Source organism: Brachyistius frenatus, unplaced genomic scaffold (assembly GCF_029030835.1).
Source record: "Brachyistius frenatus isolate BFR_SWC_R1_liver_20210118 unplaced genomic scaffold, ASM2903083v1 Contig_204, whole genome shotgun sequence".
Lineage (NCBI taxonomy): Eukaryota > Metazoa > Chordata > Actinopteri > Embiotocidae > Brachyistius > Brachyistius frenatus.
The window spans coordinates 206,100-278,188 of NW_027210803.1; the positions used below are offsets into that span (position 1 = coordinate 206,100).

At 43.2% G+C, this 72,089-nt stretch overlaps 1 protein-coding gene and 1 long non-coding RNA gene across 2 annotated transcripts; one reads left to right on the forward strand and one right to left on the reverse strand.

The window, feature by feature from the left end:
- Positions 1-25,104: 25,104 nt before the first annotated feature.
- On the reverse strand, positions 25,105-28,313 carry sox11a (SRY-box transcription factor 11a). The gene has a single exon (XM_069719024.1). It carries the CDS (start codon positions 28,070-28,072, stop codon positions 26,978-26,980), a length of 1,095 nt encoding a protein of 364 aa, XP_069575125.1. The 5' UTR covers positions 28,073-28,313; the 3' UTR covers positions 25,105-26,977.
- A 296-nt stretch (positions 28,314-28,609) lies between these two features.
- On the forward strand, positions 28,610-34,204 carry LOC138633048 (uncharacterized). The gene is made up of 3 exons (XR_011311847.1): positions 28,610-28,728; positions 32,545-32,632; positions 33,815-34,204. It is a non-coding gene; the product is annotated as an uncharacterized lncRNA (long non-coding RNA).
- The last annotated feature ends 37,885 nt before the right edge of the window (positions 34,205-72,089 follow it).

Genomic DNA, 72,089 nt, shown 5'->3' on the forward strand with positions numbered 1-72,089 from the left:
TGTGGCATGTATACACGCACACACACACGTACACATGCACACACACTGAGCAGCTGCTCCTTCTGCAGCTGCTGCTGTCGCCCAACCCAGGACTCCCTGTTCCAAAGGAGGGTGAGAGGGGAGTGGGAGTTTGGTGGAAGAAAAGAAAAAGAAAAAAAAAAAAGAGGGGTGGGGGGGGTTGACAGAGGCAGGAGTGAAGGAAAAGGGGGGAGAGTAGTAGAAATGGGAAGGGAGAGAGAGCTGACAAAATAAATTGGAAAGATATGAGGAAGAGGTGAGGAATGGGAAGGAGGAAAGTAATGGAAGTGAGAGGGGAAGAAAAGAGCGAAGAACGGGAGAAAGAATGGAATAAAATGAGAGAAGATATCTGAGACACACATACACTCAAACACACACACTATAACTCTCACCCACTAACAGGTGAAAAAATAGCCACTATCACCTCCATTGCAAAGCCACAGTAGCTACACGTGTAACTAAAAAATTGCCAGCAGAAGTAGTTTATTCAACAGTGGAAACAATCGTGTAGTAAACAATATCTCACCAAACACACTCACTCTCATTGATAAACCTGTGGTGCTGGAGTTGTACAACTGGGAAGCATACTGACCATATAATTTCTACAGGTTAAGCGCAGATTAAACTCAATCCAGGCCTACATTCCCAGTAATGGACAGCCTCTGTTGAAGATAACATATTACTCTTCAACTAAGCTTAATCTGTATATGGAAAATCAAGCACCCCTGACATACTGGGTGTTACAACTACCTATCCGATTCTCTTGTGAGACTCAGACAGTGTTTGTGCTGCTCCACTTATGGTTCAAATCACATAGATCAATATTGCAAATCAATAACTGAAATTTGGACTTTAATTAACTATTGCACATCAATAAACTGAAAAAAAACCCAACTAAAATTGCTTTTTGTTTTGAATTTTAAAAGTATTCCACCCACTCACACAAAGGAGAATAGCTTAAGGGGAAGCGCACAGTGTTCATGAGTCAAACGCTGCCACCATGCAGGTTAAAGGAAAGATAGCATAGAAGAGGTTGGCCATGGAGGAGGGGGCCACATCGAACGCGTCCAATTAGTAAAGTAATTCGTTAATTAACATAGAGGACCCTAAAGGCTTTCCCGAGCAGCCGTATATAGACCCTCTCCAAACCAAGCAGACCATGAAGGCTTCACTGCACCGCGCAGTATAGATGGACCAGCTAACCAGCCCATAGCATCATCTCACACACACACACACACACACACACACACACACACACACACACACACACACACACACACACACACACACACACACACACACACACACACACACACACACACACACACACACACACACACACACACACACACACACACACACAGACGGAGGAACTGTTGGACCATTTACCTCTGACCCTGTAACTGTAGCTGGTGATAATGTCCCATGTATCCTCTACCAGAGCAAATGACATCTAAGTGATTATACACATTTTAGTACATCCAGCAGTGTAAATACACCCCTAAGTGAGCTGCGTCTTATGGATATATCAGCTTTTACGGAGGCAACACCTGATGTAGCTTTTATATCTCTTAACCTTATAAAGATTGAAGTGATCTGTGTTTGCAGCAAGAGGGAAAAAGAAGACGTGAGGGAAAGAGAGAGAGAGTTAAAAGACCGTCTGCCCTGCATCGCTTCATAGCCACAGGCAGTTGCACAGCACAGAAGAAATGTGCTTACATCATCACATGCAGTCCAGGCATCCTGCAGAGGGCACTGCAAATAGAAGAAACACAGAACGGAGGAGGCAACCAACCAACCCAGCAGGAACTCGGCAAGGCACTCCCACGCAAGTAGGATATCTGACATTCTTGGCAGCCTTTCAGAGAGGTCAGTAGTAAAATATTCGAGCAGAGCTAACCTTCAAGAGGGGCCGTGTTCGAGCAAGCTAAGAATAGAGGCTTAATTCGTCACTAATTAAAGTCAGCATGGGGTACAGGGATGAGTCTTTCCAAGTGAATCTCTAACCCCACTATCTAAAGTAATAGTCTTCTGATTTGGACTAAATGTTTTTGCCCTTGTGGGCGCTGGGTGATATCATGACAAATAAGTTGTCAAGGTTTGTTGAGAATTTGATTTCCTCCAAATGCAAACAGAGACAGAAGGAGAGACAGAGCAACTCTGCGCCAGTCTCCACACTGTGACCCAGATACGGTCCCCGCCATGGATCTTACATGTAACATGCGAGTCGTGGATGTTCAGTGTACGCACCAGAATTAGAAAGTGCCAAACTGCTCACATTCAAGCTCTGACACATAACCGTCAAAACTACTTCCTCAAATGACACGTTCGCTTGTGCTTCAGTGTGAATCACAAGTTATCGGCGTAACCGCAAGCTACAAACTTCACTTCGTCCTCGTCTCTTTCTTAGTCTGCAGGCATGGCTGCGATGGCACACAGCTACCTTGTTCAATGTATCAGACCCAGCTCACCCTCAGCAGCATTTTTCTGGGTGTAAGAACAGCTGGGATCACATTGCAAATGTCCAACCAGATGATGAGTCCTGTGATCACAGTAAAAATGAACAGCATTCTTCTCGTGATTCCTACAAACCGCAGTTGCAACTGAATCTCTGTGTTTAAGTGAGTGTGTGTGTGTGTGTGTGTGTGTGTGTGTGTGTGTGTGTGTGTGTGTGTGTGTGTGTGTGTGTGTGTGTGTGTGTGTGTGTGTGTGTGTGTGTGTGTGTGTGTGTGTGTGTGTGTGTGTGTGTGGTTCCAGAGGCGTGGGTAGCCAGCTGCAGAGCTGTTCTGGATGCTGATTGGAAGTGAGTGTTGAGCGCTCAGGACAATTATGGAATCATTACCGCCGCATCGCCGCAGGCAAAATATGAACACTGTGCCATTTGTCAACCAACCACAGCCTTCTAATCAAGCTCACATGTGTTTGTATGTTAGTATTAGGGTGTGTGTGTGTGTGTGTGTGTGTGTGTGTGTGTGTGTGTGTGTGTGTGTGTGTGTGTGTGTGTGTGTGTGTGTGTGTGCGCGTGCGCATGTAGGTGCACATGTGTTTGAGTGTGTGTATGTGTACTGTATGTAAAATGTCTAAGAGCCATGGCATGTTGGCAGAAGAAATGGAATGTCACTCAGTATGTGTGTGTGCACATGTTTGTGACGGGTAATAGATGAGTCAAGGACCCGTCTGATATTTTGCGGCTGTATATTTGTTTAAATTTGTGCTGGTATCCAATTTAAGTACGGCACGTGGACAAATGTGTGTGTATGTGTGTGTACGTGCGCTGGTAGAGGACGAGGAATGCCCTGTTCGAGTCCAACTGTCTAAACATGTCCCTTTCAGCTGTCTCTCCGCTCCCTTCATGGATAAATAACTTAGCATGAGTTATTTGTTATTTTCACCGCACCCCACACTATCATCTCACGTTGGCCACTGAGGGGTCGTACATGGGAATGTCCCTCCGTGGCCTCTTGCAGACTGGCAAAGTGTCTGTCAAGTGTACGAACAAACTGGAGTGGGAGGCAGACAGGGGGGGATGAGAGGCGGAGAACTGGAGGTAAACACCTCACACTCCTCTTTAATAAGTCTATTTTTTTTCCCGCCCACAGGAAGCCCCTGTAATCCATCTTCTCTTTCTGGGATCAGTGAGGTAACGAGTGGCATAAATGTTTTAGGAAGATTTAATTAATTGATTCAATGAGTGATAATGGCAGGCAGTATTTATCACAGGTGCATTCGCTTTCATGGGTTAGAAGGGCCGGCGGCAAAGTCAGTGTAGTGTGCAACTTTAGTACTCCAAATGCCGTAAACTGTATCGTTATTGACTCGCAAAAAAAAAAGCAAAATAATGCAATTAGCATTTAAAGTTTTTGAAATGTTTTGCTCCAGTAGAGCCTACAGGGTTAACTCCACCACGTCTACCCATTCTCTCTCTCTCTCTCTTTTTAACTACAGTGATGCAGCAGCGTTCTCAGGCTTGTAGGTATGCATCAAGTCAGGCTGAGAGTTATAAGTGCTGTAAGCACACAAGGGATTAACAACTCAAACATTGATCACTGATAAGCTACAAAAAGTGGTCATGCATCTTGTCCCTGTTTCTACAATATTCTTCCTCTCAGCACTCAGCTAAGCCAGACTGTATGTAAAACAATACAAAAGAAAGACACATTGCCTGCCCTGATGAAATCCTTGTTTGACATAGCTACCCAAGATCCCCCTGGACAAAAATAAGCCATTACTATTACTCAAAAGACATCAAAGACATACCCCAGCTGAACACAGTGTTTGGGATTGCAGTATCTGACAGCCATCTGCACTGGTAAGACAAGAACACGCATTAGACATTCGCAGCAAAGGAAAAAAAAAAAACAAATAATATTCCGATTGTCAGCTCTGTTAAATGTGTGCAAGCTGGACTTTTCTTGAGGTGTAGAACAACTTTGAGAGTGTAGAAAGGGGGGAAGAAAAAAAAGTGAAGTTTATAAGTAGGTGTGGAAAAAGTAAAAGAGGAAAAGAATATGAGAGCAGTCGAGGATTGGTGAGGGGAAGGGAAAACAGTAAGGCTGCCTGTCCCTCAGTGAGACAAATTGGCAAGGAGTTCACAGTGGGTAAACATCTTCATCTCAAAGCCTGTGGAGCAATTGATGCCCAGGACAAATCAACCCGCCTCACAGTTTGCCTGCATAAAACGCAAATACCATCAGCTTCAAAAAAACTATGATCTTCCCTGGAGCATATGAGCAGGGGTTTGCTCCAGTGGGTTTACTGAATTGGTCTGTGAATCGATCACAAAAAAAACACACAAAAAAAACAGTATTTCAAAGGGTTTGAAAAACGATGAGGTCTTTCTCTTTCTCAGACTTTAAAAAAACAGACTCCAGCATAGACAGCCCTGCAGACACTTGTGGCTGTTGGGTCCCAAAAGGCTTCGAGATGTCTCTAGTCTTTTCACCACTACTCATAAGAACTTGGTGAAAACAGCAGCGCATCAGTCTCGTTCTGTGCACCCAACACAAAGCAGAGTCTGAGGATTTTAGAAGTAAACAGAGGAACAAAACAAAACAAAAAAAGGACTTGAGCAAAGGAATGATGAGAGTATAGATACAAAAAAAAAAAAAGTTTTCTTGGACTCCAGCCCAAAACTGCAGAGTATGGCTCCAGATGATGTGGAGGACAGGTACCATATGTGCGTCGGTCACACTCTCCAAGCTTAAACCTACATACTGCAGCTTAGTTTGGACATGTGTTTTGGCTATCAGAGCCATTAAAATCCCATTACATAGTGCAACAACAGAGATCATAAGTCTTTCTGAGACTTTAACAATCGTTTATCATGTAAATTTACCATGAATGATGCATTTACACGTATATAAAGATGCACATTGTTTGACATTTAATGGATCTGCTACAATTCATCACTTTCAGAATTTGATACATAATTTGTATAACAGGACTTTGAAGATTAATAAGATAGTATTTAACTAGCGGTGAATGAAGCACATGACATTTTCTCAGCCCACTGAAGCTTTGCCAGTTCGAAAAACACAGAAAGAGGTCATTGGTTGCTTGTTTCTCATGAGATTGTTATTGTCAGTTGTTCCGTCATTACAATGTGTATTGCATTCTTTACAGTGAAGGTTAATGGTGTCCTGACCTACAGGGGAGGAATGCCAACTCTCGCCACAGCTGCACACTGAGGCCAAGAGCTAGAGATGACTCTGGGATCAAAGGTCACCCATGATGTGACTTGATCCTACACAATCACTGGACACCGGGTCCTGGCCTTTGGCAAGCACGCTCTTAATGGGGTGTAGCAACTGGAAAAAATGGTAAAGAGAAAAGATCAGAACACTAAACAACATAAGAACGGCAAACTTTCTTTCAAAGAAAGTAATGAAAGATCAAGACAAGATCCAAATGAGAGAATCCAAAACGACAACAAAAAAACTGTCCGTTTAAAATACTGTATGTACAGGTTTTGTGTGCACATACATGACAACGGTTTAGGTGCAAAACCACACACTAACAAAGACTCATACTCACACTGAAAGGGTATTTGACACAATTTTATGACGTTTCTCATTCAGGAAACAACAGCGCTCATTAACTATAAAATGGAAAATGTTCTGCTTCTCATTAATTAGTATTTACTGTACTCTTCCGCAGGAGGCATTACTCAGAGCAAGTCACTCTACTGATGACAAACACAAGCAGGCATCTAAACAGATAATGAGACATTTTTGGTAAGAGTCTGGGATTGTTAGGTCATTAGGATTGTGGGTTGTATGTGCAAACCAGTTTAATTGCAACCCCTGGACGCAGACAGAAGCTCTGTAAATAACTCAGCCACTTCATTAATGTGCTCATCATTATCCCATTCCATCATCTAAATGGAAATCGCATTTTAGTTTTGCTTTAACCCCGAGGAGGAAGCTAAATTATTGGAATGAACCAACTACTGAAATCTTTTTTACAAGTAAAAATTTAAGTGCCAGTGGACCCATAAATTTGGCCTTCCAAACTGTCGAGATTCGGGGGTGTAAATGCCCATAAATGTGGAGTCACCTCCACAATGAGCAACAGACATGGGGAGAGCCTTTGCATTGGTCCATTTCACACTTCATAAAGCAGCGACATATTTATTCCATGCATTCATACTCTTATGTCCCCTCAACCAGGTAACGGCTGCACAACTTGAAATGATTCATTTGCTCAGTCATTTTTCCCCACTTAGTTCTGGGTTTTAAGTGCAAGTTTTAGAATGCTGCATTGTGCAGCAATGTTTTTACCTGGTGTTATTATCTCACGGCAGGGAATGGGCAGGGAATTACCTCTTGCCTATAACTACATTCTTTAAAAAAACACACACACACAAAAAAACAAAAAGAAAACAAATGCTTAAGAGGCTGTAAAAATGTCTGGTGAAACGGCATGGTAAATATCTCACCTCTGCTGGGGCAATTTACTAAACCTTGTAATTCACTTAAAAAGGGAGCTTATAAACAATTTTTTTTTTTTTTTTTCCAAATTAGTCAACGTTTTATGAAAAATACATTCAAACTTAATCAGGAATATAATTTGTTCCTTTGAGAGACATGCAGAGTTGAGGTCAAAAGGGTAAGCCTCAGGTAAATGCGAGACGGTGGGGGAACACAGTTCTGCCTCTTATTCCTGTCTGATTTAATAGAATCCATAGGGGGCTGTGGTAAACACAGCAGGGATGTGAACCTTCAGGAGTGGGAGAATGAGGGGCTGGTGTTCTACTTAGGCTTCATATAATGATCAACAAGTCCCCCTCACCCCTCCTTCTTCTTCAATCCCCACGTACCACCTCCCACTCCACCATTCCTGCCTCAATTCTATAGGTTTGACCATAAGACCCTCATTCAACCCGTGTATACGAGAAACCTTTCTTTTCCCTCCACTCTTTCCCTTCTCCAGTTCAGTACTCCCTCACTCCAGCGAGAGGCAGGTCCTTTTCAGACGGCTGGCCGAGCTCCCGCTGTTTTATGGGAAGTATTGTGATCCCACAAGCTCTCTCAGGGGGGATCAGCACTTACGAGGGCCGATAGAGCTTGCTGATTTGATCTTCTCTTCTTTCACAGCCTTTCTCGAGTTTTCATCAAAACTTCTTGGCCCGATCGCCATGGGAGGCCTCGGTACAAATGTGATTCTCTGTGTCCATGAAACAGACATTATCTATGACAGTGGAGGCACTGATGAGGACAGGGGTACTGGAGAGAACAGGGGCTGAACTTCACATCAACCCAACTACATGAAAGCGGTGGAACTCTAAATATTCATCAATCCCTCCATCAAACAGTTCCTCCAATATTTAAAAGCCATTTCTTCCTAACAGCCATCCTGAGTTTAGTGAGTGGCATGAATCATGAGTGTGCCCTTGCAAGAGTTCAGTCATTTTAAGGGGAATTAAATAATCTATGACTTTAATTGATCTCTTTTACCGCCCATAAAATCACTGATCTCTGGCAGAGTTTACAGCGGCTTTTTAGAGAAGAAGAAAAATCACCATTTTATCTGCCAGTGTGTTACGTACACACATGTTTTTACACAAAGGCACACACACACAAATCTGACCTCTGCATTTAACCAATACACACACACACACACACACACACACACACACACACACACACACACACACACACACACACACACACACACACACACACACACACACACACACACACACACACACACACACACACACACACACACACACACACACACACACACACACACTCACAATCACACACCCAGGCTGGTGGGGAGCAGTAGTGCAAAGGGAGCAGTTGGAGTTTAGGTGGTTTGCTCAAGGCCGCTGCTGGCCACAGCTGCCTCGACATCCCTACTTTACTATCACAAATAATCAGTGTTGGAGAGGAGTAAAGTTAGAGCCAATCCTTCTTGTAACTATTTTACTTTTATTCTAAAAACTTTCACTTTCAAGGAGTTTTTCCACTACGTTTTGATCAGTCTAGATTTACATCAAATATTATGTGGCATGTCAAGCAGTGCTTGTCGTGTATATTATTTATTGCTGTTAACTACTTTTCAGTTTTACACTGTGATTTCTTGAGGGCAGCCGGAGCTGCTTGGCTGACTGTAAGTAAACCTTCTATAATCCATCTTTTTATTGGGATATTTTTCAAAATAATATGTGTGCTTCAACGTAAACACATTTTAGAGCAACGATCCTTCAATGATGGGGTCCAATAAGCTAAAATATTTCCGTCATTGAACAAGTTAATATATGATGTTGAATTTTTGACATTGTCGCATTACTGTTGACCGTTTAAATAAAATTATGCCATGCTATGTTTTACTGGTGACCACTTATGTGATAACAATCCCCTTCTGCAGCACAGGATGCCTAATTGGATAGCTGATTCACTACCACGTGCGTGTGAGTGGCCTAAGGGAGTATCTGAGCACCAATTATTACTAACTAGATGTTACTTGTGTCGTAGAAACCTGAGTCACTGTGGATACAGTTCTCACAACTCTGCAGTCAGTGGAGCCGCTCTGCAGGTATCCAAACTTAACCCAGTATCACTGCAAAGCGTGTAATAAACCCGTCAATCCATTAGACGATAACGTGTCAGTGTCCCGTTTGGCCTCGACTCGCCAGTTCGGTTTGGGAAAAGTTTCTTGTTTGGGTTAAGTGTGACATGTTCCCCATTTGGTTCAGGTTAAGCACCAAAAGTAGTTGGTTAAGAGTTAGGAAAAGTTCAGGCTTTCAGGTAAAATAAGTAATTGTACATAAGCAGCATACCCACGTTAAGTATGTGGTGTTAGTTCCATCTAATCAAACCGACCTCCTCCCACACTCCCCTCCTATTTTGTCACATGACCGCCTGGTCATACTTGCATGTACTTTTCACACATACAGGGTGTGGCAAAACCAGACAAGGCATCCTCTCGTGGACTGCTGGGTGTATTACACACTTTAGCATGATACCGTGCTGTCCGACTAAAGCGGCAACCAACAGTGACTTCACCCGTGGTTTGTGAACTGCTGCCGTGAAGCTTTGAGTTTGACATTTTGGCCGTTGTCAGCCAGAAGTGACAATATTTGGAGCAGCGGGGGGAGAGCGACGGGAGAATCTGACTTGATCTGATTGGGAACACGAGGACACTACGCTCCGCCCACCGATGGCGGAAACCTAACTGCACCACATGCATTTCAATCTAACTGTAACGCCCCCAAAAATAAAAAAATGTTGATGCCTAATAATTAATGAATTAAGTAATTCATGTCGGGATTATTTTCAGATGTACCGCCAGAAAATAATTAAAAGGAGTGACGTTCGGGAATAACACCACCATGGCTCATGGAAAATAAATGTATTGAAAATGTATTTCCTGGTGGAAAACCCAGGTAAGTCTGCTCATCCTCCTCATCATGCAAGAAAGAGATTTGAAAAAGTTCAAAAATTGACATTTTCACTGGTCAAAGCATTAAATCAGAGACTAAGTAACAACCGTAAAACAATAACTCAGTGACTCAGGTTATTGAAACCGTTTTAAATTTAACACAACATATATGAAACGCAATAAATGCTATATCACTTTTAATTATGGTAGCACTAGGTGGCCTCTTCAGTGAATGTGCCAGCCTTGGCAACCTTTGGGAAATGGCGGCTGTTGCACTTTTAAAGAAGTTGTAACGTGCTCGTAGTACAGACATCGCCAGTGTGGAAGGGGTTCATGTCTACCACAGCTCACGTTAGTTAACTAACACACAGTTTCAAACTGTTACCTTGGAAGTTTTTCTTCAGTCATTGAGTGTTTTATTTTTTGTGAAATTCATTTTATAAGTAGACAAATAAAAAGAAAGATAACTTGATTTCGATGTATCTGCAATTCCTCCACTGGAAGGATTTGCCAATGTTAACAATGTTGCTATCAACCCGTCTGCTTGTAGCACTCTTGAAAATATCTGGTATGGTGGCGATGTAGAAAAAGTTTTACAAGTAGAAAGTAATTGTTAAGTCATTAGTCAATGATGAACAAAACAAAACGTTTCCACATTGTCCTGGGGCAGGAACGGGACAAATGCTCAACGATGTCACTGAGTGAAGCCCCACAGACTTGTTGCATTGTGTTTTGATATCCTTGTGGATAACAGCAGAATGCAGAAGTTATTGTAAACTGATAGTGAAGGATTATGCGGGGAAATCCCATTGGCACAGCCAGCATTTACTGGTATACCAAAACACAAAGCCAATAATCTCTATGTCATTAAGAGTGATTTTCCTCCACTCAACCTGACGTGATGACAGAGATAAAACCATGTTGGTCTAACTGTACATGGGAATGTGAGAGGGGCTATTAGGCAGACAGACGACGACAACATGAACTGACTTAAAATAGTATTTTCTGACAGCAACACTGATAGAAATGTGATGTTTTAATGGAGAGAATATGGCTTAAAAATTCCACCATCAAATGTTTAACTGAGAATTTGTAATGCTTTTAAAAAGTTGAATTTTAAACAGTTAACTACAAAACCAAACATGAAGAACACTTGACAACACAAAGGTTTTGCCCTTGCTATATTTTCTTTTTAGGGAAATTTTACGAGGTCATTTAAATCATCATGCAAGTCCATAACGACGCGTTCCAAAGCGCCTACAACCAGAGCAAAAAAGAGCTCTTCGACAGCACTTTTCACAAAGATAGCTTTTAACACAGCAATCAGTGGTTTGCTACACGGAGGAGTGCCGTGCAGGTCATGCATTCATTTTAGAAACAAGCGTAAAGTTGTCACACTTACCAGAGAGAGAAGCCGTATAGCGTAATTACCACACTGGCAGATAACCCCTGCAATCTGCGCAGATACTGAGACTTCCGCTGCACCTCACACAGGCTCGCACAATTGTCTCCGGGCCTTTGAGGGCCTTGTTAAACATGTTTATTTTGGTTTTGACAGCTTTCTGTCAAAAGCAGACAGACACACGGTACTCCAAAGGCCACCTATCTTCCCAGTTGTTCTGTGCTTTGTTTGGTTAGTCACTGTTTCTAAATAGCTCCCTCTACTTTTACCAAAATTTGAAGCTCAGAGCCAACGTGTCTGTACAAACATGCTTCCGAGGATATAACACATCTGCGTTTAAGAAAAATGAGATCTTTTTTTCGTCTCTCTCTGCACGTCTTTTTTCTACTGTTAAAGTGCATCTTTGTCACGCTGGAATGAGCCGCAGCTACCCCACAGTGCAACAGTAGCTTAAGGTTTCATAAACGTCATTTGGAAGTAATTCAGTAAGCACCCTCATGAAAAAGAAATGAAATACAGATTGCCATGGGTTATACTAACACCTGCCACATCAGACCAATATCATATTGCATTGTTGTAGTTGTGCGGCTTTCTATTATTTTCTCGACTCCCAAAACATCACCTTGCCCCCTCAATCTACCAATGTAATTACCCCATCAAATAAAGTATCAACAAAGCCTCTAAAATAGGCTTTGTGGAAGTGGGGGAAGCAAAGCAAAAAAAAAAAAAATAAAAAAAAAAGAGAAACATATCCTCACACTCAACATATGTGAGATGTGTGACGCTTAGAAGTCAGGGGAGCAAAGCCTTGAGGGCATACAATCAATATTACATTTTCCATTGCCACCTTCATAGCTATTGTAAATGGCTTGTGTCAAAAATAATAACAGGTTGTATCAGGAACCTTGGGTTTGCAATTTCGCTCCCAGTGCTTGGAGGCCCTGTCTGCTCTCCCTCCCTCACTCCAGCACCACTGGGTGTTAATGACGCCGTGGTGGCAGACACTTCTCACACCACGACTGACTTATATTTTCTTTTCCTCTCGCTCTGCCCATTGTTTATCTCTTTACTCCTGACAGTCACGAGAACTGGAGGGAAAACGTGTATGTGTAAGAAAACATTTACCACTAAAGATGATTAGCCCTTTGTGCATGTTTCGGCACGCAGCCAGTAGCATAGTATTATTAGCAGGGCTGGAGAGATTAAATCTATTCTCACTTCTGTTGTCATAGCACTCTAGGCAGCAATAAGCAAGATGAGATGCAGTAATATGCACACGAGAGGGACGGACTCCTCTTCACTGGAATCAGAGCTACTTTAAGTTCTTTTCAGAGAGGGGTACTTAACCGAATTCTTTTTGTTTTGTTTTAAGAGTAGTTGATTGCTTTATATCTCATCCAGCCATTATCTCATGTGTGGTCCTCTATTCGCATGGACACACACACACACAACATTACTAAAATTGTAACCCTCATTTAGAAACTGTCATTCTTTTAGATGCATAATTTTTTGTTCAGCTGCAACTACATCTCATAACGCAGTCCCGGACTGATCATTGTCTCCAAAATATGCACGACTAAAGTGAGATGAAACTTTTTAGATGGGGGCAAACAGCGTAAAGACATTTTGTGAAGAGATTTTTGAGAATTCAATGTATGCGAAACCCTGCAATAGGCCTCTTCATTCTCTGGCGATCATTTCTATTGCAGAGACTCAAATAAGCACTGCCTGCTTCTTTCCATAACAGTGGGTTGTCACACTTTGAGAAACGTCCCCTGTGATATGATGGTGTCCACCCCCTACTATGTGATAAATGAGTTTTAGTAAAGAGTGCGATTACGGTGTGCGAAAACCACAAGTAATATTGCATGACAGGATGAAACTGTCACCAATCATCATGTCGACCGACAAGAGCCTGGTGGCTTTGACTTTTCTGTGTTTGTTTTTTTGTTTTTTTCCTTAGCCTTCCAGAGAGACTCTTTTATACTCATGTATCTGTCTGTGCAGGGCTTTTAAATTGTTCTCCCTTATCTGAAGAGGAATCTGCAGGAAGTCACAGAATCCCAGCTTATCTCAGTTAATTGTGGATGTGCTTATGTATATATGTGTGTGTGTGTGTGTGTGTGTGTGTGTGTGTGTGTGTGTGTGTGTGTGTGTGTGTGTGTGTCCACCCCCTACTATGTGATAAATGAGTTTTAGTAAAGAGTGCGATTACGGTGTGCGAAAACCACAAGTAATATTGCATGACAGGATGAAACTGTCACCAATCATCATGTCGACCGACAAGAGCCTGGTGGCTTTGACTTTTCTGTGTCGTTTTTTTTTTTTTTTTTTTTTTTTTTTTTTCCTTAGCCTTCCAGAGAGACTCTTTTATACTCATGTATCTGTCTGTGCAGGGCTTTTAAATTGTTCTCCCTTATCTGAAGAGGAATCTGCAGGAAGTCACAGAATCCCAGTTTATCTCAACTAATTGTGGATGTGCTTATGTATATATGTGTGTGTGTGTGTGTGTGTGTGTGTGTGTGTGTGTGTGTGTGTGTGTGTGTGTGTGTGTGTGTGTGTGTGTGTGTGTGTGTGTGTGTGTGTGTGTGTGTGTGTGTGTGTGGCAAAGGAAGAGGCGACTTGAGAGGGTGCCAAATGCCGCAGGATGCAGCCGAGCGCGTCAGGGCACGAGAGGCCGAGACACCGGCAAGACTGACAGACACAACACTAACATCTCATGGACACTGACAAAGCAAGCGATAAAACAAAAATGTCCACGCATAAACAGACTGAAACACCCGGGGCATAGGTGACATTAATCTTTCCAACATATTGAAACCAAAAGGCAGATGTCAAGATGTCAGGACGTTGTGTGTACACTGCCTGCAAGGTAAATGCAAACAATGAGTCGATTAGTGACATGGAAGGATGTTCGTATAGGTACAGGACACTTCTTAATGGAACATTCTACATGCATGTGCTTTGCCAACAAACCATAAGACACGCACTGAAAGTATGTGCAACATCCAGATGCGCAATATGAGCGACGTCTCCAAAGGGTGTTTTGAGGAGGTGATAAAAAGGTCTGCGACCTCCCTCAAATGAAAGCCGCGCCCCCCCCAACCTGATTTGCTGAGCCACAGCCATGGAGAGTGTTGTTTGAGGAAGAGAGAGTGGGTGGTCTGTCACTGGGTTCATACACCTCTCTCTGCAAACAGCCTAAATTTACATCTTTTTAATAGCTGCTCTGTCCACTGGCTGTTGTAAATCAACAGAGGAGTTTTAACCTCTCGGAGCCAGAAACGGCTACTGCTGCTTTGGCCCAGGAACAAGCAAATGGTCATCCTTGTTAGAGGGCATGAAGAGCTGTTGAGTTATTTCTGGCTTACAGGAGTTGGTCTATATACAGTATATCAATGAAAAAATATAGACACACTATGGACAAATAGGATACTAGCCGCGATTTGTGGAGTAAAGAATATTGGTGTCAATTGATGATGAAAGTCATGAATAAAATCCAGGAACCGAATGCGTTTGTTTCACCCTCTCTGCTCCATATTTATGCTCTGTACTTTTACCCACTGGCATTTTCCTCTGCCGCCATAAAGGGCATCCAAACATAGTGAGATCTCCCGGGCACAAATGAGCAATCAGTGTAAGAGCGAAACACCTGGTAAGACGGCGAAAGGCTACCGGCGCATCGGGAGAATTGGCTTCTTCTAATTGAGATCCAGGCAGATTATTCTCATTTGATTCTCTAATGACCATCTGAATGATATCCCTACCATAATACGAATCCTATTTGACCAGGCACTGCAGGTGTACAAGTGTCAGTCAGATGTATTGTCTTTCCATCATTAGAATTTTAAATGCGGTATTAATTCAGGAGACACTGGATTTGTACCCCCATAAACACATGTAGAATAACCTATATCTTTTTTAAACTGGAGCACTGGAGTGTAATCAGATTAAAAATTAATACATTAAATGAAAAATTAGAGTTGACTTTACACTGTAAAATGAGGGGAAGTGTGATTGATTAGAATTTTCCAAGTGGCAATTTTTGACCTGTCAAATCATAAGTCCCATTCGTCATTGCTTCATCAATGTTGATGGGGCTATTTCCGAACCAATTCACCGAGAGGGGGAAACACGGGCTTGACCTTATGCAACAATATAAAACATTGCTCGCTCTACAAGTAGTGGAGCTCAGATGAAGTTATTGATTATGCTCTTGCAAATATGGCGAGGTAAGGGAATGACACTCCACTTAGAAACCATCGCACAAATGTACCCTAAATCAGAAAAATGGAGGAGGGGCTGTTACTGGCATGGACGTCGGCCTTGGCGAGGGCAAGTACTCGTGCATTCGCTCAGTGTTTAATCAATGGATAAAACTGTCTATCCATTCCAGTATTGATGTTTCCTATGACAACTGCTTATCCACGTAGAGCAGGGAGACACCGGAGGCCCTTCAATCATCTGCCAGCTGAAGGGAGCACAGAGTGGAAGAGGTGGGGTGAGACACATGAATCTCTAATACTGCATTCATGCTGCATGCTCAATTATTCCACCACCACAATGCAAGTTAAAGCAGAAGAGGAGTCAATCACTGTACACAGAGCACAGGTTCTGCCACTGTGGGAGAGCGCGGCTCGGTCATTCCCTCACAATGGCAGTTAATCAATATGGATCCACTCCTTTTGATCTGCTGCCTCTGACCAACAACAATCACTAACAACAGTATAATTGCAATGACCATAATGGCGCCCATTCTTACCATCTCGCACCAGGTAAGGAGGAGGAAGAAGGATGAGAGATAGCTGCAGACTAAGTCTGTCACTCTCTTGCAAACGGACCCATGCACTACAGTTTACACACACTTCTGCATCATCATGCTCTGCGGTATTGCAGTATGGACAGTCCGTCAGTCGCCTTATTAATGTAATGTTTAGACACATATCGATCAGACTGCAGCGCTGATCAATCTGTGGTAAGGAAAGACAATAATGCCGAGTTCATCTCCACATTGTCCAATGTCTCTAAGGCACACAACGTGTCCTATACTCGTAGGAAACAATCATCATTACCCACTGTTGTGTCTGGAAACACAAAATGATTGAATTAATATCAATGAATTGTTCTTGTTATTGACTATTAATTAACTATTTTGGAATTCGTGTCCAGGCTCGTACATCACAAGCACAATATGAATGCGGGCGTAGATTTATTGAGTGCTAAAAGGAGCCTTATACGATGATGACAGTCTGCACCCATTCTAATAGGACCTGGATCACTTAACGTTTGATGACTAATATGGCTTCTTAATCTCTTTGACGCTGTGAACCTATGACAGATCTATGAGATGATGGAACAGACTGGTAACATAATAAAGGCGCCCTTCTTCTCACTCAGCATCTCTCATATTAATATTTTCATCCTGTAATAACTAAAAGCCATTTCATTACTCATTAATCAGTATCTGAAGCCGCCGCTTTCCAGTACACATAGAAATATGATCCTATGATTTTCACAGGAAGAGCGATGTATAATGACCCTGCAGCTGGCAGGGTAATAAAACACAGTGTGCATGTTGTCTGTCAAGAGACCCCTACCTAGGCATGCCAAAACAACAGACAGGCCAAAGTGATGTACTAGACTAATTCCGAACAGTAAGATACAGACATTGCATCGTCAGTGCGTTTCTTCCAGGCCTATGTGACAATCAATACTTAAAACAACGGCGAGAAAAAATATGTGGAATCAGCATCTATGAAGTAAAAGAGCGACAAAATTGATTTGCAGAAGGTTCGTTCAAGCATTCAAGGGGATTTAAACAGTGCACAATGTTGCCAGTCAGATCACTCATCAAATCCATATCAACCTGTGGGCTTATGAGTTTGGGTGTTTATTAAAGTGAATGATGGGTAAATAAGATAGGTCAGCACAAAACAGCACATCCTGAAAATGTGGAGACATTGAGTCTGATTTATGCGTATGGTCATCTGTGTCAGAAGTTGTGTGTGTGTGTGTGTGTGTGTGTGTGTGTGTGTGTGTGTGTGTGTGTGTGTGTGTGTGTGTGTGTGTGTGTGTGTGTGTGTGTGTGTGTGTGTGTGTGTGTGTGTGTGTGTGTGTGTGTGTGTCTTGTTTGTGTGTTTAAATCAATGGTCATCCCCTGATACAAGATGGCCTCATAAATCACTGTTTGTTGATCACTTGTCAGGAGGCAGGGGCCTTATGGCGTTCTCCTAATTATTCCAGCTCACAGCCCCACTGGATGAATAAGGACAGGAATGCCAAAGCAAATCAAGGCCTTTCCAGAAATATGACCATAAAGGTGGTTTAGCTTGGATGGATGCGTGTGTGCGTGTGTGGGTGGGTGGTGGGTTTAGGCAGGTTGGATTCTAGGGTGCACTGAAGTGAGAAATCTAGTGTATGAGATATCAGTCACGCAATTCCAGTGTGCTGGAGGACTCTGTCATGACAGGAACAAGCCGGCTGCCTGATTGAAATTGGACAAATACAACTAAATCTGTTATTGTGACCATTCAATCACTTTGATGCCTTGTATCTCTCTTAAAAGACAATTTGACCACATCTTTGTTGCCAGTCATTGTCAACTCCTGAGTGGTATTGCCTTCGTGGACAATGACTCTCTTGAATACACGTTTGGGTGTTGCAGGCACGTAATTTTAGACCTCACATCAATGGCTGAATTATTTTTTTTTTGTTTGTCTTTGTGCGTTTTTGTGCGAGCAGACTTAAGAGCCAACATGGGAAATGTAAAATCCCTCCGTTTCTGAGTAAAGAACTGCGTAATGACAAACTCTGTCAAACGGTAGGGCTAAGTGGTCAGGGTATAGTATTGCCTTTCAGTGTCATTAACTTTTCAGCAGTAAGCATGTTCCTGTTGCAACTGACCAAATTGCTTTAAATGCACAGCAATTACACGGTTGAAGCCGGCGCTTAAAAGATGAGTAGAGTATTTCTATAGTAAGGCCTAATGGGATTATTAGTGAGTTTTTATATGAAGGGAACTCGCAGCTCAAAGTAATACTGGAAGTGGGATTATACAGTATGTTTCAGTGATACACTGTAGCAGGCAGCTGGTCCTCGGGTTAATTACTGGATTACCCTTTTCTAATTAACAAATCTGTAAAGGGGAGTTTAATAATTCATCAAATAACAGTATCGCATATTTTGTATTACTCCCTCTTTTCCCTCTATACCAGTTTTGATGTTCCTTTCCTTTTTTTTTTTTCTTTTTCACCTCAGTGACTAGTATGTGCGAGCATGCCGGCAGTAACACCTCGTTATTCAGAGGTAAAATGTGTTAGCTTGAGGCTTAAACATGGTCTTAGCATGTTTAAATCATGCTGCGCACATCACAGAGGCCATGCAGGCTGCAGCCTTTGATATATATTTGCAGCCTAATGTGTGGTTTTGAAAATCAATGAGCAGTCCTCTTTTGATCACAGTTGTGTCCCTCATCTTACCACTCCGTGGAAATAGTGCATGACTGTCCTGCCGCAGAGGTGAGTGAACATACAGAGAAAACATGTGCAGGAGTTGACTTGACCAGCAAAAACACAATATTTAGAAAAAAGAGTCTGAAGTGAATTACTAAATGCGGACTGACACTGTATTCAAAATATGTCAGGCAAGAATTGCGTTATGTTAAATGGACTTGGCTACAGTACAGTGTGCCTGTGTGTCTAATGCGCGACACAAAGTAACTGTTCTGTAGTGTCATGGTTTCATAAGATACAATATGAAATGTCTGAAAGAGGGAAATGTAGGTCATTGAGAGCACCATCAAACAGCAGCGCTCAGGCTGCGGTATGCAGGCCCGCGTCTGTCTCCTGTATCCGTGAGGACATTCTCAACCGCTTGTGGGTATTTATAATGACCCAGTGACAGCATCCTTCTGCTGGCGGCTGAGGTGCTCAACAAAATGAATGACTCGGACCCGAAACAGAAGCGGTGGGGGTGTGTGTGTGTGTGTGTGTGTGCGTGCGTGCGTGTGTGTGTGTGTGTGTGTGTTTGTGTGTATCAGTGGAGAAGAGTGGGGCTACATGTCACATCTCTCCAGACACCATAGCTCGAGTCCCCACCGGCCGCAGCCACAATCTCAAACCATGCAGAACCGCCCATACAGGCTGCGTGCGCTGCATCTGTGCCAGTAACGCAGAAAAAAATGTGCCTCTGCACTGTCTTGCTTGTCGTCCTGACCAGGCCACATGCACCGCCGGCCTAAACCCCAAAGTCTGTGATACGATGGGGACGCTGCAGAGCCAATAAAATCAACTGCTGAATCCTTAAGGAGGAGATGGGAGCTGCCGACTGTGTGCTTAACTCCCAGAGATACACATTTACTGGCATGTTCCCTGGCAATTTTCAAGCTGTAGGTTTTGGTGTGCTGGATATAGATTCAGCACGATGCAAATGAATTGATAATATGCATACATATGAATTATTCAAAAATGTGATTCATTTTGACCTTTTGGGGGGTTTAACATGCGCTGCAGGGCATAAGGGGGAGGGAAGGTTTTTTTTTTGACGTCCCACTCAGGTTCTGGCATATTGTCATTTTTAGTCTCTCCATCTCTTACAGCAACATCTGAAGTTGTCTGTGCAGCTACAGTTGGACAGACCCATTAAAAACTACATGCAGTTAATGGACTTTTTGGCAGGAGTTGTCATTTTATAGAGGCGATCCTGAGAGGGCATTACTTTGTCTGAGTGTCTCCTTAATCACTGAGGTCAAGCATCCATCTGGCAATTGTTTGATTTTTCTCATTTGGTAAAACATGCATTGCTTTACCATAAATTCAAGATTAGTCAGAAGAGGGGAGCTGAAAGTGCTGCTGCGATTTGATAAATGTGTGCTGAAACTACTGAACGCACAATACATGAAGAAAAATGTTGGTTTAATTTGTTGCAACATGTTTCATTGTCTCAATGAAGAGAAATGTGCATCGACATATCGATTTGACTGACTGGAGAACATAATTGCAATTCATTCTACAAAACACCTGGAAACGTGTGTTGGAGACTATTCCTCTCATCTGCTTTCTCATTGTGAAGTAACGCAGAACATTTTCTAACAGACATAAAAAAAAAAAATACTATATCAGAAAAATCCAGTCTTTTGAGCTCCATCCACGTTCATGTTCAAAATTAATTTGAGAAGAGTATGCATTTTTCTTCCCACATCGGCTGTATTAAGAAGGAAGCAGGGTGCCTGCCATCAAAAACCTTTCAGGATAGCAATCATTAAAACCTTAGCCCCCCTGGTAAGCAAGCCGTGCTTCCTGTATAGGGCCCCAGAGGATTCAGTGTGCTAATTATTTACTGAAGCAGCAAAGACTATCAAATGAGACCCAGTGTTGAGTCTGACTGTGAGGGGGTACCCTAACAGTGTAACCTGGGTAACATGCAAATAGGTGGAAGGGAGGTGTGTGTGTGTGTGGGGGGGGGGGGGGGGTAAGAAAGAAAGAGAGGGAGGAAGCGTGGGGTGTATAATGGTCAGAGTGCTCGGAGGAGTCGAGGTTCACTGGTGATTCAGGAAAGGTGGGGCTGCCGAGTGTTAGATTTCAGATGCATATGAATGACCAACTGCTGGCTCTGCTTTAGCTTTAGGCAGACGTTGCAAGGGCTGCCTTTGAGCTGCAGTTTCAAATGTAGATTACTGCCTGACTTAATCCTGCGGTGTGGAGGTTGGGGGGTCATTAATGTCTGTTGTTGGTGTCATTAAAGTGAAGAGATCCAGAAGAGTTGGGGACCTTTCCTTAACTGACTTTTATTACAGCTACAGTAACTCGGGCCATGATTAGAAACAGAAAAACCCATTCAGATTCCTTAACGTTTCTCAGTGGTTATTATGCTCAGTGCAAGCAATGTTTCTTTCAAGTTTATGTGTATAGCTAGACCAACAACAACTGATCAATTTGCATTCTGTAGGTTCACACCATAACAGCCGACACAATCGCACACAATCCCCGACTCCAAAAACAATGCTACAGTCTTCAATTCCTATATTTAGGAAGAAAGCCAAGCAGATTTAGAGAAGGAACTGAGCTCCAATAACACACCAATATCCACTTGATTTGGTTAAAGGGTAACAACATTATCTGGTGAAAAATAACTTCACAAACGCATGCAGTGTAGACTACTGAATGATCCAAAGAAATGAAAACTATACCAAATGCATACGTAAACACACAAATGCGCCACAATCTGGATTAAAAGATGATTCCATTTCTCACTAAAAACCTAAAACATTATGACTGTTGGACTAATATAGTGGGCTATGACCTTTTGTCTTATTGGAAAGTGCAATGGGCTCCTGCAGCTGCTGTGAAACTCTAAGATAAATATCTAGCACAGAGTCACAATAAATTCCAAACAAGGTCGAGTAAATCCTAAACTGACCGCAATCAGGCCAGCCAAGTTGTGTGATTGCACTCTAAACAGAGCTAGATGTCATCACGACTTGGCCGTAATTGAAGCGAGTATTTTTTGACATGGAAAAGGCTCCATTTATTTTCTCTCACACTGGTGCAAACAAATTGTTGGACCAAAATCTGCAAAATGTCACCCAGAAAACTCTATTTACTGAATACTCAAGAGTCGGCTGTGAAAGGAGAAGCAGGTGTGCAACCGAGTTCCTGTCCTCTCGCCAGATAATTCACATGAGTGATGTGCGACCTCCAGCAGCTCCCCGCAAAAAAAGAGTGACCCTCTCCCAATGAGATCTTACCACGTGTCAGGACAGATTCTGGGAGGAGTGACTGAACTGTTTGTTTTTGTGTCACCGAGACAATAGCACTGCCAGCTTAAACTGCTCACGACAACCTGCTGGGTCTGCTCTCGGTGCGGCGGCTCCCCCCAAACTCCTTTTCAATGTCTCATTGCCTTTGCTAAATAATAAAACTGCAGTGAAGTCGTGAATGGAAAATTAGGCAGCAGCGGACCATTGCAGGTTACTTGTTTCCACTTATTATCCATCACATTGCCTATTTTGTTTCCAAGCTGCATCAGTTTAAATCGGAGTTTAACTCTGTTTTACTTGAACAGCACTTTTTTTCCCCCCTTTCTCTCCATTTCCCTCTTATCTCTCTCTTCCTCATTCACTCCCATCCAGTATGTGTGTGAGCCAGAGTGCTGAAACACCATGAGGGAATTGGGTCTCTGCCACCCCCACTTCTCACAAATGTGAAGGGATAGTAAATATCAGTGCAGCAGATGGGGCCGATGCTCCCTCTCTGCCTCCCTCCCATACACAGAGGGGGCACGGCAAATGGATAGCCATCAACAGCAGCAGGAGTCGCCCCAGGCCAAGACTGGAGCAGAGGACACGGGGACTGGACTGTTGCTCAGGCAGGCAATTTTACAGACAAATTCTCCGACTATCAGCAAGGGAACTGCAAACATTAGGAATGAGTGCTCATAAGGTCATTGTATCGAAGATTTTATGGTATGCAAGCATACCAGGTAATAGACATGTTTGGGGTTTTTTTTTTCATCTCGATCCAAAAGATAATAAATTGCATTCATGGTCCAAACAGCATTTTTTTTTTTTTTTTTTTACCTGTTTGGATCATATTGCAAGACTGCGTTACACTCGGGACCAACTGCTGGTGTGTCATTTCAATAATCTGTCACACACCTTTCGGGATGTGTAGAGCGCTGGCAGTGTGTAACAGCATGACACGCCTGTGTAGCAGAGCAGCAGAGGGGCTCTCTCGGCCAGAGCTGGTGTCAACACCACGAACAGATCACGAAGCAGAAAAATCTGGAGCCGATCGCACAAATCTCGTCCGGTCGTCAATTAACAGACAGTAAACAGGTTTAAATTTAGGCAGGCGGCGTTGTTATGAAACCTCCAGCATTGAGAGTATACATCAGTATTCCCACAGCAATACCAGACAGCCTCCCACCGGGAGAAGAGGAGCACATGTGGCTCAACGATGACACAACATGGAATCTTACTGCGCAGCGGCATAAGCTAAGCAGTGATGTAATGCATCTGAGCTCACTGGGTGAGAGTCAGCAAGGAGGAGGGGGGGAAAGAAAAAAAAGAAAAAGAAAAGATGTGAAGAAATCATATAACGGGCCTTATTATTACTGGATTTAACATCAGTAGGCTGAGACAGAGAGCGGTCACAGAGGAGGTTCAACTTTGGCACTGAGGCGGTATCGACACGCTTCAGATGTCCACTTGCAAACTGGGAGATCAACCTCCTTTGTATAGGTGTCACGTACAGCATTTGACTGTGACACCCTCGGTTATATGAATGATTTAAATGCTCAAGGGATTGGAAATTACTTTTTGTCGCCACAATAGCCCCCATCTGGAGGTGGGGTAAAGCTGGATTCCTTGGCAGACAGCATGTCACTCAGTGTCTTCTGAGTATTCTAGATTTCCATTTATTTATTTAAGGAGGAAATAGAGGGAAATTTCAACGGGTCACTAATTTCATTTCAGCGTGTACCACTGGCATTAGCCCCGAGCAGATATTTCAGAGGAACACAAAATCAATGTTGAGATTCTATTGGGAATAGCCCTGGAACCCATTAGCAACTTTGACCAATAGGTCAGGTAAAGTAATAGCTAGATAAATGTTTTATTACAGATTTGCAAACTGACTTAATGGGGAGGGCTAGAACCTGGGCAGCCATGCATGGCAAATATTCATCATTAGATTCTATTGCTGTAATGAACACAAATATCTCTGTGGCCGAGGCCTTTGGTTCTTTATATCTAATGTGTTAAAGGTGGGTCTCTTTAACCAGACCTCAGAGGGAACAAAAGGGCTGCATCTGTTGTCCTCCAGAGGCGCGCAGGCACACAACACTGCGAGGTTGTAAATTATTGTGATACTAATTGCATTTTATGTGACATCATATGCCTGAGATGTGTTACGCTATCGTTATCTGTCATTTTTAACAAACTGCTGCTGTACCAGGGACCACTAAAAACCCTGGGATCACATCCCTGCATCTCATTCTGAGCTATAAAATAATCAGCTCTGGTGATACACAATCATGTAATGTTACTGCATGCTGCACCACACGTCTGTGTCTATTTTCAAGAGCTAATTTCATTCTTATTTCCACAGTTTAACTGCTTTTATTTATGTTTTTGTTTATTGTCCTAACAGCTATTTTCTTTTAAATAACCTTAAATCCAAGGTGGAAATTAAGTTATAACTGGAGATAAATAAGAGCTATGCTACTCAAGGACTAACTGGGAACCACTGTTTATTTTGAGCCATCTTCACTATTCACACTGACCTAGTACCCGCTTGCCCCATATGCACATTGACCTAGTGATGAAATGAAGAATTAGGGGACTTTAGTGCTCCTTTCAGTTTACTTTTACATAATGAATTATATTTGTGGAAAACAGCCTCCATACTTTCGAGCATTTAAACACTGTCTGCCTGGAGTAAGTGCCATTAAGTGCCGTTGTTTATCCCTGGGTTGTGTATGTCACATTTAGATGTGTTTTTTTTTCAGCCCCCTGTTCAAGCTGTTCTGTGCTGGGCAGAGTGCTCGTTTTCTGAATGAAAACCAGACAGACTGAGAGCTCCCACACGCTGAGAGGAGCGGCTCCTGTTTCCAGCTCTGTTTCCAAGGGGACCACAAAGCCCACCAATCACATCGCTCAGCGCAGGCAGGCGGGCAATTCAATTTGTTAAAGCCGCAGTGTCCATTTTTTTTTTTTCCAGGGAGGCGTTGTGGAAGGAAAGTTAAACAAAAACAGCACATTTGTAAAGCAGGAACAGTAAAGCACCTCAACACTGCAGTTTAAAAGGTTTTCCTTTTTTTTTTTCCTTTTTATTAAATGCGAATTCACATGGTAATTTGAGCCCATCCAGTTAAGAGTATCCGCCTACATACAAAATAGGCATCATTCTGTCATCACATCCTTTTCAAACGCAACAAATAACACATTTGTGTACATATATTCACAAACTGAAAGGACAGTCGATGGTGGTAGGTACTTATTTATTAAAAGATGAGTCAAAGACAGATTCACACTTGGAATGTGAAGTAACTACTGCCTAGAACTTCCAACAAAATGTCTTGGCATATAATTAGGTCATATTCCAAAACCTTTTATCAAACAGACTTCATATGCAAGACCCACATAAAAATAAACAATATCTGCTTTTTTTAAGTGCAAGAAATAAAAAATACAGGTTTGTGGTTAATGTTTTTAAAAAAAGAAGGCAGTCTTCAGTTTCAAAATAAAGTTTCATTTCATGAAACAGGACTATGGAATGTTCTTTTTTGCTTGCTTGTTAAAACTAATGCCAGACCACCACTGTATCAGACTATGCCCTTTTGCGGAACTCTTTTTTGTCCTATTTTTCCCTAATTTGCAGTCAGGTTTGAGATGTTTGGTGTTAAGATATGCCCATCATCCAATCTTATCTGTCAACGAACATTCAAATTGTGATATCAATGGGTTTGAATAGTATGCATCACACCATGAGGCCATATTAAATCGTTTTGTATCAGTTCCAGCTGATTTGTTTATTTTCCTGCCTGGACAGGCTTCAGCATCATAACATGAAATGATGTTGACAGTGCACGAGTCTGTTTTTCCATCACTTGCTACAATTGTTGATGGTCTGTATCTTAAGAGTATATATTGCACAAAAAAATGAGAAGGGGGAAAAACAGTATGTGCCATAAAAAATACCAAAATCCAGTTTCACACCTGCGATTGGGACCCATCCACATATCACGAGTATGATATACATAAACTCCTAACTTTACTATATTACAGTACATATACAATCTTGAAACTAGTTCCAGCTCTGAGGTATGTGTTCCCCATGATGCCATTGTATCGTCTACAAATACTCAACAAATCTGCTCTACAACTGTACAAAACCTAGTTTAAAATCACAAGGCATTTTTGATGCAAGTTTTAATTTAACTTAATCCTTAAAACCAGGACTCCCTTGCATGCTAAAAACAAATGATAAAGGGAAGAAGTGCCTGAAACTCACTGAAAGCACAGTAAGAACATTCCCTTTTAACTGTACAAAAATATGCCTGAAAATATCTTACTTTTCTTTTAAAAAGATGAGGTCTGTTATGTATCAAAATGTTTCCTCCACACCTGTATTCTGCAGAGGTTTAGGCTGCTTAATTTTCCAAACCAGGAGGTAAACGGAATCAGTTACAAAAAAACAAACAAACATTTGCGGCATTTAGAAATTACATAAACCGTTGTAAAGTAACATCCTGAACAATTGTCAGTTCACAGATTTGCTTTGAGACAGTCCACAGTTCGTGTTCAGCTCCCTGCAGTTTTTTTGTTTGTTTTTAAGAGGATAAGATGCATAGAAGTTCACGTATTTTTCCCTTTGTGGTCCGTTTAAGCTGAACAGTAAATGCAGACCTACGAGGGAAAAAATCCATAAAACCCTGTCATGCTGCCAGATAGAAAAAAAAGTCTGCAGACTTTGCTTTTTTTTTTTCATTTTCTTTTTCTTTTTTTTTTTTGCTACCAGCTTCATAAGCATCTCATTCCTCAAACCTCACCTCGCCTCCTCTTCCTCCAGGACCCTTCAGGAAAACCCACAGGAGGCAGGGCTAGGGACAATTTGACCAGGACACATATAATATCATATCTCCCTTCTCTGTTATTACTAGAGGAACTGTTCAGTATGTGAAGACCAGGTCGGAAAAGTTCGCCTCCAGCCAGTCCCCGGCAATCATCTCACTGAGTTCAGGCGTGCAGTAGTCTGGGAATTCAAAGTGAGAGCCCAGGCTGCCCTCACTGAACGAGTCCAGGTCCTTATCCACAAGAGACAGGGAGAGGTTTCCTGAATTGGGGTTGCCCAGCTCCGAGCCTGGGGCGCTGGGAGCGAAATTTAAACTAAAGTCAAACAGCAAATCGTCCGCGTCCTCGCCAGAAGAGGAGCTGCTGCTGGACGAGGAGGAGGAGGATGTGGAGACCGACCTGGAGGATGCTGGTGAGACGGAAGCAGCGTGCAATGTGCTCTGCTTGGAAATGTTTTTGATATTGTAAAAGAGTCTGTTGTGGTTCCGCACTTCTTCGTACATGCTGGTCCCCTCGGACTCGGCCGAGGAGCTCAAAGTTGGGCTCGCGGGAACTTTGGCTACATTGTACGGCCTCAGGCGCTCCTCCTCCCCCGGCTTAATCCCCATCCGGTAGTCCTCTTCGTACTCGTCGTCGTCGTCCTCATCGGTGAGCTCACTTTTCACAGTCTTTGTAACTTTTAAACTGGGAAACACACAGTCCTCTCCGTAGCCGTGAGAGGATTTGGAGCCGCTCTTAGTCTTTATCTTTGAACACTTCTTGCTGGGAGTCTTTGTAATTTTACCGCACTTCTCCGGAGACGGTGCTGATGATTTAGAACTGTCGAGCTTTGGTTTTTTCTTCGGTCTGTACTTGTAGTCGGGGTAGTCAGCCATGTGTTTTAGCCGCAGCCTCTCGGCTTCTCTGATAAACGGGATCTTTTCGCTGTCCTTGAGCATCTTCCACCTCTTCCCCAGGCGCTTGGAAATCTCTGCATTGTGCATGTCCGGTGACTGCTCCATAATCTTTCTCCTCTCGATTTTGGACCAGACCATAAATGCATTCATGGGTCTCTTGATGTGACCGGTGGCCGTCTTGCACCAGTCCGGGTTTATCGCTACGGGGCTGCATGCCATAAATTCACTCTCCTCCGAGTCCGTAGCCTCCCTGGACATGCTCCCATCCGTCTCGCTGTTGTCCGTGTGCTGCACCATTGTCCCTCTGTTTCAAGTCACTTTGTCTCCGGACGCTGCAGTGTCTAACAGCCCCACACGGCCAAGACGGCTCAGCTCTCTTGTGTTTGCGCCGGTTCGTCCACGTCCTCTGCGTAATGTGTCTCAAGCTCTGCACTCTTTTTCCAGAGTTACAAACTGCCTTCTTAACTAGTTATCAGCTTTTTCATGTCCCCTGCGTCACAGACAGCCATCCAATCACGTCCCTTCCACTCCGCCCAGCAGACTCCATCCAAGACTCCCCTTAACCCTTTTATTCCTCCCTCCCGAGCTCTCATTGGAGTGGAGGTGGGGATTTGTGGTACACAGTGTCTGGGGCAACACGCCAGGCGAGACAGGCATATTAAACACACAGTTAGCACTATACGCTCCTGAGATGAACATCGCGCACCAAAGCGCGCATAAGACTAAAGTCTTATTTCCTTAGAAAACATGTGAAGTTACTCCTCAGACAGGCAATTTTACAGATGTATCCGGGGGAAGAGATGTAGCTGTGTGATTGTTTGCTTTTCTTTTTCTTTTTTCTCTCTCCCTCCCTTAGGTTGAATACTGAAGGTGGCGCTTGGACACTGTTGCAGGCGCCTGGATGTGTCGGTGCGTCTGCTTGTCTGCTGTAAATGGATACATTTTAGCAGCTGGTAATGGCTTCATACAAGACTTATGTTATCATTAACTTTGGTATAACCTCGTGCATTTCCCACTTATCTCTGAGTGGCCGAGTGTTATCACATTTTTATATATATTTTTTTTTTTTGGGGGGGGGGGGGGGCTTGCTTTCTTTCCTGTTTGTTTCCATGCCTGAATTTGAATGAAGGAAATAGGTCAGTAGTACATTCTGCTTTATGGATCTTGTTTACAGTGAGTGCGAGCTCCCAAAACACCTGCAGCATCTCACAGGCTCGTACTAATAAAACCAAAGAAAAAGCCATCTCTAAGGAAATATGCAGACAAATGTATTATTTATGTTTTGTGATGACATAAATCCCTGTATCATAAGATAAGTACAAAGACATGCTGTAGTTTTATTTAAACATATATTGCCAACATATATGATGCAATTAAAGCCATACCACTCATTCAGTGGTAACATTGGGTGGGCAGCCCTGAGTTGAGCCCATACAGCCAGGGATAGATGGAAGGCGCCCTGCTGAGTTTGCTGTGTCAAGAGGCAGTGTAGCATCGAGCTATAGTGTCTCCTGCACCTCCCCTCCCTCCACTTTTCTTCCCCCGGTCCTGGGTGGTAGCCAGCAGTGCTATTGGAGGCTGGGGCGATAAGGCATCCTGCTTCTTCTTCTTTTTTTTCTCTCTCTCTCTCTCTCTCTCTCTCTCTCTCTGCTTCGTCCCCTAGAGGGCAATCACTTACCCTTTTGAAACCCTCCCCCTACCCAGCCACCGTATTTTCCCCAGCTGGGGCTTAAGAAGTGTCTGCACTGATACAGAGAGAGGCAGCTAGAAAGGCAGGGAAGAGGAGTGGAGAGCGGGCAGAAAGAAAGAGAAAAAAGAGGCACACAGGGGGAGAAGAGACGAGGCTAAGGGGAGCGAGGCAGTCTGACGGAGAGAAACGCAGAGATAGAGGGGTTCTAGCCTTTTCCATCCTTGGAACAGAGAGGCAACCCCGTCTCTGGGTCTCTCTCCCAGACAGAGATAGGACTGAAATGCTTTATCATGACCACCCTGTGCTGATTAAGCCTTATCAGATATACGTGTCAGAGCCGAGTCTCAGGAGGTTGGCGCAGGCACATGCATGTATTACTCTCTGTGTTTTTGTTCTTCTTTTTTTTTTCTAATGGATTCATTTGAGTTCTATTTTATCTTCTGATCAGTTCAGATGTGGGTAAAAGAGGTTATTTCAAATTAACTGATAGCATGGTATCATATATATATGTATAATTTGTTTTCACATATTGGCTGCATATCTTGTAGGAAATTGTCCTACAGTTTCACCACATCGATGTCTGATACTCCGCTTGTGTATAAAAGAGCACAATTTATTCCTTTCTGCTTGGCAAAAGCTACTTTATAACACACAAAAAAAACATCATGCAAAATAATAGTTTTACCTGCAGTATAGTACTTGGAATGGTTTTTGCAATTTATCTGATATCCCACCCATAGCCCGCTCCAGCCAGCCTTATCTCTTTATGCGCTGGTTTCATGCTGGACATGAATCACAAGACTGCTTAATGATGAGCACGCAGGTTGGCTGTCCTGCTCATTAGCATGGCTCATTATTGGCTGTGAATGAGGTGTTGGTGTCAGCCCATACAGCCCATGACTCATCTTAGGGAGGGTCTCATCGCCCATGCCTGCCTCACACAGATGCACCAATGCTACCCCCCCCCCACACACACTCCCACCCACACCTCCTCCCATCCCACTCCAACTGCCTCCATTCAGTGACTGGGAGAGAGTGAAAGAGAGAGAGACTTGTGATATACTGAAACATGTAGCGTTTTCATTTAATTTTCACTCACTAGAGATTACATATGATTAAACAGTGAAAATCCAGAGAGCCGCATTATCACTGTGTGATTTCCAATACACTTTCCAATACCCCAAAGGCGGATGTTTTAATGCTTATTTGCTGCTTTTTGTGTCAAGGGAGAGGACATTTTATTCCAGAGCGATGGAGTGTTGAATTAAGTGATGGTTTTCATGTACGAACACTGAAAGAGGGTTTCAGGAGAAACAATTCCCTTTTGCATTGCTTATCTAAAAGCCCCCCAAAGCAGCTGCTGCTCTCACAAAGGGCCAGTGAAGCGTTAGATCAATACTAACCTTTGCTAGAGGCTATCTGATGCTCAAAATGCATGGATCCATCTCCTCTGCATAGCCCCGAGACAGGTGTGGACTTCTGGAAGCCCCTATCTGATGGCTTCACAATGGGTGAAGAAGAGGGGGGGAGAGGGCTAAAAGCGGGTGTTGAGGAAACGGGGGTTGTTTTGGTCGCACATGAAAATGCAAATTAACGTTTCACTTGACAGACACATTCCGTGAGTATCCTGTGTGCTCAGGTTTCAGTGTCTATTGCCATGCAGTGAACTGATATTTTCTAGCCCATTTAGTGGAGTCTCTTAATGGTAATCTGGTGCTATGCGTAGAATTTATGTAACAAGTTCCAGCAGTTTGCAAGCAGTTTCAGCCAAATCCACTCATGTCTCTTGAAGTCTAAATGGTAAGTCCTCTCTATCCAGCAGGCTCTTCAGGGCTGGCGGTGAAACCTAATATCAGCTTATGAATCTGAAGATTTATAGTTTGTACATGTATGCCGGTTACCGCAACCCGTTTTGTTATCTTTAACTTGCGAAATGATACTAAAACAAGCTATATCAACCGGCACCGCATTCGTTTCGCTGGCCGCCTGTTGCTATACAGTCTCATTCCTCAAACATCACACCGTCTTCCCCCCTCTTTCTCCAGATAAGAAAGGCTTTGACAATGAGGAGGATCTCGCAGCAGTTTGGAGGTTGTTGTTTTACCACTTAAGTGTTTGGTGCCTCCAAGACCATTTTATGCCACGTTGTTGCTTTACATTCTCGACTCAATGCAAATGTATCTCCAGGGTGTCAGATTCTTTGTTGACCTCCTTGATGTGGCCTCTGTCTCTCAAGGTCTGATGCTTGGCGGATACTTGAGATTGGAGTATCTTGTCGTGAATGTAAACAGCTGACGTTTGAGTACTGTGCTGGAAATGTTTGTCACGGAGATACTCAAATACAATCAGAGGCCAAAGCGGCTAGTTCCCCGTGTGCACTCGAATTGCAACAATCCTCAACTCATTTAAAAGTGAGGAAATAGTATTTTGAATTCAGTGTATGTGGCACACTGAATTTTCTAGCAAATAAAAAAAATTGCAAAGAAGTTTTATCATTTTGCAAAAAAAGAGACACGATAAGGACTGATTTCGAAATAAGTAACATCGCCCTTTTGCTTATAAATGCACAGCGGTGGAACCTATCTAAGGAGTAAGCTTACTCAAGTCCTGTACTGTAGGTGCATTAGGGACTTATTAACTTATGCTACATCACACTTCTCCACATTTCAATAAGGCTCCAATTGTGCTGATATTACTGCTGTTTCTCAAGGAAAGGATCTGCACACTACATCCACAACTGATGATATAACCAAATTCAACAAGCTCACCATTAACAACTCGACCACTCCAGCCTGCATTAAACCCAGAGGGAGACTATAAACTTCCAGTCTAGCCAGTGAGAGACACGAGGACCAGTGTGGGTGTAGGACACAAGTAAATTTGTAACTGAGTACTATATGACTAAGGCAATTATTGTGCTCAGGAATGTGGGATATGTGATGTAGACATTTAGTAGCTGTCTACTAAGAAACAGCCTTTATACAGGTGACAACTGTTTGAATTCTATAAGGAAGCATGAAAAGCCCTCCTGTCTCAATTCCTGTCTTTTCCCCCTCTCTCTCTCTCTCTCTCTCTACAGTACTGACATGTCCAACAAAGCAACAGGAATCCACAATGGCCTGAAGGAGATGACATCATCCCGGAGCAACTCTGCCTTACACAGTACAGTATGTTCTACGGTAATCATATTGCCATGTCATTCCCCGTAAGCTCCGGCCATTTAAATCCTTTAATTATATACCAGAAGCAGTGAAGTGGTGTTTACTGTAAGAGTCCAGCGTATACCTAGTTTTGTACTGTAGATTGTGTCTTGTGTTAATAAACTTGTGTGGAGGAAGTGCCCTGCGGGCACCCACAGCCACTGTAATGAGAGTGTGTTTAGTCTGGAGACTGTGTAGGACTAATGCTGATGGATTGTGTGGCTTCAGGTCAAGTCTTACTCTCTCACACACTGGTAGGGACTATATAAAAAGCTAGGGAAAGTTTCATTTGTACCACTGTGAAACGTAATGCACGACAATCCAAGATAAAAATGATTATTACTAGGCTAAAACAAGCTGGAGGAAAACTACATATCAAAATAACAAATGAGGATTTTGTTTACAGTTGCTGGCTGTTTGCTGGTGGAGTGGTAAAATAATTAATCAATACTATTTAGTCACTGCAGTCACATAAGCATCAGCCTGAGAGAAATAGATCTATTGATCATGTTTCACTCAAGCAGTTGATTTCTAAGAAGCAGGGAACTTTTCCCACTGAAGCCATGCGGCTCTGCCTCCCCGCCGACCAGCCCAGACTTGCCCCCTCACGAGATAAGATAGTGTTGACTACAGGCCAGTCTGTGTAGAGACTGTGGGGCCTCCGCCGTGCTTAGTCACCCTCATTCGCATCCTGTACTCTGAAGTTTTACTGGTTTATGATCTTTGCACCGCCAGTCGAATAGTGACAGTTCAAAGCAGCATGACAAATTGAGAATCCATGCCCCGTGGACAAATCTCAGACAGGATTGTGTTAGATCCTTAAGGTTTTCAAATTACTCGGCAGGATAACCCAAACTTCAAGTTAAAGATTGTTTTTTGGTTTTTTTTTTAGCTCCCTTACATTTGTTCTTATTGACATTTAAGGTTAATTCATTACCATAAAGAGTAATGCTTATGCGATGACAGCTCTAACTCAAAATCTAGTGAATCTGTCACACATTGTGCTCCGCACGTGATCAAATTTTTTTTTTTTTATAGCCCTTAACTGGTATTTTTTTATGTTCCAGACCATAGAGTTTATATTATTACGAACACAAGACTATTTTAGCTTGCTTGTCAATAATGCAATGTCTATTACTTTTTCAACAGATGAATGAAAGTGATTTAGTCACAAGCTCTATAGCACTGCGGGAAATCAGCCACATCAATCAGGCTTTAACCTTGAAAACAAAAACAAGAAGAAATGGACCCACGAAGAGACAAACACCTGAAGCAAATCTGAGCATTCACTCTTGTTTGAACAGTGACCAGATAAGATAGCTCAAAGTTATCGGCACAAGATGAATTCCCAGAGGAAACCCCAGGAGGGGTTTCATCAGTGTAGTCGGAGGGAGAAAATCAATCCTTCAAACCACATCTAGTGACAAATAACCACATAAAACTGAAGCAAAATTAGTTGGACCTTCAACAGCATTAATCGGCCGCAAACCAGAACGTCGAAGGAGATAAAGATGTAAAGAAATCCTGCGTGACATTAAAACAGCCCAAGGTAAACACTGTGCAAATTTGTAAACATAATCATAATCATGTGGACCAGAATGAAAACATATTTTTTTTCCCCAGTCATAAGGCCAACTCCGATCTGACATACAATTCTGAAATCAGACGGACTCCTCTTTGGCCTCTTTTCCAAAATCATTCAACACATTCACTCATTCATTTTGACATAAAAATGAGAACTGCCAAGTATTAGAAAATGTATCATCTCATAACTGGACTCGAACTTCTTTAAAAACCAACGGCATTCTATAGAGAAGGTCAGCTCAATATCAACTTTTATATGCTGGCTGAATCACAAATAAAGTTTTCCTCAAATATATTTATGCTCTATAAGTGTATGTCTGGAGAGACCAATAGCGCCACAGAAAGGGGAGGAAACTTCAATAGAGTCCTGTGACTTCCTTTTTACTTTGCATTACGTATGCACATATAGACTGGTATTTTCCTGAGCTTTCCATCCATATCAGAGTCTCAGTATGTCCTCTCCATATACTGACTCACTGCCCTTTCCTTCATGTCTCTTAAGGATTTCTAAGACGGGCTTCAAGAAAGATTTTCATAAATGTCCTCTTTTGCAAATCCTCCACATCCCTCCGAATACGCCAAGAACCATCTTTATCTTAACAGTAAAGGTCACTGGAGGAGACTTAGGGATATGGAAAGGCTAAGCTGTGTGCATGGGAGACACTCTCCCAGAAGTCTATCTATCTATTTATCTATCTATCTATCTGGAAATCAATAATAGAAGGTTTGGTAATGAGTGTGTCAAATCACAGTCGCAGACCTTCTCAGGTGTGGCAAAGCTCGGTACCTTCATCACACTTTGGTCTCATGGTGTCCTCATGGCATGAACAAGTTCAGGATCTGGCTTTTGGAAGTTCCAGACAATAATATTCTCACTTGAAGTTAAGTGTTACTATAGATATTGTTATATGTGTCAGTAGTCACAACCTCTCACCCTTGATTGCATACGCCGTCGTGATTAGACACTGATTATGTTAATATGTGTATGATATTCTTTACTGATTATGTTAATGTATGGAAGTAATCCACACCTCTTTAATACAAAATGAAGCAGGCTTTGTCCCTGCCTTTAGAATATTAATCAAAATCTGATACCATCAACACAAAATCTCCAATTTATTATTGTCGTCTCGTGGGGTCTTTTTTAAACTGAGTTCCAGTGTAAATATAGGAGCTCAGGATTACAAGGCGAGAGCCGTAAGATAATTCCGATAATGAACAGGAAAGCAAAGTTACAAGAAACCGCGCAGAGAACAAATTTTGTCATAAAAGTGTGAGCAGATTAGCGCCTCTCTTATTTCCAACATTTCCTCTTTGATACGTTCCGACGCTGATCTCATTATAGGTGTCTGTCAAGCATACATGACAATTCATTTTAACAAGGTAGAGTTTCCTGCTCCTTTTAAACTCACAGGCTCCTTCACAAATGAAAACACATGAGAGGTTCCTCTGGAACCGGTGCAGGCTAACAAGGAAAAGGGAATAAGGCTCAGCACTTTTGATCATTTCAAACCTCAACTAACAGAAGTACTTTAGATCAGAGTGTGTTTTCATTGGAAATGAGTTAATTGTGACCGTTGCGGTGTTAATAGTACGATGACCAAAGAGGCTGACAGATTTCCTGGTGAGACGACTTAATAAATATTCAAACTTCCTTTGCATGGTTCACTGTGTGACTCTTCATAGGGAATAAGTGCTGTGAATTCTGGTTGCTGACTTTTAAGGAGGAAATCTTTATTTTTCACTCGAGGAGTTTTTGTTCCCCTTAAGATCAGAATATCTACTGATCGCTTCTATTAAAATCAATGCTTGATATTCTACCAGACGTGCTGCTCGGTGCTCTGCTGCGCTAAAATAGGCGCCAAGTCTATCCAGACATCTGTCTTGCGGAAGCCAGATTGCTTCAATCTGCAGAGTGCACATCAGCCGTTGACTTCCATGGTCTGTCATAGGACACTGAATCTGTTCTCCTCCAGCTACAAACACTATATGTGAAATAGTCATGAATGCAAATTATTTGTTATTGTATTAACTGAAACACAGGAAACTGAATTAACTGTACTACAGCACAAAGTAGCAAATAACCATAAACACAAGATGGATCAAAACAAAGACCGTTTAACATTTACCCGGGCTATTGCCACACAGATCGTAGAAATTTACCAAATCAAAAATGAGCAGGCAAAACACCTCGCCTTGTGAAAAGCTTCCAAAATAACATACTTCATGACAATGAAGTATGCAACAAATGAATTGTTGATCAGTGGATGGACCGTCTGGTCGGTGCTCTGCTCTCAAATGACTGTGCGTATGCTACCTTTCCTTGGCTGAGTTTGCACTGCATTGATTTTCATTTATTTTATATGAAAGAGTTACACACAGAACGGTAGCATCTAATCTCACAGCATCACCCACGTTTTACTGAAGTCTGCAGTAACAAGATCCTTCTCTCCTTCTCTTGTTATTTTACGGCCATTGCTTAACAGCTTTTAGGTGTATTACCGCCACCTTCGGGTGGTAGTGACACATTACAACCAGGCGCTGGTAAAAAAAAAAAAAAAAAAAACATTCAAATAGGACAAGAACATAAACAATTTTTGTTTTATTATTATTTGAAAATTATGACCCATCCCTGATCAGCATCAAATTATATTGCAGTCTTACTATTAAATTATTGGAAGAATAAAAAGGCAGCTCATAAAACATTGTGTTTTGGATAAACTTGTAGAAGAAGCAACACATAATTAGTGTCTTGTTAATTGGAGAGAACCATTAGAGTGTACTTAATGTGATGCTAAACGAAATTGTTTGCCAATGGAACATAATGATTTTACACTCGGTAATTGTGTTTTGTATAAGAACGGCTTCACAAAAAGAAATGTGCAAAATATCCTCAGGCATTATTTTTGAACTACTTTTATGTAACGAGCTGATAACATAAATATTACATCGGCTCTCTGTCTACAGCATGTACTGCACTATATCACATCACGTCTGGTGATATATGGAACTTTCAAAGCCACACTTGTGAAGGAAGCTATAATAGGCCTCAAACTAACCGTGTAGATATATCCCGACCCCTGCGATCTCTATCTGTCCATCACCGCGGTAATCTGACCATTGCGGATAAATACTGTGAGAGGTCTTCGAGCACTAGGAAGACCAGTACCTTAATCATGGCTAATCCCTGCTAGCTAGACATGTCTTAGGGGGACACAGGACGGACACATCACCCCAATTAGCAGTAGCTATAGCTTTAAAACCCTATCATTAGGAGCCCATAACCTTCCTGCCACTCAACATCGCTGCTGTCTCTACTTAGTGCACTGTTACAATTTGTCACATTCATGCAGAACAGTCATGTGGTTTTAAGTCCATGGTAGCATGCACACATTCATACTCACGCCCGTAGCACAGCCACATACGTGAATATGTGAAAATATACCGCAAACATTTCAAAGTACAGGAAGTCAATGCAAATATACAATTCTCTATGAGGTAAATTGGGCCCACGGCATGTTGCTGGGTGTATAAACCTAATAGGGGGAGGGTGTATAAACCTAATAGGCTGATTTGTGTATGACATTCCTCCAAGCATTGATATGAATAGACAGAGTGTTGCCCGAGCCACGGAGTGCTTACAATGTTATGCCATGTTCATTTGAGTTGCGGTTGACGTATTACAATCGTACCTTGGAAGGAAACATGCATTTCAGATACCTCTCCTTTGGTTAATGAATGATAGGGGAACATGCATTTTGAATGTCCATATAAATATCAGCTCAGTATGCAGATAGGGTCCCTGGTGTTTTAGTGCGAGATAGTCTTTGCAGGCCTTTGCTGCTAGACAGTGGAGCATTAACTGTTATCTCGGCAAAAAGCACTACCATTAAGCCTGCAACAATAAGACCAGGGTCAAGGATGAAGTTGAATGACAGCTCAGGATGAATATAATTTCCACGGGAGCGATAAAGAGGGGTCTTGTACTCGCACTAAAAAGCAGAATAATAATTTTCTTCACCAGGTTGTCTGCTCCTACATATTTTCATTCTTTGCTCTATTTTGGAGCAAAGAGGTCAGATATAAAGGGGGACAATGGCCAAGCTCATGAGATTGATGGTGAGGATGAACAGAACAGGAGAATCTCAACTAAATCAAAGCCATTCATCGTTAATGAAAATAAGAGAGAGACCGCACTGTAAATCATCTTATGGTCTAACGTATTAGTGATAATGAATTCACGCTGCCACGTTTAACCTTAGTTTTGCAATTCATTATATTTGAGATTAACAAGGGAGGGAACTTAAGTGAACTGTCTGCAGGGAATTACAGCTGGGGCCTCATTGTCAATCAAGGATTGTGTTTCGATGTCTTTCATTAGGGTTGGAGGAATTAAATAAGACTTTCTTTTAATGGCGAATGGCTCTCCCATTTAACGCTCCTCTTGCTCTCCCATGATGGTTAACTCTTCATTACCCAAATTAAAGGCATCCATCTCTGTTGGCTGCTGCCACATTGCCATGACCTCTACCTGTCAAAACTTTCATGTAAGCTCTTGAGTGATGGATGATACCGCCGAACCCCATTGTCAAAATTATCCAGCGACTGTCCAACCCTTTCTGAGCCATTCAATCCATCTCCCCAGGCTATGTGCCACCAGCCACGATTTGACAATGAAGCTAAGGTGCTAATTTACTCTCATAGAAATTAGAAACTACCTTTTAATTATATGCCTGGGAGTGTTCTAAGAGTTCACAAGGATCACCCCCAAAAGCTTTTAACTCCACTTTGTGGGGGCTGAACATTTATATTCTTCAAACGTGTTATTTCAGGGGTCGTCCAACATACCTAGGACCAGAGGGAATTTGACAAACCATCAAGAATCGGAAAGAAGGAAAGTGTTGAAATCAATGTTCACATTTGAAGGTCATCGCTGTTGTTAAAGGATGTGATAAGATGGAAAATATACTTTAATGACCCCTTGTAAAAGGAATTTTCTAAAAGTCTGTTTATCACCTCTATAAGAATAAGAAGTCAGGTTTTAGAACATAATCAGTGATTTTGAAAACCTTAACATATGCAGGCTGGGCTCAGATCAATAGATAGAAAAACTGTGGGTGTTACCGGTTCAGCTCTGGAATTGCATCATGCTCAACTGTTTACAGAGAGCCTTTGTTGACAAAGGAAGCAGAGTTCTCTGAACTTCTTCCCTCCTTTTTCCTCTTTATTTGCATCACCTTCAGACACATGTAAATATTCAAACACATGCCACACGTCATACATAAAACATGATATAAGTGGTCCCATTCTTGTCTGACCTCTTGTCCTCCTGCCTCTCTCTCAGACAGATGTAGATAACGCTCCAGACACACCTCACTTCCTGAGAGGAGAGTTATGGCTTCCTGGGAGAGGCACTGCTGTCCCCTAGAGCCCTGAGGAGTTCGACAGCTACCTATGGAGAGGGCACGTCTCTGACTTGTAGACCTGCTCTGAGGCTTCTCCTCTCACTTTGAGGTCCTCCATGTACCTGTCAAAGGGTCAAGAGGGTACGCTCGCTGCAGACAACGGGACTGTGTTTGTGTTTCCAGGATGCGTTTGTGTCTGTTTTGTGCGCGCGCGTGTGTGTGTGTGTGTGTGTGTGTGTGTGTGTGTGTGTGTGTGTGTGTGCGTGACCCCCCTCCTGTGACAGATGCCAGGCTGTTTATGTGTGAGGTGTGGGAGTGGTGTGTGGGCAGGTGGGTAGACATGCATGTGTGAAGAGAAGTGTGTGTGTGTGTGTGTGTGTGTGTGTGTGTGTGTGTGTGTGTGTGTGTGTGTGTGTGTGTGTGTGTGTGTGTGTGTGTGTGTGTGTGTGTGTGTGTGTGTGTGTGTTTTGTGGGTGGATTCGAGCAGGAGTATAATGTGAGAAACTGCACTTGTCAGAATGTGCGGACATGCATGTGAATGTATTTGCATACACAGGCATATGTGTGTGTGTGTGTGTGTGTGTGTGTGTGTGTGTGTGTGTGTGTGTGTGTGTGTGTGTGTGTGTGTGTGTGTGTGTGTGTGTGTGTGTGTGTACTCTGTCTAAGTGCTCCAGGAGTCAACGGAGAAACCTGTAACCAGGCTCAATAAACACCGAACCCCAAAACTGCTGTCCAAAAAACAGAGCACAACAGATGGGGGGAGGGGGGAGGGGGGGCCTGCTGCTGCTGCTGCTGCTGCTGCTGCTGCTGCTGCTCTGGCAGCCGAGCAAATGATGAGCTAATCGTAGCGAAGGAGGTGACCATAGTTGGTTACAGCTTATTCAGGATTATGACTCAATCACGGAAGCTTATGGCACTTAGGTAATTATTTAATCAAAGAGTGGACGTGTCAATAGAAGTCGACAAGAGATTAATTATAAGTCAGGGATGGCTTCAACTCATTGTTTTTACTGGTCCACTGTCTCGACAGTGGCAGGAGAGAGCTGATGGGATCATTGGGAGGGTTGAGTGACAGCTCTAGTGAAGCGGGAATAATCACAGCGGTATAGCTAACACTAACCCCCCCCTCCAACCCCACAGCACGGACTGAGATCAATAGTGTGCTATCCTTGATTAAAATGTTTAATTAGTTGTATTAAAGGGCGATACGTCGTTAAAGAAAGGAGGGAAAAAAAACACATCCATTCGCCTGTGTGAATGGATCAGCGGGGATCTTTAATATCAGCCGGTTTCATGAGCTAACTGTTGCTCTGCATCTACCACACACCTCTCACTTGGTGGCTCAGGCAGCATACAACGATTCAAAGCCATACAGGCATTTTTGCATGTGGAAAAGCGTGTGTGTGCTAAGCCCTCCATGACAGCTAAAGGAGAAGAAGCAGACCAGGGGAAGGTGTATGAGTCACTCAGCCTATCCTTAGTAACCTGCCATTATTTATAGCAGGCTGTAGGAGGATGAAAGGCACCGGGAGAGTTTTCTCTTTGTTATCTGCCAACAGTTTCCTATTAATAACTGTCAATTCAAAATGTATAGGGGCTTTCATGTTGGAGGGAGTGACCTGACGTGCAGTATCTTCACATCTTACAGACTGCGGTGATGACATACACAAAAGACTGCTCTCAAACAACTGCACAACTTCAGACGCATGACCTGAGGAGATGCTACAGATCCAAGAATGTGTTTCTGTTTGATGTTCCTTGCTAATATGTGTATGTTCAAGTAAGTAAATGACTACTAACAAAATAAAGACTCTTTAATCTTTGTCATGTTTCTTATGTAAGTCATCACCACATTTCTGTCCTCTGAGCGGCCTTCGTTCCAAAGAGAATCGAGGCATTGTGCAGCGTCACGTCTGCTGATTTTCTGGGATTCCCCTCCATGAGTTTGATCCAGTCCTTGGTGTTTTATTTGGCTGCTGGGGAACAGGATGTGAGATTTACACCAGCAAAGACGAACGGGAGCAAGTTGAGACACAGAGATGGCCTCGGCGGTTAAGTCCCTGATCGTGTCACCAGAGAAGAGAGATAAATGGTGAAAGGAAAACAAGCAAGGGGAAGCGGACTATTTTTCCAAAAGCCGCCCGGAAGTTTCTAATTATATCCTCTTGGAGGCCTGTAACCTCCACTGAGCCACACACTGACGCACATTCACCAACGTATACGCGCACATATACCTTGCTGCAGGACTTAACCTTTGCGGGCCTTGCGGTCCCCTTCTGAATAAGAACCAAATTAGAGAGAGGAAAATGGTGTCCTCCCTCTTTGCTGGCTGTTAAAAGCCAGTAATCTCTCATTTACACTGACATTCAGGAGAGGCACGCTTTACACTAACATGCTACAAAAAAGAGTGAGAGGAGAGGAGAGGAGAGGAGAGGAGAGGAGAGGAGAGGAGAGGAGATGTGTGTGTAGTGTGTGTGAGAGTGTGTGAGTGTCTATGAGGTTGATTGAGGGCAAGGCTGTCATGCCTGGTAATATGGAAGCTAAGCCACAGAGCCCCCGGCCCCAGGCGGGCAGATGGTAGGGTGGGCAGCGAAGGGCGCAGGGTGCGCAATCTCTAATTCTCAGCTGCACTTGTAAGATATGTGCTATGTATGAAATGTGTTGGCAAAGATCCATGTCCTTCACCTCCCTATGTACCCCTGGCAGCTCCACCCAAGCCAGCTGTGTCTGTGTGAGCTCACTGGGCTCTGACAGCAGGGATCAAAACAACATGTGAACCAGCCGTGACACAGACCACCATCAAAACAGGCGAGCATCTACGACGAGGCTCCCAAAGCTACATCACAAGGGGCGAGGTGTGTTATGAGCGGCGGCGGGAATTCGCTGCGCGTTTGTGTCTCTATCAAACACAACGATGGCTAATGCATTAGTCAGTTACCATGTCACACTGTGATGTTGCTGAGCACAATTAGCTCTTTGAGCTGCAGTGGGAGCCGAACGTGAACCAACATGAACCAACATGAGCTTTGTATTTAGATCAAGGGAGAGCTCAAAGCTCAAACAAACTTTGTAACTTTTTTTTGGTGAAAGCGAGCACACACACAGACAGCAGCATACCTCAGACAGCGATAATGGCAGAGATAGAAAAATCGAGTAAGTGGAAGAATGCGAGAAGTTTCAACAGTGTGCATGTACGTTGATGGTTACCTCCAGTGGGCCAAACACAGGAAATATGTGCATTCCTGTTTGATTATATTGGAACAGAAGAAGCTCAAAAATAGACGTGATGGTGGAAGTATCAGACGGGCCTGCTTATTTTAACAACACAGGTGTTCTCAACGCCAACCGTTGAATCATTTAATTCTGTGTGTATGAAAAAAAAAAAAAAAGGAGGGGAGAAAAGTGTAATATAGAAAAAAAAAAAAAAAAAAATGAGGAAAACATCAAAGCTCCGACAGATGAAGTCTCAATCAATTCATACAGTAAATGCCTTTGGACTCACAATGTTCTCAATTTAAAAAAAAAAAAAAAAAAAAAAAAAAAAAGCTCCATCCTTTGAAATTCTAAATTAGTCCAATGGAAATGTTAAGGGGGGTTAAATTCATACAACCTGTACGATAGGCCTAAATGTATTTACCACATTAAAATCTGTTGTGAACAAAGCTCACTTTGCTTTACTGCAGCGAGAGAGAGTGTGAATCAGACGTACAGCCCCGCAGCCCTCCCCTCATCTCTCATGCAAGCGCACACACGCACACGTTACCTCTGTCACACTTGAACCATTTTACTCTTGGCAGCGAGGTATTGTCTGTAGTATTTGTGGGTGACTGGAACAGATAATCAGTTGTTTAGCTGTCCTCTTCTTCCCACAGGAAAGAGCTGACAGCTTTAGGCCATCACTTAGGTCACGTATTAGAGGCCCAGTGCATTACCTTGGTGCCTTCACACACACACACACACACACACACACACACACACACACACACACACACACACACACACACACACACACACACACACACACACACAGTGTTGCTCTGTGTAGCAGTCACAGCAGATGGAGTCCTGAGTGACACGTCCTGGCAGAGGAAGGTTACATCATGTAAATAATGTGATACCCAGCCAGACTTTAATGACATCAGATTTTAATTCCACCTCTGTGTTTTATGCCACACACACAAACACACACACAAACACACACACACCTCATCAAACTGTTTACTATGCTCGTTTGCATCTGTAAGCCTCAGCTGGCATTAAAATTATATTTATGGTAATTATGAACTTGATAATGACATTTTAACTTAATGTATTCTTAAGTTCCAAATATTTACTCGCTAACTGAGGTCTTTTGGAGGTATTCTCCACTTTACAGCGCAGCCCTGCTAACCATATGCTGTTTAAAACCGATTATTAGATTTGATTAATGTGTATCATGCACAATTACTGGAATATAATTGAACACAGTGGTCTTTTTTTGGCACTGCTCCCTGACAGTGGACATGTGCCGACACGACTAAGGGAGTTAAGAAGGCCAAGCAGCTGCTGGGGCAGACCCGTCTTCTGCTTGAGCCAAAAAAAAAACAAAAAACAAAAAAAAGTTCTATACTAAAAGTATATTTCACTGTATTGTTTACTTAGAAGCCCCCAGATGTGGTGAGTATGTGGATGTTTTATATGGTAGTTAACAACAGGTCACGCTTGGCCTGCCACTCCCTCAGAAACGATTAATAAACCATAAACAGTCTAATGTCCTCTCCACTGAGCATTAAGTTCATACAGCTTCCACGCAGAGAAGAAAGGCAGTGAAAATCTGCTTTTGGTTCAGTGGGCGGGGGGGAGGTGGGGAGGGTTCTTTTAACTTTTTTTTTTTTTTTTTTACAACTCCTCTGCTGCAGAGCTGTAGCTGTATAAACAAGGTGGTCGGTTTGACCAGCAATGCAGAGGCAGCGCGGTGTCACTAAACTGATCGCAGCGCTGAACTCCCTGACTCGCTGGCTGTTGTTGTTTGCTGCTGACATCTAATCCAAAAATGTAAGAGTAGTTTGTTTCAAGTGGGGCTTGTTGTGACATGATACAAGTAAATATAGCTGTTGTCTGGTGGCGTCTGATCTGATTAGTGTGCCATGAAAGGCTCCATTGAGCACAGGAATCTGGTTTATGCAACATGTCCAATTATAAATGTATAAATGGATGACTGGATCTGAGCTTTGAAGGCAGATGGAAAATCCATTACACCAAAAAAGCCTAAATGGGCAACGTGGAAAAAGTCGAGCTTCTGTTTATGCTTTTTTGGCTTCAACTGTGCTAACGATTAAATGTATTGAACATGTGATTGATGATAGGAACACAAAGCAAAAACAGGGGAAAAAAAAAAAGTTATTTGTATCAGTGCAGTTTCAAAAATGCAAACATAGAGTGCCTCCATGTTAGTCATCACAGCCCGAGGAGCTAGCGTTCTCAGTTTCATCATCACAGATGGCTTATCCTTACCCAGGATCCTCTAGCAGGGGTGAAGGGTCACCCAGCCATCAGAGGAAGCCATCACTGAGTAGCTGACCCCTCTTCTACCCCCCCACCTTTCATCTGTCTCTCTGATTAGTTTGCCCATGTGACAGATAGCAACTTAAAATGAAACGCCCCGTAGACACCCTCCTGGGAGAATCTCTCAAGCAAGCCACATTCTTGCTGCTCTGCTAGTGAGTGCACTTTCAATTACCAGAAGAGAGGTGGGCCTTTAGATGTTCACTCCTCATGGCTCAGAGCTCTGCTAGGTCTGTTAGCTTCGAGGGAGTAAATCCATCCGCAAGCCTTCAGCGGCATATCAGGTGTCCCCCAGCTTGTTTCTCACGTGTGATTGGTGTGTACCTTCCCGGCAGCCACAGATGGGGCTCTGCTTGATGTGGTGGCATCCAATATTCATTCAATCTGGACATTATGTAAGGGACAGCTAACACAGGTTCAACCTAACGCTCACAGCTGTTGTCTTGCAGCCAGCATGTGGTCACTGGGGCTTATCAGAGAAGGAAGTCAACGTATTTCTATTAATCTCCTTTCTGTGTGATTTTCTTATATAATACAAGTTGTTATGAAAAAAATAAATAAATACATTAAAAAAAAAAAAAATTTAAAAGCTGTTCCTGCTGGAGCACAGCACAGTAATGCTCATGGAGCAGGCAGAAGCAATAAACTTCACAAGTAAGTATTGCAAGTTACGGTGCTTGAGCAACATCAGCACCTGTGTTACATGTTTTTTTTTGTGGCTACTGGTACATGTGCTTTCACAATTTCCTTATGCACGTGGACAGAGAGCAAACATCTAATTTTGTATCAAACTTGGGAAATCAGAAATAAAATCTGCAGCAAAAACATTTGCATTTCAAAAGGAGCAGAATGCCGCTGTCAAAGACCAAAGAAGGCACATCAGGTCAGGAGCTAGTGGGTTTCCTTTGACATTCACAGGGTTGTGCGCTGTGAATTCGTCATCCCGCCGAATGCAGACAATGAGGTTTTCTGTGACTTTCTGAGGGTTTTCGAGGGAACACATTCGGCGAAAACAACCTGAACTGTGAAGGCATTTTGGTCCGCCAACGTGAGAACACAGTTGTTGCGCCCATTAATTGCCCGATTTCGCTTCCAGTAACTTCCTTCTGCAAACCAGCAGTCACAAAAACGCATGAAACATAGATGCTGATGCTGATCAAGTAACATAAGTTGGAATTCTTCCAAAAGTCCCTCTTCATAACACGGTGCTGTGCTCTGTTTGTACGCAACAGGAGCAGTCTCTGAACGTTTTGATCGACATGTGCAAACACCCGTTCTTGTTCAGATGAAACGCCGCTATCGCCTCTTCCCCGTCCTGCCTGAATTAACCAGTTTGAAGATGAACATTCTCCTTGACAGATGACACATTGCCAAGTTCATGAGTTTAAGATTATGTCCTTTAGTCTTGACCTATCATGGACAAGTGACAAAAAAAAAATAATAAAACCTGAAGTGCAGCATGCGTCCAAAGGTGCTCGTTAGACAACAGGTACCATTGTAAGTGCTGATTTCAAGATGTGCCTTCGCCCTCCACTTAGAGAAGTGTAGGCTGCGTGTTGATGCAGTCATCAGGGGGTGATTTGGCTTGATATACGAGGAGACCTATTGCTCATCAGAAAGCTATCCGCCATGCTGATTGAGTCATATGTAGAGCTGCTGGGATAATTTGTCACAGGCCTGCCAGGTCAATGGTCTTTGATTGGAACACGGTATGAACTCAAGGATTTCCACTGAGTTGAGTACTCTCACACCCTCACTCTGTCTCAAGATCTTTCCTCTCGGCCCCGTCAGTCTGATTCTCTATTCTTTAAGCTTTCGGAGTTACACAGCTGCCTTGTTTCTTCCTTTTACAAACTTTAAAAATCAGAATCTCCCCATCTCCTCTTTGGTGTCTCTGTGTTTTTTTGGTTTTTTTTTTCTAACCTCTTTTCTCTGTGCCTGTATTTCCCCGGCCTCAGCCCGGGGGGCCGCTCTGCTGGTTGAAAGGTAACAGAATCTTCCGGAATGACCCACTGAAATCGCTGGGTTGATTCACTGATGTTTCTGTCAGGGAGAGGCACAAAGTACAGGACTGTATTTCCCCCGCAAAACTAGAGGTGTCCATTACAGTGAAGATCGGTGTAAAAAGGAAGGAAGGAAAAAAAAAAAAAAAGTAGGACGTGGGGGCCCTGATCTGGACTGACCTGTTTTAATGTGACAGAGAGAAGAGGAGGTCAATGCATATATACAAACATATATTTCCAAGAAAGACAGAAACCCTGTCTGAAACACCTGTTCATTTCACTGTTAACTTTGAAACGTTGAAACATGTGGCCAGCTGTAACTCTGCCAAATGCGTGAATATACAAGTTCAGCTGTGCACTGTAACTTTTAACACTTCACAGCAAAAATCACAGCCTTGGCCAAAAGCAGAGAAACTCAGTTCCCCTTCATTACCTTCAAGAAAAAAAAAAAAAAAAAAAAAAAAAGAAGAGGCGAAAAGAGGGAAAGACGGCAAGGTTTGGAGCGAGGGAGAAAAGAAAGGATGTGAACTTGAATAAGTAAAGAAGCATGGCAAAATACCTGCAGTGGCTTTCAAGAACCACGAGGTCTTTCATCTTACTGTTTTGGCATTGCCAGGTGGGATCCTCCGTGCTGACCATAACATAGGTATGCCTAATCCTCTTTCATCTACAATATCACACAAAGAGAGTATCTGTCCGAGTGAAGAGGGAGATTCATGCAGACATAAAAGGCTAACAGGGGAGTGTTGCATGTCTGTACCAACATTGTCCTGGTCCTTATTATTCTTTGCACATAGCTGTAAGTCTAAACAAGAGCCACTTCCTGAGGAGGACTGCTGTGCACTCACTGCACTCACGCTGGCCCTGGTGTTCTTTTGCTCCAGCAATGTGTGTGTGTGTGTGTGTGTGTGTGTGTGTGTGTGTGTGTGTGTGTGTGTGTGTGTGTGTGTGTGTGTGTGTGTGTGTGTGTGTGTGTTAGCGAGTGTGTGTTTGTGTGTGCAAGGCTGCCGCACCGTTGAGATGACCCTGCTTTCTTTCTATAGGGGCTTTCACTCTGCAAGAGCTCAGCCCCTGTAAAGACGGAGCCTGTGCTGGTACCTCTCTTAGCCTCTCTTTCTTGTGCAGACCTCTCTTCTCTTTCATTCTCTCTCTCTCCCTCTCTCTCTCTTCTGCTGCAGCAGCAGCAGCAGCAGCAGCAGCTTGAGTACTTCCAGCTGCTGACATTGAATACCACCTCCCACACACGCACACACTCAAAACTGACATACACACAGGTACAAACCGGTCCAGTATAGAACACGTGTAAAAAGACTGCGTTCTATGTGCGTGCACATATACACACACTTCCCTCGTTTACAGAAAATTCCTGCAGTAGTTTTTTTTTTCTTTTTTCTTTTCTTTCTCATTGCTTCTGTGTTTGTCCTTCTCCCGCCTTTCCCCCACGTGTACGCAATGCTTTGGGTCCACGTGTCTTCACCGTCCTTTCACCCTCGTCTACCTTCCACAGACAGGGCTGATGCGCTTGTTGATTTATTGTCCAGATGCATAATAGACCCGGCAGTCTCTTCACAGAGGCTGTGTGACAGGCACTCGCACTATAGTAGTTAAGTGACCAGGAAACACACCTTGCGGTGCGTCCAAATAAGCCCCAAGGAAACACGGAGAAGAAAAACAGGACACAGAATGCAGATTCAAATCACTGTCAAAGAACACGGCTGTGGTACCGCGTGTATGGTGGAGACTTTAAAACAAACACAGATGTACTGTACGCTCATAAGCACCCGCCCATACAAAAAGCAAAAAAAACTAGAGTCCCTCAGTAGCAGCAGTATGTCTGTCAGTTCTTTCATCATGTTATGAAATAAGAGGAGAGCACCAGAGGAACCTGTTGCTGGGCTATAAGACCGAAGCAGCCCAGGGAAAAAATGGTAATGCAAGCGAGAGCGGCGGCAGGGGTCTGCCGGGGTGTAACCATAGCTGCTAAACTTGCATTCAGGCCCTTTCCAGAGCTGGGCTCGGGGTATGCAGACGACCTAGGGGCTTGAGACTTAGGGAGGACTTTAAGCCTCTTTGTCAAGCTCCTCGGAGCTCAGTCGACCGCTGTGAAGAGGCCGAGGCATGCAGCTGTCTAGCAACAAGAAACCCCTCATACCACAGATACTGGCCTGTGGTTAAGGAGTGCGAGTATGAAAGTGTGTGTGGCTCATATTGTGCGCCTGAACATGTGGGTTTGAATTTGTGAAAGTGGGCTGTTGATGAATATCGCACCAGGTGAGACACTAGGTATGTGGAGGATTGAGGAGCTATTTTCTGACTAAAAGAAAGTCAAATAACAAAATCCAACACATATGCACTGTGGAAATATGTGTACTTTAACTGTTAAATTACTAAATGTATATATTCACATCTAAATAAAAAGTCTCACCTGCCCATTTCCACAATGTAAGTAATGGGGAACAAAACGTCAAGGTAACTTTACAAGGATGTTTGGGGCTAATAAGACTGTGACTTTGAAAGACACCCACTTAAACTCTGAAACTAGTTACATACCACTTGGGCGCAAATGCCATCAGCAGTTCGGCTGGATTCCCAGCCAGCTGGACCTTTACTGCATGTCATTCCCCTGCTCTCTTTCTCCACATGTCCTGCCTGTCACTGCACTATGTGAAGAGAAGCAAAAAAAATTATAAAAACAAAGTCTCACTCAGACTTCTAAAGCCTCCTATTAGCTTTAGCTGAGTTTAAGGATACACGTTTACACAAAATGAGGACTGTGGATTTTGTCTCCAAAGACTAGGGCTCGGCATTGTTAAAACATATTCAATACCGGCACCTTGACTTTCCTACCAGTTTCTGAACAGTACTTACTATCAGTCACTGATGTTTCCTCAACACCTCACATCTATGGATACATAGATGTTTGCTAGCTGGATCCACACAGTTCCTGCAGCACATGCAACTCAGACAGATATGCGGCCAAACATTAGTTTGAAAAGAGTGAAATAAGGTCTTTTAATGTAGGATTTACTTACCCAAGTTGAATCCAAGTGGGGTTTTTTTTTCCCCTCGTGGTGTGGGGGAGGGGGGGGGGTCCAAGTAGAGGCTATGTCTGGTAAATGCTGGGGCTCACGGACGCTGATGAGATTTTCTCCTGTGTAAACAGAAAGAAAGATATCTATTTTAAAATGGAAAATGTGTGGATGTAACCTAGATATTGAATTTTGGTGCCAAATGACAAGACATGTTTTGATAGGACAGAGTATCAAAGCAATTCAGTTGGTGCCATAAAAAAAGTATCAAAACTCCATACCCAGGCCAAGCCATGAAAATACTGACATCACTTTAGGGTGGAATCTGATCTTAAGGACCATTATTGCCGTCCGTGACCTTTTTAGGCATGTGACTGTTACACATTTAGGGACGTGATTATTGTATGTAAATCTAACCTTGAAAAAAATTTGAAACTATCATTTTGCCATTCGTGTGGCCAATCGTAAAATAACACGTATAGCAACAGCATTTATCAGCGTTTCGGACATACAATGATTCCAACACACGTCTCGTACACATGCAGTGCAGTCTTTCCATCAGCAACCACTGCAGTCTCATTGTCGAGCCTTTCCGACAGGCAGGCAGACCCAGAGACATCGGACAACACGGTAAACCTAAGTGCTGTCTTTGCATGAAAGTATTATCAGTGAAACTAACACCTTCTTTGGAATGCCAGAGACCTGCCTGGAGACATGGAGCAGCTAGTTTTATGAAGCCCGTCCCTGCACTGCTCCAAATGAGCCATGGTGAATTCTTCACTGCCAGTCAATCCCTGGGGAGGCAGTCAAGAAAACCCTATTATATTTGGGGGCAGGCACCAGTCAAACTGACAGCAACTGCTGCGACAGCAAAGCTTGCAGAAAGAGAGGAGAGAGAGAGAAAGAGAGAGAGAGAGAGCTTGAGGGAGAGAGAGGTATGTTGAACATCTCTATGTGACAACAGAGTAAATTGCACACAAGTTGGTCTCATTTGCTTTGGATGGTGGTGCAGCACAGAGAACAATGCACTTTGCAGTTAAAATTGAACAAACCACCTGAATTATGCTAACGCCTCACATTTTGAATTACTCACTTTCAGTTACCTTGTAAATGCTGCTTTGTCAGTTTCACACAAACCCAAAGTAAACCGCAAACATAAACAGAGCTTTATTCCTAAAAGCGGTTGCTGAATATAATTTGAATTGTATGATTAACTGATCACAATAAGCTTAGTTTATGAAGCTACACTTTCCAGATGTCAAGTCATTTGGCTCCCCATTGCACGGGTCTGCAATTTAAGATCAGTTATTCATTTTATAGTCCACTTAAAGTGGCCACACCTGTAATTATAATCTTCACTTGCTAAAATTGTGCACATGCGCACACACACACAAAACCACAAACCTGCCATGGAATGCTACTTCAGCAGGGCAATTACTTCATGTACAGAAGTCCTTTCTCTGTGAAATATGTATGAAACATTACAGCAAAAAAAAAAAAAAAAAAAAAAAAAAAAAAGTAACATGAACTAGTGGAAAAGCATGGGAGGACGAGAGTCCATAAGTGTTGGTTTCAATCTGAGGGATAACATGGAAAAGGTCACGTCTGAGTCGGCAGATCACACATAATCACCTCACATACAGTGGCTCTGCCCTATTCTCCTGATGAGAAGAGAAGATAGATGGACAGGGAGAGACAGACAAGTAGAAAGCAGTGGAGAGAGAGAAAGAGAGACAGAGAGAGAGAGGTAGAGGGACAGGGAGGGGGAGGGAGAGAGAGAGAGAGAGAGAGAGAGAGAAAAGAAAGACAGATAAGAGGAGAAGGAGGCATTATCATTCCAAGCATCAACCCAGTAGCAGATGGGCTGCTTGTCTTGGGCTGTGAAGGAGTGGCGTGTGACCCTGTTCACCCCGGGCCTAATGAAAGATTGACTGACTGACTCGCCTCACTATGCCAGCGTGTATGTGTGCTGACCAAATATTTTTGGATGCAGAGCCTGGAAATGATCTAGGAGTTTATAGAGGAAAGAGGAAAAAAAAAAAAAAAGTGGACATCGAGGAACATTGTGTGAATGCAGAGCCGTGAAGTGAACTAATCTGAAAGTGAACTGTGGTTGTGTGCTGCTACAGAGCACAGCCAAATGAAAGTCTTTTTTTTTTTGCTCATGCCAATCCTTTGACATGGAACTGGACGCAAGGTTTCAGAGGAATCTTGAGGCTTAAATCAGAAAACGGTGTCACATATACAAGCATACTGTGAATTTCCAAGGGAAATGGCCTCCAAAGGCACCATAATGTTCTCTACCAGGATGATGGGATGAAGAATCAAAACACTTTCTTTCTTTTTTTAAAAAAAAAAAAAGGAATACATTCTCAGTATTCTCAATTGATAGTACAGATACCACTCAGCATTCGAAGTTCTAGGTCAGTCATTCTTCCTGTGGCAGCGCAGCATCACTTCAGCATCTTATATACTAAATCAGCCTTTATCCCTGCGGTTCATTTGTGTACGTACAGCACGAGATTGCAAACAGAACACACACTGAGCGACCTTGGTTTGAGTGTATAAATCATTGTGTACATGCAAAATGTTTTGAAGAGCCCAAACCTGCTTGATACTTCTAGAAGTATCACCCAATTAATGCTGTGCCGGAGGTCAAAGAGCAAGGATAAAGCAACTAATCTTGACTGAACGCAAATAGGCTACATGTATAAGCAGCAAGCTACAGACATTAAAGGAACCATTCAGAGGCTTGTAAAAAGAAAATTATAGGGAGAAAAATACAAAAACATAATTATTAGGTGCAATAATTAGACGTAGCAGTAATCATTTTTGTATTATTACACAGCAGTTTAAGCTATAAATCTGCAAAATGTTTTCAGTTCAGCTGCATTTTCACTTCTGTGGCAGAGACTGTAGTTCTATAGCTCTTGTTAGAATAAAAAAAAAAAAAAAAAAACAGTGATGGGGAATGTATTGATGACAATCTTGTATCACACCAATATAAAAGTACCACTGACAGAAGAGAAAGGCACCCTTGGAGGTGTCAGTCAGCAGCATTATTGCAGCAATTCAGGCTTCAAATAATGTTTGCTGAAAGAATTAAGTTCTCCAAATCAGATGTGTGAAACTTAAATCATCTTGTGTCAAATTTAATAATGAAGTTCTGCAGACATCAAGACGGGTGACTCTTTCTGCCACATCCAATTAGTTCCTCAGTGCCGTCTGGGTGCCTTTACAGTGTCAATCAGCAGGCAGTAAACATTGTCTTTCAGCGGCAGTCTACCTCAGGGGGACTGCCTTTAAACAACAAAGTCAGCTCTTTGATACCTCCCCTTCTCACCTTTCAGCGCAGCCATCTCCAGACGTAAAAGCACACCTTCCCGTAAAACATAGCCACAAAACACTAATACACCCTCTTTTTCGAGTTTATGGCTTCTCCTCACACGATTACTCATGATCACACAATCAGCGTTTGATTTTACGGCCGGCAGCCTGAGCCGGGTGTATGTATATGAGCGGGCCCGTGCGTTTGCAGGGGAAAACGGTGGAAAGAGGGAGGGGGGGGGGGTTGTCTGAGGCAGGGGGTCGTGCCACAGACATGTGCGAGCAAAACAACAACAAAAAACCCAAAAAAACAGCACATTTCATAGACAGACAGACACGTAGACACTACCGTGCGCAGACAGGGAGCTTAGCAGACACATGCACCCAAACACGCAGGCACACAAACAGATCTTCCCCTCCGCCCGCTGTCTCTCTCTGGCCTTTCTCTCCTTGCCCTTAGCTGTTTCCCAGATTCCAGATGACGTCCTGACAGGAGGGCTGAGTGACTGGAGGTGAGGCTGTGTGATGACAGACCAGGGCCTTTATCAGTGACCAGCACACTGCCAGCTTGCTGTTTGAAGATTAACTGGCAGATTGAAACCCAAAACTGCTGCGGCTCCTGCTTGACTCCCTGCCTCTTTACATATTTTCTTTTTTTTTTTCTTTTTAACCCCTAGCTCGCTGGCTGCAGGAGCTCGCTGTTTTTTTTTTTTTTTTTTGGTGTGTTTTTTTTTTTTTTTTAAATGTAATTGGCCTATTTCCTGCATATGAAGTTCCCGGTTTGTTGTAATTGACTAGGTCTTTTATTGGCTGTGAGACAGGTTAAATGGGAACCAAATGGAGAGGCAACACAGGAAGCTTAGGCCCAGGCTATCTGATACTCATCAAATCAGCCGACCTGGACACAGAACAGCAAAAGTGCTGAGAATGTGGCTGCAGTGATTAGCAGCTGCATAGGGATTAGTATGTTAGAAATGCTATTGGCATATGTTAGTCAATGTTGGCAGTGAATGATGTTAAGATGTAGTCAGATCCACAATATGGCACTAGTTTAAGCACAGAGGAGGATATTTTAAGCCCATTCACCCATGTGGAGTTTTTTTTTTTTTTTTATTCCTTATGGGCAAAACTGAATCTTTATCAGCCCGAGGATGTCAAGATCAACTTCCTCTTTATTTATTTAATTGTGTTGTTTCGTAGTTTCAGCCCTTCTGATTTCTCTGCAGTTTCCTCAGTGGAGAAGAGGCATGGGGATAACCTTATTCAGCTTGTTTCATCAAAAAACTCTCATGCCACAGTAAATGACATTCAACAAAGCTGATGTTCAGCTCTTTGATGTTTGCCAGAATAAATGGACTATCAATGCAAAGTATAAACACTCCTCTATGCTAATGTTCCACTGGGGGTCTTTGATGGCATCAGTAGTATCTGTGAAGTATGTTTTGAAAAATTGCATCGCGAAGCCATCCAAACGGCGAGAATTAAAGCCTATTCACTCAATGTGCCTTTTCAGCCGAGGGATAAAAAAAAAAAAAGGAAAAAAAGAATTTGGAAAACAGTAGTCTGTAGTGGAGGAAAATTGAAGTATAAACAAGGTACAGAGTAGGTGACTTGTAAAAGACAGAAAGCATGGGCCAACCAAACCAACACTGGCAGGGGTCCAGTTGACTGCCAGGTGACATCATTTGGCATTGTTTCACCACTCCATTTATTTTATTGTGCTTATTGTCCTCCCACATTCACTCAATCAAGTGGGCCTTTTTGTGCTGGTTGTTTAGGTAGTCCAGGTGCACCATGCTAGTGGAGGCTTCCTGTCTCCCCAGAAGTCTTTTCAATGCCTCTCCTGCCGCGGGTATTGTCATACCCCGCAGTGCATCTGAAAAGAAGCAGCAGCCCTGCATAAATGTCAGAGAGGTGACTTGTTTTTAACTCTTCGCAGGCACCGAATGCCCTGTGTGTGTGTATGTGTGTGTGCGTGCGTGCGTGCGTGTGTGTGTGTGTGTGTGTGTGTGTGTGTGTGTGTGTGTGCGTGTGTGCGTGCGCATGCGTGTGCATGTGTGCGCGCATGAATAAACACACAGCTACCTCCGGTGAGCATCTCCTCACTTCTCTGTGCAGTACAATATTTTAAATTGGGATTTACAGTGTGGCGCCCCCTGTTGATGTGCCGTTTCCTTTCTAACATACTGGTGACATTGTGATTTATTTGAAGGTATCTTTTCTTTGTGGCAGTTACATTTTGTTCAGTGTCCTGTAAAACAGTTTGCTTTTTGTACACGCCAGACAGAGAACAAGTCTGGGAAGTTTGGATTTCTGACTGGCAAGGGAAGTTGCAAAACGATTTCCTGCTATGGGAACATAGTGTAAAAAGACTCAAAACATTATGACAGCCAAAACAAAAACAAAATCTTCATTATGGCATTAAACTGGCTCAGCTCATTCCACCAGTATATGTGGAGATTTCACACTTTCCAGCAGAGCTTTACACTTTCCAGTAAAAAAAGACGAATTATTTTCGATCATAGAGGTGCTACTGTATCTCACTCACAATGAAAGCTTTATTAAGAGGATGCGTGTTTTAGCAGCACAGCAGGACAATGAGACGAACATGGCTAACGACTATAACATGAGTGAGAAGACAAATAGAGGCCGAGCCAGAGAGGAAGCCACAGAAGTAAAGCCGTGTCAAGTTCAATTAGACCATCTGAAGAGTTTAGCAGGCAGAGCTGACGAAGTGTAATTTGTCCAACATATTTCAGCCCACCTTTCCCCACATGTGCTCGTTGCTTTCAGCGCCACGTTTGGACAAATATTCACACTTTCCCACGTAAACCTCGGAGGGAAAGATGTCCTGGACTTTCACTTGGGGGTTCAGTTTATCTACCAAAGCCATCAGCCAAGTTTCCTCCGCACGTAAGTTAATTCCCCCTCTTTCCCCCCACGCACCAATCGACAAGGTATTAGTCTAAGGGGAAAAAAAAAAAAGAAAAGAAAAGAAAAAAAAAAGGCACTTTCTCATGTCTTTCTTTTTCATTCACCCACAGTCTGTCTTTCTGTTGTACACACACAGAAACACACGGAGCTGTACCCCTGTGGTGAATGTCTCACATATGCCATCCAGTTAGCGGGGTATTTTTGTCTGTGTGAGTGGGCAGCGGTGTCACTCAGTAAGCTTTGAGCTCAGCGGAGGGAGAGCTGTGAAAGCCAGTCACTAACAAGCAGAGAGATTCCCTCCCTGCATCCCACAGCCAGATGGCTAATCTCAGCAGAATAAAAAAAAAAAAAAACTACTTTATAATCAGATTTAGAGATGGAAGAAAAAACAAAAACAAAAACAAAAAAACACACCAACTCCATAACAATTCAAATGCCTTGTGGTCTCAAGTTGTCTGGCATGAGGTGACGACAACAACATAAAACAAAGTGTCTTGTCAAAATGGATTCAATAATTAGACACACTGGAATGGCCTCGGTTAGCTTGCAAAACAGACACCAGTGCTCGAGGCTGGCCCTGCAAATTGGAATCATTTGTGTTAGCGGGGATGGTGTCGGGTCAGCCTGAAGTGGATGACGGCCGGAAAATAAAGAAATATATATATCTATATGTGTATTATTTGTCTACTTTAGGAATGGGGCAGCATCCTTGCTTCCTCCCACCCTCTATAATAATACTAAAACACTCAAATAAATGCAACAGAAAAAAAACAACTAAACTCTCTCCTTATGCCTGCCTCTGCCTGTGGCCTGAATGATGACAGGCTTGATTCCTGCTGGTGCCTTGCTAGTGCATCGCCCGAGGATGCCCGCGGGTGTCTGAGGCAGCGTATCCATTAGCTACCTGTGTAGACTGCTCCTCTGAGATGCACGGAGACTGATGTCTGCTTCCCTTCCTTTGCTGGGATTCCTGAGCACCCCCCCCCCCCTCACCACCATCAACACACACACCTGAAGCCTACCATCTGGCCGAGACTTAAGGATTGTGCTGCTGCGGCCTCCGATGGCCTGACCACTTAGCCATCTTCCTGTCACTCAGCTTCATCAGCCGATGCTGTCAGCACAGGTGGCATTCCCTTATTCCTTCTCCGTTGGGGGGGGAGAACAACCTGACGGATGTGATTGTGCTTTAGGCTGTAAGTACACACAGTGCCCCAGAAAATATAACACCCCCCTCCCCCCCTCTCGCCTACACTGTAATGCAATGCAAGACATTACAACAATCCCTGGGAAAAAAAAAAGAAGAAGAAGAAAAAAAGTCCAGCTGAGACTGTTAACTGAACACGGCGGTAATTTATGAGGTTGTAGTTTGTGACGTTATTGTGTAGGAATAAATAATAAATTACTTAAGTGGAAAACAGACAGGCTCACTCAGCCCACTTATGGAATTGATGTTAAATATGTTTGTTAAATATATACAAATATCACCTAATGCACTTTTATTTATGGTTAGGATTTTCGAAGAGATGGTTTGGTGCAGTTTTTAGCAGTATGCTATGAAAACAAACTTGTTGGTTACTTCATCCTTATAATTAAAAAACATAATTTTAACTGAATGAGGTTATGTATAAAAAGTAAAGCTTTGGGTGTAGGAGCAATGTTTTTAATCATATTAAAGTAGTGTTAGCACTGCAGCCTGTGAGTTAGTGAGGCGTCTGGTGAGGGAAGACTGGTAGTAAAATTTTGTCAGTCGACCCTTGCGGTGTTATTTCGCAATAATATGGCACCTGACTTTAAAATTTGATTTACCACTTCAACAAAAATGCAACACCGTCAGCCTGTTTTGATTTGCGCAGAGCATGCGAAGCCTAATTAAAACTATTTACACTTAGTGCAGAATCAGAGGGCTGATTTTATGAACACCAGGAATGAGGAACAGCTGTTTGATAGAGAGAAACTAATGATGTCATGCCCAGAATCACCGGCGGGGAGCTCGACACCGTGGGGGCTGTCACTCAACAAACAGAATGTGAGCGGCGGCGAGGCCTCTGTTTGGGGAAGGCACTTGTCAATCATCTCCCAGGCAGCGGGGAAGCAGGTGGGCTAGCCAATCAGAGCCGGTCCCAGCACAGCAGGCCCGGGACCAGGAAGTGAAACGCCATCTGGAGTGAGGATGAGCTGTGAGTGGGCAACTGAAACAAAGTGATGACATGCTGGAAGAAAGCTGGTGGACTGTGTGCTGCTGGATATAACAAGGGCATTTGGATTCATGCTGCCTATCACACCAACTCTGTTGTTGGTTCTAGTAGTCAGATGGTGCTTATTAAAGATGTGCACCGGCAGCCATTCCTCTCATATGGGGTAGAAGACCAGTGTGTGATAGCCAACTAGTATGATGGGTAGAATACTGTTACCGACATTAACAGGGTGCACAAGACATGGAATCCAACTACTCACACTGATTAGTGCAACAGCCCTTCCATCACACACGCACAGCATATTTATCAGTCGGATATTATTCTTACCCCAGAATCAGTCTATTCCCAGCTGCAGGGTGTCACTTTAACTTTGACAGTTAACAATTTGCCAGCTCATAACATTAAAAATAAGGGAAAAAAATAGCAGCAGTGAAAACTGGCAAATTGAAAATTATGACGCGAGTTTGATTTTTTTTTTTTTTTGGGGGGGGGGGGGGGGGGGATGAAAAAAAAAATCCATTAAAACAAGTTCTGCATGGTAAGAGCTTTCTTTCCTCTTTTATGTAACAATGATCTTTAATTCCTTTGTTAAGAGACAGATATGCTGAGAGATATGTCAGAGGAAATGGAACTGAATGGAAATCTTTGCGCTACATTTACTGAATCATCAATGTGATTAATAGCAGTTAACACCTCGTAAAAATAGAGCCGCAATTACAGCGGAAAATTAGGGGCCAGCATTACCATCATGCTAATAAGTACTGACTATAATTACATTTATCGCAGTATTGTCACAGAGATTGATAAATTCATGCTCAATCTCGTTAATCTCTCAATAACATCCAGCACCGAATTTAACAATTATCTTTTTCGTCATCCTGAATGAGAAAAGGAGGTGAAAGAGAGAGAGAGAGAGCAGGAGAAAGAGGTGAGAGATTGCGAGAGCAGACAGATGTAAGGGAAGATGGAGAGAGGCAGTGTGTGAGAGAAAGAACAAGGAGGAGATATGCTCCTGTCCATCTCGAGTATTTTTCCTCCTATTCCCAGCAGAGGGGATATAACAGATAATTACCAACTCTAAAAACTGTGTCTTTGTGTGCTGCTCTGAAAGGAGAAACTCTCCAGCACAGAAGAGATAAAGCTCAAAACAAAAGCAGCCTGAATTGGACCAGGATTAGCTTTAATGGTGGTAATTACCAGAGAGGATAAGAGCTCAGTCCTCTCTGCCCATCACTGAGGCCCAGAGCAGAGGACAGCGGGAGGGGGAGAGAAAGACCTGAATCGGGGCCCATCCTTGGCTGCCTGTGTGGCTGCATGGTGGCAGTGGTTTAGCACATTCAATTGTAAAACACTTGGACGACCCATCTATGTCTGGCATCTCCTGTGCTAAAAGCCACTACTGCATCTCACCGCCCCCAATAATGGCTGTGCATAAAAAAGGACCAGGCCCTCCACACTGTTGCTTCTTGAATTACAATCTGAGCTGATGGCTTGGATAAGAGTGCCCTAAATTACAGCAGCGGGGGCACTGAGGCCTCTCTCTTTTCTCTTTCTCTGTCTCTACCTCATCTTTACTGCCGAGCAGCATCAGCAAGCCGCGCCGTGTGTGCGTCGATAAAACATTATTATTTGGGCTATTGACAGTGATGGAGTCTGCTGCCTGAAAACAAGAGAAATTAAAATGCAACACGGTGCCACCTTGCACTCGCTGGGGAAGATGGGCCCCCAGACATGAGTGCGAACAAAAAGAGGGGGGAAGCGAGACGAGCCGTGTGCGGGATATTCAGCTGCTCAGAGGGGCTGTAATTTATCTCGTTTTAAATCTCTGCCTCCAAACCCTAATTTGAATGTCGTCAGCTCTCTGTAGCCCCAACAGCATCACAGAGTGAATCTAAATCAAACACACTGCCTCAATATGCGGCCGATCCATCCACCCCCCACCCCTCTCTCACTCCTACAACCTGCGTACAACATCTCCATTGTTCATATTCCCGAGTTGTGCCTGGACGTCTGACCTGTGCTGTGTTTGTTTCCTAAAACTCTGATCAATAAAGAACAACCCAGCAGACGATCAATCCACAGAGAAACTGGATCTATAAATATCTCATATGTCCAGCTGAGCCAGACTGCCCGTACCGTGCACTGCATCATCTGATCTCGCCGATTCAGGTTGCGTCGGATAAAATGCTCTCCCCATGTTAGTCATCCTCCCATTGATCATCGCAAATGTGTGAATTGTTTCTACATCTGTATCGAATGGGCGTGTTTATTGTTTCTTTATCAGTGTCAAACAGATGAGGAAGTTCCCTGAGCCTCCAAAGGTTGTCGAAGTGATCTGTTACCTCTGCACGTTTAACTGGGAGGAAATCAGCTCTTTACTGTAGCATGCGACTGATGAGAAACACTCTGCAGTCTGGCACCGAGTCTCATTTTAATTAGCTCTTTTGAGCTTTAACAAAAAAAATAAAAGTCTTCACATGAAAGAATGGACCTGCCATTCAAAACTCCACCTGTGACAACCAAGCTTCATTGGAGGCATGTCTGTCGGTTCCACAGCTCTTATCTAGGGGATGAATCGAGAGGCATCATCACATTTCTTGGTCTCCTAAAGCTCCTGGTTGACCTCCTCTGTCTGCTCTCGGTAGGATTTATCTTTTTAATCATTCCACAATAAGCCAAGAAGAGTGTCTTCGTGTTCACTTCAAATGTAATGTGGATTATTTGCAGGCACAGCTCTGGATGGTAACGCAAATGCAAATGGGTATGGAATACTTGATCATAACCAGATTTGGTACCTGACTTTTACTGAATTCTGACAATGATGTCTGGGACGAGATTAAACCAAGAAGGTGATGCAAGAGAGCTCAGCATGGCTGAGTTACATGAGTAGAGTCAGCATATGAGCCATTTGTGCAAACAAATTCCTTGAGGCTGACATCAAACGTCCAACCACATGTCTGCCTGCCCTTGTGAGGAAGTCAGAATGGAAATCCCCCTCCTCCCTCCATCCCTCCTAAATACGTTTGTGGTTAGCATCTTTTTTTTTTCTTCTCCCCTCTCATTTTAATCCAAGAGAAACTCTGCAGATGAAAGCAGAGTAATGTTGCTAATGTGTGCGATAGTCACAGCCACATAAACCCACCACAATAAATTAAAGACCACAGGCGTTCATCTTGGCCTCATGTGACCAAACCCCCCAGATACAAACAGACAAACAGTCACACAGTCACACATTGTCCTCCAACGCCCTCCAAACCAGAGGCAGCCAGCAGGCAGGCGCCCACATTTCCCACTCCAGACCTATCTGGCTGTGGAGATAAAAAGCCATATTGTAAACACCAACAACATTTGACTTATCTCAGTGACATGACTGGGAAGCTAAATGATGAGAGAAACCTAATAGCTCTGTAGCACAGGAGAAAAATCCAGGAGTGACCTGTAGCTTATGCAACAAACACTAAATTACTTTCATTTTTTGAATGCTTTAGTCCTCAAGTCTTACAACACAACATCATGCACATCTACAATATGTACGTAGATGTAAGTTAAACACATGATTTTCCTGCACACACACACATACACTGACAGACAATTTATGTGCACTCTCTCTATCTCTCTCTGTCACTCTGACCCCCCCCCCCCACACACACACACACACATAGCACCCATAAAATTCAGATGTCTCCACACTCCATCCTTTGTGAGACCTTATTGTCCTGGTTATTACCCTGGGTATTGTTACAGAGAATTGGTATGCTTATCAAGGCCTGTAGTCTAAAGTTGATACGACACTGGCCTGGCAGCTTCATTAAGATTGATATCCTGCCGCAGCACACCCAGATGAGCTGATCTAGGACATGTGAGGGAGCAGCCTAGCATAGTTAGATAGAGGAGCACCAAAAGAGTGAGAGAGTGGGAAAGAGAAAGAGACTGCAGGTCCACCTCCCAAGTAGCTCAATTGCCATCTACCCAGCCACTTGAGCTCAGGAGAAGGGGCCAGGCATGCATACCTCTCTTTTAAGGGGACGTTCCCCCCTGTAACCTCAACCTGCCACTCATAAATTACCTTCCTTTCATTGTGGATGCACAGAAGGCCCCTATAGCCTCTATATGAGCAATTAAGGCCTGAATAGGATGGTATCAAACCACCCTGACCTCATCCAACCTCTCCTGTCACGGCCACCTCCTAAAAGGTCCTCTCCACTTTGTCCCCAGAGTGCCACTGCTCTCTGCATGCACGGTGCAGGCGGAGTACATTTCACCAGCCTCTGGCCATGGTTGTTTCAGAGTTTTATCCTGAACAGTATCAACAAGGTCAGAGGTCAACTGGACTGGAAGTTTTTCTTGTGTATGGTTTTGAGCAATGTTCACAGCTGGTTAAACACAGGCTAAATGTGCTGAACTCTAACTTTGTCATTTCATTAGCTGTATGACAACAGCGCTGTCTCATTTAACAGATTATTTTCGTTCCAGCTGACGGCTGTTCGAGCGATCCCATCATCTGGGCCACATTCACTTTGTGCAGCCGCCCGGAATGAAACTTCTGCTTTATGAGAAATCCCAAGTGCTAAATTCAGCCTGTGTAGGTCAGGGGAGATTTCAGTGTGTACATTAACCCAGCACACTGGCGTGTCTAATTTGCTGCAGTGGACAAAACAAAGGCTTTCATTGATATCTCCATATCGAGTCAGCCCCGGATTCAATGGATAGCCCTGGTTTCCACTGGCCAGACCTAATGATTTATTGCATCACTGACTAGCCTGCACACTATCTGATTGGCAAGGCTGGGGCCCATTAAAAGGCATATATTTTTAATCACTGTTTACCATGTCAATAGCAATGCTAATCACTTCGGAAGTGTGTTAATATTCCTGTGCTTCGTGAGGAGACCCGATAAACAAGTCCTTGTAGTGCATTTGTTTTTAAAAAATAAAATCATAGTAAAAAATGACATTGAGTCTTCTAAAGCTTTCCTTTCACCTCGAAAGACCTTCATTAAAGACAGGAGCCCCAAATGTGAACCACTGAGTAAACATCTGTTATTGAAAGGCATAACATTAAGCCAAATGTACGCCATTCTCCTTGTCATGACTCCATATGTCAGGTTTAAATAGGTGAAGCGCCTTTCAGGAAATGATAAAACCAACATAGAGGGTCGAAATTAAATTCTTTTCTTTAAGACTGCGGGCACTCCTTTATTACCAGAAATGAGATTGTAATGGCACCATCCTTTATTCTCAGCTGTATCAATGCAGCATGCAACCAAAACAGTAATTTGATGATTTTTGGCCAGTGACCACCACTATGAAGATGCTTGGCTTTTCATTCTATATTTATTTTTATATTTCTGCGTGTATCTGGAGGAGAATGGGATGACGTGACAGCAAGTTTCATGTGCGCGTGTGGTGAAATGTCAAGTCCTGTCAAGCCCACTGCCCGGCGCAGTGCACACAGGCTAGTATTATGGAAGCGGGGCAGTTGCGGCAGGCCCCTCTGATGGCCTATAGAGTGCTCCCTATATGCACACAGAGTCATTGGGCAGATGTGACCTCGCCAGCACACAGAGGCTCTTTGTGTCCGAGGGATTTAGAGTCCCCTGGGCCTCCTGACTCTAAACATTAACAGACCCACTGCAGAAGGAGAGAGAGAGAGAGAGAGAGAGAGAGAGAGAGACCCTTACTCTGCTGACATGCAACATTAACCGGGGCCAACTCTCCTCTCCGTATACTTAAAATATCAGGAACAGCCCCATATGTATGGATGCATGCGGAGAGGCATGGGGTGGCCTGATGAAGGCGACAACGCCACAGCTCAGGCAGACACTAATGAGGTACAGCCGTTAGTGGAAATATATCAGTTATTTGACCGGGAATATGTATTTATTTGGCTCTTCACACTTGTTTACATGCAATAAAGGCAAGGTCTTAAAGCACTCCACTTAGAGAAGTCGTGTAGCGTGCTGCAATATGAGCAGAGGTCATCTGCCTCAACACAATCCAACTCATCTTCCGGGATGTTACGGGAATGTGTTTGGAAGACGTGTCCCTCGCCATGCTGTAAAGATTTTAAATAAAGGACCTAATTATCTGTCAAGGATTGATGTTATGAGCCTGACGTACATGAACTTATCTGGATTCTTGGTGCATTCTTTCTTCTCTGTAATAGTGTGATTATTCACCACTGTAGTTAAAGCCGCCTTGTGATTCACTGATATTCTCATCATTTTTGCTAATAATAATGATACACCATTTGCATAAAGGAAATGAAACAGGTTACATTTGCATATATTAAACATTTATATGTATGCATATAATATGTTTGCTCATTTCAGGAAACTAGGCAAGATAATAGTAAGACTAAGACAGGAAATAGAAGGAGCACAAATTCACAGTAAATATTGGCCTTCTTTATCTGCCATCCCCTCAGACAGGAGGCTGTATCATTTTTCAGCAAAGAGCCCCCTGTTCTTGAGGACTAGGCCAGGCCTTGCTTTATTAAATTATCTCCCTTGCTTCGCAAATACAATTTCCTGCATAAATCACTCAAATGATCCTTCAGACTGTCAGGTCCAAGAGAGTGTTTTTCTATCCTATCTGCCTCCGACCAGGTTATGCAAATCCCCCACCACCGTGTGTTCGATATCTATTGAGATGCTTCAATTGTCTGCATTTGGCCCTAAATCCTTAGCTTGTCCCCATATTATTCTCCTGCCCTTGATAAAAGTGACACTAAACATCAAGCCATCACCAAGTCGGTAATCCATTGCCCAAAAAAAAGAGCATGCCAATTTAACTAAGCCAGAAACACTGACCCTGCAACCTTGACCTTGTAAACATTACAATGGGGGGAGGCCACAGTTTGCGCATTGGAGATCTACTCAGTGGAGCACTGGGAAGGGCTTATTATGGCCCCTAAGCTGGGGCTGAATTCAATCACATTGGAAACGGGCAGAACAGAGAAATCTTTACTGGGGGTCAGCCTGATGTAAGACCCCAATACAGAAATACATAACTGCACCAAGTCAGCCAGATAGAAGTCTGCATTATCATTCTCCCTACAGCCACCTAGCAGGCAGTCTAATTCTGAAGGATAAACATCTGTAATGCATTGGCTCAAATGGGAGCCGGCTTAAGGGTGACTTCGGCTTGATCCCGGACAGCTGTTCGGGAGAACAGCGACAGCCCTGACTGCACTGGGGGTCTCGGTGGATGTCCTGAAAAGGGACCTCCAAAAAAAAAAAATCTAAAAGGAGACAAAGGGACCTCCTGAACAATGTTCTCGCAGATACAATGGTGGTGCACAGGGAGGAAGGGGGCAAAGGAGCACTGCCTATTCTGGGGGCATGAATGACCAGCACATTCCTGTCCAGTCGCCGAGCAGTGAGCGCAGTGACCAAGAGTGACAAGTCTTTACACTGCTTTGTTGACACTCTGTGTGCTTGACCAATACATTCCTTCTGCTCTCGCCATCACTTCTCTCTCCCCTTTCTCTCTCTGCTTCCTTCCCCCCTTCTTGCTTCTAATTCTGCAACTGCACCTCTATAGGTTTATTTCGTTTCTGCGTGGGTAGCTTTGAGCCCGCTAAGCAGCGTCAGTCTCGCCACTTATTGCTTATATTCTAAATAAAACATCAAATGGCGTGGTATGGTGCAGGCAACATAAATACACGCCGGGGTCAGGTCACTGCGTAGCATTACTGACACACATTTGGAACACATGTTTGTTCTTCTTCATACAAGCCACACATCAGCCATTTGACAAGTGAAATGGGTGAATATAACATATGGGACAGTATCAAGGGTTCATGTGGAGGACAGGGAGTTGCAGGCTTCCTCTCTCTCTCACACACACACACACACACACGCACGCACGCACGCACGCACGCACGCACGCACGCACACACACACACACACACACACACACACACACACACACACACACACACACACACACACACACACAAATTTCAAAGACTAACAAGCTGAGGTAAAAACCCTGATTAAACTGAAAGTTATGATGACCTTAGACAGTTGCACTGCATAAGGGATTGATTCCGGGTTCAATGTGGAGATGTTTAGCAAGGGCCACAGAACAGCTGGAAATCAAGTGAATGGCATCTTTGAGTTCATGGCGCTGCCTAGTAAAGAAGTGGAAGTTATATCTGTTTGATTAAAGCTTGAGAGCACCACCTTGGGCGAGAGGCCTCGTTGTTGTCATCTCCAAGCCACTGATGAACAGAGTGACGGGGGAGAAATCAAAGCTCGATGGTGAAACAGTTAGGGAGCGCGTTGGGTGCGAGCGGCTTATACTCCTTAATTGACTGGGTAAGGCCCGTGTTAAACCCCACCGAGCTTCGACATCGGCATATCCACACCTGTGACAGCAGTGCAGGAGTGACGGGGCTCGTTAAAAACTTGATTCAGATCTTCGGCAGGCACCCTGTTGAGTCGCTTTAAAGCAACGCGCTCATTGGAATGATAGGTGGCAAATACAGTAGCGGGGGAAAATTGGACTTGAAAAGGAATGTCTGTCTCTTCATTTTTTTTTAAAGCCTTCCTCTTAATAACCTGCTTTTCCTTTGTACTCTCAAACAAAATGGCTTCTATAGTTGAACACGGGGTCTTTGAAGGTGAGCCGTGACTGGCATACACAGATGTCTTCTTGTAGGGCCATAATTTGGCGCTTGAGCACTGCTGACACTCCCCTATGTGTTTGTTGCCTCCTTTTAAAAAGAGTAGACTTTTATTTGAGCTAAAGTAAACTGCATCCCTTCTTCATGTACTTCTGTAAGATAGGCACTGTACTCAGACGCGGCAGAAGGATGATTTTCACTGTATTCTGTGAACTGCATTCTACAGCTGATATCTAACACTGGAACTCCTGAATATCAGTGATGGACGTACTTCTGGGAAAACAGGGCCGAGGTAGTGCATGGTGGTATGGTGTACAAGCAGTGGGAATGAATTCAGTACAGCGTCTGACTCAAGTGATGAGAAATGTTCTGGTAAATTATGACACAAAGCATAATTCATGTGATAAAAAGAGGGAAATATTGCATAGATGGAGCAGATTATTGGTGTGAAGGCACGTACCCCCAGGCCATGAATATCTGAACTACCTAGTATAAGAGATAATAAGCACCATCTTAATGGTTTATGAATCTCATTTGATTTATGGTTATTAACCATAGGAGAATTATAGTGGCACTGCATTGATGGACGGGGGGTATTTCAGGATAGAGCTCATATGATTGAAAAGGTAGAACCTGCCAGCTTACCAGACAGACATGATAAGAAATCAAATTCTACACACCAAATTCTACAATAACTTGACCTACAAAATCTCAGGCTTTTAGTTCTATTCTTTCACTGGTTTAAAAAAAAATAAAACTTTCCAACTTGCAAGTAGCTTCAAGCCAATCATCAGTCTTTAGATATTTATTTTATTTTATTTTTTTCGTGATGCCAGAAGTGGAAGTGAAAGGGGAGGGGGAGAGGGGAGAATGGGAGAAGGTTTTATCCAGGGGGCCGACACCGTGCCCGCACACGCCTCCGAGCGAGCACATCCCCTTGTCGACCACCCCTCCCACCCCATCCCTCCCCAAAAAAGGAGCATCAATAAAAGAACCGTGGTGCAGATTGGAGAAGGCATGAGCAGATTTTCAATGGGATTTCAGGAGTAGGCACAAGGGGCAGAAATCTTTTGCTTTTGTCTGCCGTTCAAATGGGTCTGATGAGCCTCGAGCTGGAGGCTCTGCTTGTCACAGAGGTCCTGATCTCTTGTGAGAATTGATTTCCATCATTTGGGGGGAGCTGTGCAGACTCGGGGTATATTGCTGCCTGGGAAAGCAAGATAAGGGCCAAATGAACTGAGACCAACTTACTGTACAAAAAAAACAAAAAAAATGCCTAAAAGGAGGCACTTAGTAGTAAGGAAAAGAAAGATGGACAGAAAACAATAAAAAAAAAAAAAAAAATGTTAAGTTGTGTCACAGTCCAACCTAAGATGTTAGATTAGTTTTCAAAGAGTAGGAAGCCCTGTCCTGTTGTGACGTTTTCTCTCTGCCAAGCATTTCATCTGATTATGAGTACTTTGCAATCTGCGACAGCATGATTGATGCTCCACTTTCATGAGGGGAATTTTAACAGCACCTCTTCAGCGCTCAATGCGCACCCAATTATGCGTCTGAGCTGGTAACCTTGAATTTATGTCACCATGGCAACAAAACCCCCGGTCATGCATTATGGATTATCATTGAAATTCTACACCCCTACCTAACATAATGAGAGCCCAGGACTTAATCAAATCAGCCCATTCTGTGTGACACAAAGTGAAGAAGGAGCTCTCATTGTATTGGGGTTGAGGCTGGGAGAAGCCAGGCAGCCAGGCAGCCAGGCAGGCAAGGAGGCAGGCAGGCGGGCGGGCGGGTGGCAGACTGGGCTGTGACGGCCCCAGCAGCTGCAGGGCTAGCAGCCTGATAGATGGCTCCCATATACATCAGTGAACATATAGACAGATGGCCCTCAATGCCTGGAATTTCCAACCCAGGAAGCAGCTGTTCAGCCTAACCTCTGCTGTCCGTCTCACCTTGTTGTCATGGAACATTGAGCAGAGAAGGAGAATGTGGATGGTGACATGGTGCGGAGTGTGGTGGAGCACGGTGGCGCTTCAGGGTTGGGACAGGGGAAGGGGTTCGAGTCGAGGCTGAGGCAGGGCTCGCTGAATTTATATTAGGTGGCACTTTCTCATGGTGTCTCTCCTCCCTCCTAATTGTTTTTCTGCATTTTTTTTTTTTTCCCCCGAGGTAGCCTGAGGACCTGGATAGCACTTGGTTTCATACTCGTGACCAAATGTAAAGAGGTGGAAGCCCAGCATTATCTAGCACGCCTGCCTTCTCGCTCTCTGTCTATCAGATGCATGACATAATTGCTGTAAATCACTGCACAGGAATAATGAATCTATTTTTCATCTCCTCCCTGGTCCCCCACCCCACCCCCTTCATACTGCAGGCCCACCCTGAGCTGTTGCATAAAATATTGATTGCTCTTGTGTGCTTCCCTCAATGTACATGTATGTAAGCATTTTTATTAGCTAACAGGCAAGCAGAGGAAAGCAGCAAGAGAGAAGACGGGAGCACGTCTTCTCTCTTGAACATTTAATAGCTCAGCAGATTTTCGTCCCCCCTTCTTCTGTTTCCCTGCATCATCCCTGCAGACTATTGGGACGCCCTGAAGATTTCAGCAAGGGAATACCAAAGCTGGAGTACGGGAAATACTAAAATAGGCTCATCTAAAGCAATAATTGAAAATGAACAGATGCATTGGTCTTTATGATTTTTTTTAAATGGTAACTTCTCTTGTGGAAAGTGTGGTTTTACTAAAGTAGTCCTCTGTGTAACAAACAATCAAATTGTAGACATTCAGTTGGGAAAACATAAACAAGTCCAACACTAAGCATTTCAAGGCATCTAAAAGGACAAATATATATTGTGACCCAGATTCACTGGTATGTTTCAAATGTAGTTGCTGAACTAAGCAAATTGTGTCCACTCTTCATCCAGTCCTTTTAAATGGTATTGTAACTAATCATCAACACAGTTTTTTTTTTTTTTTTCATTTTTATTCCTATTTCTTTCCTGGAAATGCCCAGAAAAAAAGGGAAACTCTGCAGTCTGAAAATTGCAAACACATGATTCATATTGACTTCAAAAGCAGTTCATGTTTTGGCCACAGCCTGATGTCACTGGGAGGAGCATCCTACTAAATGGTTCATTTGCATAACTTTTCATAGACTCATTTCCAAAGCAATCAGAGCAGTGATAGTTTTGGAGATGCTCTCTCACTTGAAAAAAAAAAAAAAAGGGGGGGAGTGTGAAGTTTGGATGTTTATTCAGTCTATAACAACCGCTTTTTGGAAGCAAAACAAAGTCTACTGAAAGCACTCAGGCATGTCAAATTTATTCTGAGCACAGCAGTGAAAAGGGACAGTCTATCAGCAGCAGAATACTAATATCCAATATTCTAGGGAGAAATGAAACAAAGGGAAAGTATTTTAAAGTAATCAAAAAAGTTGATGTAAAACAAATGGGAATTCAGTAATTCATCTACACCCTGGGTCCACTACAGCAAACTAATATATCTGCAAATTTTCTATAAACGTAACGGGGTAATAAACGTTATTTTCTCTGATGTAAGCGCATCACGAGTAGAGGTGTCATCCAAAATGTATTTGTGATGTGCTTGATGAAGCCTGCTCATCCCTCTGTAATGACACCCCAGCCTCTCTCATGTGTTATGCATCACATCTTGTTACCATCTTTTTCTGAGCATGGCTGTCATCATGTGTCTTCTTAGGCCCCTCCGGAAGCATCACATCAGCAAAGGCGCACATGGCGAGGGGAGGGGGTGGGTGAGTGTGTGGGGGGAGGGGAGGGGAGGGGAGGGGGAAGGGCGTTATTAGAAGCCTCTTCAACTCCTCAAACTCCAGAAGGTGTCATTCTCATCTATATTTGCTGAGGCCACCTTTTCCAACCCCGCCAGACTAACTTATTACAAAGCAGGAAATAGACAGTGAAGTAAGTGTGAGAGCGGTTTGCGCGAGTCCTTTCTTACGATATATTATTGATGCTGTATTTTTGTTATTAGAACATCTCTGCTGCATTATGCATATCAAGTTCATGGAGAGTGTCATCGTTCAATCTTTCACCGATCCCGGTAAGTCGGAAAAAGATTTCGGTCTCCACTTGAACCTGGCGCACGTGGAAACATATAGGAGGTACTTTGACTTTTTAGTTCTGAGAAAACACAGATTTCTTACTGGAAGTATTTTAGTGTCTAAGTAGCTTTCCATCCCACTGTAAAGGCACTGTGAAGGCTTTTCTGATTGTGTCTACAAATTCGACAGAATATGTTGCAAGACACAATTAATAATCACGTAGAAATGTGCTTCTTAAGCAGTGCATGCATAAATGAAAAAAAATAAACGTTACCAATAACTAAGGTTTTAACTAAGCCCTTCCACAACAGGAGGTTGTGCTCTTGTTTTCTCCACAGTCTCCTTGTTGTGTGTATCAATGCATGTGCACATAGAAAAGCACACAACAGATTACACGTCACCGGAAAGTTACTTTTGTGCAACTTCTTCATTAATCATCCCGACTGAATCTATATGGAAGGACTGTTACAAACTAATGACTTTGCCTCTCTCTGTAACCTTCCTCTGACAGCTATACTATTGGGTTACATGGAAAGTCACACAAGTGCAGTCCCCACTGTCTCATTTGCATAGAATTAATGATGCATGCATATGCAAATGAGCATTTTAAACAATGTTGATTACTGCCTATGTATTCATAGGCCAACAGTCACACATGTCTGACATGCCATTTCTGCATGTAATTTG

Excerpts from the sequence above, each read along its gene's own strand:
- sox11a (XM_069719024.1), bottom strand. The coding sequence starts at position 28,072 with ATGGTGCAGCACACGGACAACAGCGAGACGGATGGGAGCATGTCCAGG.